The 72089-nt window shown below is 38.7% G+C and overlaps 1 pseudogene; it reads left to right on the top strand.

Annotated features, from left to right (window-relative positions):
* The first annotated feature begins 33564 nt into the window (after nt 1-33564).
* On the top strand, nt 33565-58213 carry LOC114514050 (annotated as a pseudogene).
* Nucleotides 58214-72089: the final 13876 nt, after the last annotated feature.

The following is a 72089-nucleotide window of genomic DNA, read 5'->3' as shown; positions in this document are numbered from 1 at the left end:
GCTTTACTATTGACTTACTTTGTGGCCTTGGGCAAGTTAATTAACACCTTTTACTTTTGTTTTCTCATTTGTAAAAAGAAGATAATAATAGACCTAATTTATAGAACTTTTGCAAGAACTATATGAGAGGAATATATGTGAAGCATTAACAGATGGGTTGTTACTAAGAACGGTTAGTAATTTCATTTCTTATTACTAAAAGAATTTTTCTTCATTCTCTGCTCCTAAACTGAGCTTTCTTAAAATCTTCTTTACCTTTTAATGTTCATTTCAAAAACATACCATTCTGATGAAAATATAATCTTCAACTAGATCTTTTCTCCTGTGTATGCACACATTTGCATGTACATGAACACTGTGATCAGTATCATCCAAATAAATGTGGCAACCCAGTAAAGTCTAAGGAGAAATAAAGTAGCCACAAGCCACAAGATGGGGATGATAACAAACGTACAAGTGATGATCTCAAGACCTTGACCAGAATTGATCCAGTGGGAATGCAGGATGGCTACAGCAGGGGACCTACTTCAAAATAACTGATAAATCATATAGTAGTGCTTTTCCAATTATAATAGGCATATGAAACATCCAAGACATTGCTAAGGTGCAAATTCTGATTCAGTGAGTCTGGAAAGAGACCTGAATTAAGTGTTTCTAACAAATTCCCAAGTTGATGGTGTGCTGTTGGTCCTGCAATCCTTTTTGAGTAGCAGGGCTCTGGGGAAGAGGGTAGGGTGTGATCCATGGAGCTCAGGAAAATCATCACTGAAACCTGTGCATCAACAAGGCAAAGAACTGGTGTATTTGAAGTGATGTTAGCATCAAGACTTAATAAGATGTTGCTTGTTTATGTCCACCCCCCTTAACAACAACAGTTTGGCATTTATATGTAGACAAAAGGACATTTGAGGGTACTGTGGGATCCATCACCAGATACATGCTAAGGGATGAGAAGATCCCCTACCTGTGTGTCAGGTAATAGGTATATAGTACTTGGTCCTGGCTGTGGACCCAGCAGTGAAGAACAAATACTCTATCTTCTCTAGGACATATTCTGTCCTAGGCCTTGAAGATATTGTCTTGATAGTCACTCACAGACAAGAGCCATTATAGAAGCCCAGGTTTCCAGCAAAGAAGTTCCAGAATGCACTGGAGCAAACTAATACAAGTTTGGATGCATTGGAGAGCACAAGAGGGACTGTTTGACTTTATTTGCACTAACCCTCCCCAAAGGTGGAAAAACTTAGGGCCACAAGAAACCTTTCCAGCTCATGATTTCTCCTGCAGGGGAAAGTACATATGTGTGAGTAAGCACCCAGTTTTCTCAGTTATGGGGGATGATGCCAAAGAGGGTCATTTCTCTCTGGCCCCATCTAGAGTACTGAATTATGAACTATATAGCCAGGGAGCTAGCAGAGGCTGGGAGAGAGGTAGATAAGACTCCTGGAGGACATTAAAGGGACACAGATCCTACTGTAATGAACTCATTAAGAGGCCCTCTCGTGTGCCTCTGGGAATCTGCCATCTATTGACCCCCCCAACTGGTCCATAGGCACCCCAGCACTCTGTGCATCTCACTCACATGTCCTCTCATCCTGTGTCCATCTTCCTGTGTGCATTCCCAATGGTGGCAGCAAAAGCAAGCTTGGCAGATGGCTAGTGAGCATATACAGAAAGCCAGCTTGGATCTGTGGGCCAAGGAGAAACCACAGACTTGAGCTTTAGTACTACCTTTGTGAAAACAAAAAGGAGGTTGTCAGCATTCAGCCTGATATATTGTGGGAACAATTGCAGGGGTACATGCTTAAGAATACTGGAGCAAGAACCATGGTGGAGGTGTATCCATAAATGGTCTGAGAAAACCTCAGAATCCCTAGCAGGGGTGGTGGAAAGTATTTCTCTCCCAAAGGCACTAAAGACTGGAGGAGGTGCCTTCAACTCCATATGTTAAGGCAGCAACACAAAACTTCAAGGAACATGAAAAATCAAGGAAACATGGCAGCACCAAGGACTCACAATAATTTTCTCAGTAACTGATCCCAAAGATAAGACAATCTGAGATTTACCATAAAAAAATCAAAATAGCTGTGTGGAAGCTCAGTGAGATACAAGAAAACACAGAAGACAATTTAACAAAATCAGGAAAACAATCCATGAACAAAATAAGTTTAACAGAGAGATTAAAATCACTAAAAAGAACCAAATAAGTTCTGGAGCTGAAGAATGCAATGAATGAAACAAACAAACAAACAAAAAAAAGGCAGCGGAGAAATCAACATCAGTATGCATCAAGTAGGAAAAAAATGTGAGTTAGAAGACAAGAATCTTGCAATTATCCAGTCAGGAAAATAAAGAAAAAGCTAATAAGAATAAGTAATGAAAGCTCATGGGATCTATGGGAAACCACAGGAATGTTTGCAGATTATTAGTGTCAGGAGGAGAAGAGAAGAAGAGAGCAGAAAGCTTATTTAGAGAAATAATGGCTGAGAACTTCCCAAATTGGGGAAGAGGTATGAACATCCAAGTTTATGAAGAGGTTTGAATATCGTGTTACTAAACAAACTCAACTTAAAGATGTTTTGTTCAAGGTACATTATAATAAAACTACCAAAAAATCAAAGAAAATGAGAGAATTTTAAAAGCAGGAAGAGGGAAGAATCTTGCAACTTACAAGTGAAAACCCACGAGGTTTTCAGTGGATTTCTTAGCAAAAACCTCACAGGCCAGGAGAAAGGGGGATGACACAGTCAAATGAAGGGAACCAAAGCTGTGCCGCCCTGAAGCTGACTCTTTGGGATATTGATTTTAAGCAGTTTATAAAGAAACAAAAGGCTCAGGAAAAAAGTCACCTTTGACTCTCCTCCCTTTCCTGCCCAAGAGATTCAGACAGAAACCTACTTCAGGAACGAGATCTTAGTATGTTCACTGTAGCCTAATTTCCATTAAGGATAATAAATAGAGGGTTTTGGAAGGGGCCTGATTGTTCAATACCTTTTTTGTACCATTGTTTTTGAGCTGACTAGCAAGAATTTGCTGCTGTGTATGGTTCCACTGTCCCTCAACTACCTACCTGTTCTTACCTCTCAAATCTAATACCCTATCCGAGCCTCTTTCTTCTCTGTTTAAAGATGTTTTATATACCTGATGCTGCCTCACTGTCTTTGGAATTTTTATATTATGTGAATTCCCCATACACATATATTAAACTTGATTTTCCCCTGTTGATCTGTCTCTGTTAATTCGATTATTAGCCTAACTTAGAAAAATTAAAAGGTGGGGGTGAAAGTATTAATATTTTCACAAATATTACAAAGTTCTGAAAAAAATAACTATCACCCAAGAATACTCTATCAGGCAAGGTTAGTCTTCAGAAATGAAGGCATGTACAGGTTTTCCCAGAAAAACAAAAGCTGAAGAAAATTCATCACCACTACACCTGCTGCAAGTTCTTCAAGCTGAAATGAAAGGATGCTAATTAGTAACATAAAAATATGTAGAAATATACAACACAATGGCAAAGGTAAGTATATAGACAAATTCACAACACAATAATGCTATAATATGGTGGTTTGTTAAACACTTAATTCTAGTATTAAGATTAAAGGATAAGAGTATTTATAATAACTATAGCTACAATGATTTGTTAATTAACATGATACAAGAGATACAAAAAACAGTTCTAAAATTCATACAGCATCCCAAATACCCCAAATAGCTAAAGAAATCTTGAGAAAGAACAAAGCTGAAGGAGCAACACTTCTAACTTCAAACTGTACTATAAAGTTGTAGTAATCAAAAAAAGTATAGGACTTGCATAAAAGTAGACACAAAGATCAAAGGAACAGAATCAAGAATGAAGAAATAAATCTTCACATATAGATCAACTAATATTTGAAAAGGGAGGCAAGAATATTGGATAATCACATGTAGAAGAATGAAACTGGACTCCTATTTTACACCACTCAGAAGAATTAACTTGAAATGAATTAAAAACTTAAACATAAGATCTGATACCATACAACTCCTAGAAGAAAACATAAGGAAGAAGCTCTCTGACATTAGTTTTAGCAAGACTTTTTGGATATGACACCAAAAGCACAAGCAACAGAAGCAAAAATAAATAATTGAGATTACATCAGACTAAACAGCTTCTGCATAGCAAAAGAAACAATCAACAAAATAAAAAGGCAATTGCCCTGACTTGTGTGGCTCAACTGGTTGGGCATCAACTGGCAAAGAGAAAGGTCTCCAGTTTGATGCTACTCAAGGCACACGCCTGGGTTGCAGGTTCAGTCCCCAGTTGGGAACATATAAGAGGAAACCGTTTTATGTTTGTCTCTCACATCAATGTTTCTCTCCCTCTCTTCCTTCCTCCCTTTCTTTATCTCTGAAAATAAATAAAACCTTTAAAAATAAAAAGGCAATCTATTGAATGGAAGAAAACATTTGTAAGCCATATATCTGATAGGGGGTTAATATCCAAAATATTTAAGAAATCCATACCACTCAAAAACAAATAAATACTTGATTACAAAAATAAGCAGGGGAACTAAATAGATATTTTTCCAAAGAAGATAGTTGAATGACTAATGGGTATATAAACAGATGCTCTGCATCTCTAATCACCAGGGAAATGTACACCAAACCACAATAAGATATCACCTCACATACACTAAAATGGTTTTCATAAAAAAGAGATGACGCCCTGGCTGGTATAGCTCAGTGGATTGAGTGTGGGCTGTGAACCAAAGTGTCACAGGTTCGATTCCCAGTCAGGGCATATGCCTGGGTTGCAAGCCACGGCCCCCAGCAACCTCACATTGATGTTTCTCTCTCTCTCTCTCTTTCTCCCTCCCTTCCCTCTCTAAAAATAAATAAATAAAAAATCTTTAAAAAAAAAAAGAGATAAGTGTTGACAAGGATGTGGAGACAAAGGGGAACCTTGTGCACTGTTGGAGGAAATGTGAATTGGTACAGCCACTATGGAAAACAGTATAGAGAGTCCTGAATAAGTTAAAAATGGAACTACCATACTATCCAGCAGTTTAACTCCTGGGTATACATACAAAGGAAATGATCTCAAAGAGAGATTTACACTCTCATGTTCATTGCAACATTATTCACAATAGACATGATATGGAAACAACCTAAGTGTCTGCCTACAGAAGAATAAGTAAAGGTGTGACACACACACACGCAGAAAGAGAGTTGACCCTTGAGCAATGTGGGGCTTAGAGGCGCAGACTCCCACATAGTCAAAAATTGGTGTATAACTTAATTTAGCCCTTTGCAGACTCAGTTGGTTGAATCCAAACATGCAAAGGGCTAACTATAGTCACAGGAAAAAATTACTATAAGTGAACTCATGCATTTCAAACCTGTGTTTTTGAAGGATCAACTCTAAACACACATGCACAAAATAATGAAATGTTACTCAGCCATGAGAAAGAAGGAAATTCTGCCATTTGTGATGACACAAACAGACTTTGAGCACATTATGCTCAGTGAAAAAATTCAGACACAGAAAGCAAATAGTATATGATATAATTATACGTGGAATCTAAACAAGCTGAACTACAGAAACAGGGAGTATAGTGGTTGCTGCCAGGGGCTGGAGGTGAGGTAGGGGTTGGAGAATGGGAAGATATTGGTCAAATGGTATAATCGTCCAGCTATAAGATGAATATATTTTGGGGAATTGATTATAGTTAACAATACTCTATTATATACTTAAAAGTTAGTAGGAGAGTAGATCTTAAATATTCTCACCACAAAAAAAGGTAATTATGTGAGGAGATAGTGTTAACTAATGCTACTATGGCATTTTATGATTTATGTTATCAGAACAACAAATTGTATATCTTAAACTTATAAAATGTTTTATGTCAATTATATCTCAATAAAGCTGGAAAAAATAATTAAAAATCTATTTTGAATAAGTAGAAGACTATCTATAAAAAAAGAGGATATAGCCAAGTGCTAGAAACAGACTAAGTGCCCATCAATAGATGAGTGGATCAAAAAACAGTGGTACATTTACACAATGGAATTCTTTTCAGCAGAAAGAAGGGTCTCCTACCTGTCTCAACAGCATGGATAGAACTGAAGAGCATTATGCTAAGTGAAATATGTCAGGCTGTGAAAGACAAATACCATATGACCTCACCTATTAGAGGAACCTCATGAACAAAACAAAGAAATGAGCAAAATAGAACCAGAGACATGGAAACAAGGAACAGACTGGCAGCAACCAGAGGCGAGTGGAGAGATAAGGGAGGAAACAAGGGGAAGGGTCTAGTCGAGGAATGTGTATAAAGGACCCATGGACATGAACAACAGAGTGGGGAATGGCTATGGGAGCGGGAGGGGGTGGGCAGGGAAGGGGAGAGCAACAGGGGAAAATTGAGAAATCTATAATAGAACAACTAAAAAAATAAAAAGACATACAGTGAACTGAAGAATAACAGTAGTAACAAAGAAACTTGAGCCAGGAGACCATAATCTAAATTAAGGGAAGGTACATTACACAGTTTTGTAATGTACCCGTGACACAGAGGATGCAGAAGTGTGCCTGGAGGCAAAGTTTGGGGCAAGGATGCAGAGACCAGAGAACTGAACTCAGATATATATTGGCTGTTTTCAGCTCTCACACTGGCTACACACAAAGTCTACTTTCTTGGGAACCAGTAGAGTAGGGTGAAAAGAGCTCTGGACTTGAAACAGATTTATTTCCATGAGATAAAGCTCAGCTCTGCCCTTTCCTAGCCATGTGATCTCTCTGAAGACCCACCTTCTCATACAAGAGGGAGGCAATAATAACTTCCTAACAAGGTTGCTATAAAGATTAAATAATACTTCCATTGATAGGAAAGGTGCCTAGATCTGTAAGTCCCTTCACAAGGCTCAGATTGTATGTCTATGATTACCATAACACTATTTGAAAAAGAAAAAAACACCATCTCCCTACATCCAAGAAAAATCCAAAGTCTTGTCTAAGTTTCTGGGCATGAAATTCTTCCAGCTGGACCATTCTTATGGGAGACATGAAAGTGGCCTGAAATGAGGGGTTGCAAAGTACAGTCAGGTGATCAGTCTCCAAGCATGTTGTGAGTCAGGCAGAACTGGAGACATTCCTAAAACATGCTGCCCTTTCACCAGGTTATCACCAAGGAAGAAAGGCAGCCTGGTTTCAACACAAAAAGGTGTTTATTTGAAAAACCACCTAATTTTTAAGTGTTGGCAATAATTCAAATGTTTAAGTACCTGTTTAGGCCACATAAAACCTGTCTGTAGACCCAGTTCCTACCTCTGGCCAACAGCTTTCCCTCTTCTCTCTTTGCCTTAATCCCTCTATAAATTCACACATTTTAAAGGGGAACAAAGATGTCCTTTACAAGATTCTGAATGGTGGACTCTCAGGCAACCCCACTGTAAGGAATAGGAGACACTTAGAGTGTAGCACCTTTCCAGCACCCTCTAATCAAGTCATGCAGCCTTTCTTCTACTTTGTCTATTTGTATATGTGGATGATCTACTTTAAACTGGGAGGTCTGAAAGGTCTCTCAGAGGTGGCTACATTTAAGATGAGACTGAAGGATAAGGAGAAACCATCACGTAAAGATCTGGAGGAAGACCACTCCAGGGAGCAGAACTTTAAGGTGGAAGAAGCAGGGATTGTTCTAGAGAGGAAGAAGGCTGATGGGGCTAGAAGACAGTGAGTGAGAGAGAAGGAGTGACTGGGCTGAAAGTGAGGGGCAGACAACAGCCCCTGATGGAGGGCCTGGCAGTAAAGAAGCAGTAGGAAGTCAGTGAAAAGATTCGAAAGGGAAAATGCATGATATGGTTTCATTTTTGAAAGATCACTGAGGCCACTCTGTAAGAACAGTTTGGAGAGAGCAAGGAATAGGAACAAAGTACCCATGTTTTAAACATTTGTGAAATGCAGTCAAGGGATAACAATGACAGACTGGAGTAGTGTCAGCAAAGCTGGAAAGAGGTAAATGAACTCAGCATGTATTTCAGAGAAAAAGCCAATAGAATGCAATATACATGTGAACCAAAGGAAAAAAATAAAAAGAAAGGAGAAGACTGCCAGGATCATGTAAGGTTAGGAAATACAAAGTGTGAAAATGTCTACTATGTTAATAAGGTGACTTCTGTCCCTCACCTAAGGATGGGGGTTGGTTGCCAAGAGTAGCAACCAGGTGATTAGTGGGTTGGAACTTTCAATCTCACCCTGACCTCAGGGGAAAAGGAGAGGGGCTGGAAGTTGAATCAATTGTCAATGGCCAATGAGTTAAAAACCTGAGAGGACAGGGTTCAGAGAGCTTCCAGGTTGGTGAGTACATAGAGATATGTGGAGAGTGGAGCACCTGGAGAGAACATGGAAGCTCCATGCCCTTTCCCCACACCAGTGATCTACAAGTAAAATGTTTCTCTGAGTTTTGTGAGCTGCACTAGTAATGGAGGGTATTGCGGGAACCTCCAATCTGTAGCCAGTGAGTAAGAAGCACAGGTAACTACCTGGACTTGTGATTGGCATCTGAAGTGTGTGTGTGTCAGGTGGAGAGAAGGGAGTAGTGGGCAGTTTTGTGGAACTGAGCCCTTAACCTACGGAATCCTACACTAGACAGTGTTGTAATTGAGTTAAATTGTAGGACACCCAGCTTATGACCCAGAGAATTGCTCCTTATGGGTGTATGGGAAACCGCTTTCCCCACTAGAATTGAGTCCAGAATCCAAAATAAGAGCTAAATGAAAGTAAATTGTGTGTGTGTGTAATGTCTACGGGCTGGTGGCAACAAGGGGATTATTTTGGTAAAAAAGTAACAGTCTTCCAAACTTATTTGAACATGGAATCATTTTCACTATAAAACATCTCTGGGGACTTATTACTCCAGAATACACTTTACAAAATATCTGCCAAAGTATAATTTCAAAAATTAGCCCTGAGCAGAGCAACTGAGTTGGTTGGATATCATCACACAAAGTGAAAGGTCACCAGTTCCATTCCCAGTGAGAGCACATGCCTGGGTTGTGGGTTCGGTCCCCAGTAGAGGTGCATATGAGAAGCAACAAATCAGTGTTTCTCTCTCACATCGATGTTTCTATCCCTCTCTTTATTCCTCCCTTCTCTCTGTAAATAAATAAATAAAATCATTTAAAACAGGTTAAAAAACAATGTTTGTGTATTCAAATCAATTAGGGAACCAGCAGGTGATAAAACTGGTTCAGCCCTGGCTGGTGTGGCTCAGTGAATGTAAGCTGTGAACCAACGGATCCAGGGTTCCCTTCCCAGTCACGTCACATGCCTGGGTTGCAGACCCAACCCCAACAGGAGACATGCAGTAGGTAACCACACACTGATGTTTCTCTCCTTTTTTTTTCTCCTTCCCTTCCCCTCTCTCTAAAAATAAATAAATAAAATCTTTAAAAAAAAACTGGTTCAAAGAGATTTGAAGAATTGGGTGTCTGAATGCATTTAAATACAATTGCTAGTTGATACAAAACTGATTCACATCTTCCTGAGAAATAATCTCAGGGATTTTCATTGTAGAGCCCAGAAATCATTTGCATCTGTCTCTATGGGACTCTACCGGCCAAAGGTAATGATCAATAGCATCCTGGTTTTGAAGACAAATTATATAACTTCTCTGTTTGTTAAGTAAACAGGTGCACTCACAACATATAAACCTTTAACCAAAAATGAATATTAAGTCCAATAAAGGTACATTCTCCTAAATGGGTCATTGGCTAGGCCTGTTAAACAATGCTCCCACAGAGCAAAAGACATGCTGCCATCTCTCTTATTTCAAAGTTTGGAGTGATTTTTTTTTCAAAGATACCTTTATGATCATAAATTATCTCCAAAGATTATTTATGACCACTCATGAATGCACACACACACATATTCTGGCCATTTTACTTACCCAAATGCAACATGCAAGATGTTAACTTCTTTGAATATATTGAGCAACACAATGTTAAGAAACTCTTAATGGCAGAGAATTACCTTTCATGTGCAAATATGTATATGGAATCTAGGATTGTACTTTCCAAAGCCTCTGTGTTGTTTCCTCTTTGATCCAGGCACTATAAAGCCAAGCCCTAGAAATTCATGTCCATGAGTTTCACCCACAGTACCGATCCATGTGGGTGAAGTCCTGTCTTCACAAGGTCCCCATAACTTGTTGATGTTCCTAGCCTGCCTGAAAGCGACCTAGGGAAAGTGGGCTTTTTGTTGCATTGACAATTCTTCCCTCATAAGACAATAACAGTAATCATCCCAGTGAGGCAATATCAGCTCTTACCCTAGTGTTGAGCTCTGTGGGAAATATTGAGCATATTAAGCAAACCTAATTATCTTTAGCATTCATTCCTCTTTTCATAAGGTAAAAACAAATTTTGTAATTGTTCTTGTACTCCCTGGGAAATCTCAGTAATAGTTTAGGTGTAAAAGACATACTGCATTCCCACCTTCCCACCTCCATGAATTTAGGATTTTGGAAATCAAAACCAAAAGATTTACCAAAACAGATTTGGTCATTGGATTAACATAAGGTCATACATACCTAAAAAAATAAATCATGGAAAACTGGACATTTACCAATCAGAATAACAACAATATATTTTAAATACACAATCTTAAAGAATCTTAGCTTTTTTAAGTAAGGAGCTGGAATTTTCTTATTTTTTTAATAATAGTGAGATACAGAATATCTGCTATCTGAGTAGATTGAGTAAAAGCTAAAAAAAAATCTATTACATGTGGAAAGAACAGAATATGCCAAGACACTTACCATCTTCAAAGAGTTAAAATTCTTATGTTGCATGAAGATAATATTTAGCAGTAAATGAAGCACAAGATCCTTCTTTATATATTATCTTTTAAATAATAACTCCCCAAAACTGAATTAATTTTCCCATGATTGAACACAGTTACTACTTCTTTTCAGATTAATTATTTTTCAGAGATTATAAACCAAGGAAGTAAAGTTTACTTTTTAAAAGCCTCCTCCAGCCCTGGCTGGTGTAGCTCAGTGGATTGAGCTCGGGCTGAGAACCAAAGTGTCGCAGGTTCGATTCCCAGTCAGGCCACATAACTGGGTTGCAGGCCACAGCCCCCAGCAACCGCACATTGATGTTTCTCTCTCTCTCTCTCTCCCTCCCTTCCCTCTCTAAAAATAAATAAATAAAATCTTTAAAAAAATTTTAAAAAGCCTTCTCCAGCTTTCTATACCCATAAAAATTTTGCCTGTAACTATCTTTTTCAAATTCTGAACAATCTGACACTTTACTTTGAGTCAAAACTATACATGTTTACCCTTGATAAGTCAAAGTACATTCATTACATTGCTACACAGTTCTACTCTCCTGCCATACTGGTTCCTAACATAGTCTCAATCACTACAATTTTGGAAAGTGCATATGCTGGAGGTATTTGCCACTGGTTCCTGGTGGAGAGCTTTCAAAACCCTTGTAAATTCCTAAGTCATGGGAGCACTAGAAGCTTCTTTCGTTCTAATATTTAGTGTTTGACCTGGATCCTGACACAGGGATCCTAAGTGCCTTGGAATGTCCTGCCTGATAGATATTTATTCTAATGAGGTTAATTCCTGGTAGGCTGCCGGTTGGGGCTGGTCACCAGAAAGACCAAGCCATAATTAGTAGCTTGAACTTGCAGCCCACCTCCCATTCTCCAGAGAAGGGCTAGAAATTGAATTAATGATCCATTATGCCTAAGCGATGAAGCCTCCATAAAAATCTCCAAAGTACAGGGTTCCAGAAGTTTCCCATTTGGTGAAGACATCCATGTAACAGGAGGATGGCACACCACACTCCAGGGGGACAGAAGCTGCTGTGCCAGGGGCACTTCCAGACTCTGCCTTATGCATCCCTTCTTCTGGCTGAATCCTTTTGCGTATCCTTTAACTATACAGGGTCTGGCAAAAGTAGGTTTACAGTTGTGAGTACACAAAACACAAAGTTCATTCTTATATTATTATTTATTCATTATTGTATTATTTTTCATATGACCAACTGTAATTTTACTTTTTCTCCACCCTGTAAAATAAACTGGCAAATATAAGTAAGTGTTTCCCCAAGTCCTGTGAACTATTTACACCAATAATCAAATCCGAGGGGGTGGTGATCATAGGGACCTCCAATTTGTTGCCAGTAGTGAGCATCCTGAAGACTTGTGCAACTGAAGGCAGTCTCATAGGACTGAGCCCTTATCCTGTGGGGTCTGTCCTAACTCCAGTAAGTGTCAGAATTGAATTGAATTGAATCGTAGGACACCCAACCGGTGTAGCAGAGAATTGCTTGCTATGGGCAAAACCCCTACTCCTCTGGTGTCAGAAGTGTTGTGAGTGTGGTAGTAGTGTGAGAGAGCAAAGGAGAAACACAGGAGGAAGAGTGAGGATTTCCTTTTCAGTTGCCCGTATTATCATTTTTAGCCAGGCTGACTAATATTTCACAGAGGGAACTGGGAGCTAGTTCATTGATAACTGTATATCATTAACAAGCATTTTAGCAAACTACCAAAGCTAAGGAATAGAAAAGAGTAAAAATTTCTGCTGGCATAGCATAATACCATTTCCTATAGCTATCCCAATTTCTTTTATGTCTTTTTAAAATGGCAAAAAAAAATGTATTTTTATTAATATAATCCAAAGATACAACCACCCCATAACAGAAAAAAATTAGAGGCAAAACAATGCATGTACCAAAATAGTGTTTGGTGACTAATGTTTTAGTATTCTATCTTAAAAATTATCTATGTATCCCAGGTTATCTGTCATTGCCTTGATATAATAGTACTTCAAGAATTTTTAATTGATTACAGATTTCAGAAATTTTGTTTGAGCTGAAAAATACAGAATATAATTATAATTTATTAAAAACTTTTGTCAAAAGTATAATTTAATTTAGTTGAACACATGATTTTACATTTTTTCTTAGTTTTAAATGTTATGTGGAAGTAGTAAGAACTAATGTTGGTTTATTATCTGATTGGTAAATGGTATATATAGAATGTTAAATAATTCAGATTAACTAGTTTCTTATATTTAAAAACTGAAAATGTTCTACCAAATAAAATATATATTTGTATTATATTCCACACTGATAAAGTCAGGAAAAAGATATATAGCTTTTTTAAAAAGCAAAATGATTAACTAGCTTATATCATCCTAAGATTCAACTTATTTATATGAACTTGGATTATTAAGTAAAATATGAGATATAAGAATATGAAAATCTGGGAACTCAGGCAATATTAGATTTATGCAAATATTCATGAATCTCTGTTAATCATCAGAGCAGAGATCCTTTATTTTGAAAGACTTTCTGATTTATTATTACGTTCTAGAGATACACAAATGTTTCACATTCTTATGAAGGGAAGGGTTTCCATTACCCATTGCTGCTTAACAACCTACTGCCAAACTTAGTAGCTAGAGATAATGACGACTAGTTATTGGGATCATATATCTACAATTTGGACAGAACTTAGCAGGGAAGGCTCCACGTAGTATCATCTGTGGTGACTTGGCTGGGGAATGGAGGATGTACTTCCAACAGTTCTCACATTGCTGGCAAGTGGACACTTGTTTTTGGCTGTGAAGTCAGCGAGGGCTGAGGGCTGGGGCCGTGGTTCCTCTCATGTGAGGCTTTCTACAGGAATAGATTGGGTTTCCTCACAGCATGGTGTTGGTCCCAAGCATAACAAACTCTCACCTTTTGTGACCAAGCTTTGAACTTTGGGAGTCACCTAAAGTCACACCACAGTGCCAAATCTGTTCAGATTAAGAGTACAGCATATAGATGGAGTCTGTCTCTCACAGGAGGGGTGTTGAAGTTGTATTATAATAAAACAAGTTGGATGGTAAAAATTGTTGTGGCATTTTTGGAAAATACAATCTGTTAAAAGAGTTAAAGACTTTTCTCAAATTAAATCACATAGAATCACAGAACTTACTCTGCAACCTTAGCCATGGCTCAAAAGTAAAAATAGAGCACTGAAACATACTTGTCTGGATCTCAATGTGTTTTTCTCCTTTCCATAGGGACTGAAATATTTTCTTAAATAATTTGAATTCACAAATACACAAACAACCAATAAAACTGAAAAGACTAACGAACCAGATTCTCTGTCTTCTTGCATCACCTGACTGAAGTCTCTGAATGATTAGACCATAAAACCAGATTCCCCATCATTGCTGCCACTGTTGGAGAATAACCTATCAGCCATGTGCCTTTGACCTACTAAGAGTAATTGTTAGCTTGCATGAGAAAAACATCCTTTAAGTGCAGACTCAAGAAAATAGAGTATGTTTGAAAATCAGCCTGATTTTCACAAGTGATATTTTCTAATGAGAATACAGTATCAGCCCTGACCTGTAAGCCTCAGTTGGTTGGCATGTCATCCTGCAAACAGAAAGGTTTGATTCCAGTCAGGGCACATGCCTAGGTTACAAGTTCTGTCCCTAGTCAGGACACATAGGAGAGGCAACCAATCAATGTTTCTCTCTCATATTGATGATTCTCTCCCTCTCTCTCTCCTTCTCTCTCTCTCTAAAATCAGTAAGTATGTCCTCAGGTGGGGATAAAATATAATACAATATCAGCAAATATGATTTTTAAACTAAAACTTATAATCAATGCCAGACAAATATTTGACCAATAAAGTGATGAAGAGAAATAATATTGATTCATTTTAAAATTATTCGCCTGTCTTTGTGGACATTGATAAACCTTTGGTCTTTAGTAATAAAGTGCAATAGCTGGATTGTGGGTATAAATTCAAGCACTGGCTCTACTACTGACTAGATATGTGTTCTTGGGCTCCTCCCTAGTGCTGGTTTCCTCATGGGCAAAAGGGAAGAGAACTTGTACCTCACAGACTCATGAGTATCAAATAAGTCAATTCAGGTAAAGCACAGCATGGTGCTGGGCACAGGGCAATCTTAGTATAATGCTAGAGATTATTACCATAGCAATACTACATGACAGTAATAACAGAATTTATATAATACTGCATATATTAACAGTTATATCATCTCTCCTATAGGAATATAATTATTACTCTAACCCCTCTTTCTTAACACAAACATGTAAGCTATTATGATATTGAGGGATACCTGTTAATTTGACCCTTTTGGGACCTGAATGCTCCAAAAATTAAAGTGATGATAATCACTCTCCACAAACTTTCAATGTTTCCACCATAAATTCTCAAGAAGAACACATTGTCATTTAATACCTTTCTTTTAATCCAGACATAAATGTGGTACATGTAAGTTATGCTTTTGTATAAATTTGAATTGTGTTTGGTTTGAAGCTATTTCAGAAAGAACAAATCACTTTTGCTGCTGGGAGTTGAGGAATCCTTACTATCTGAAAACAGACACCTGGATACAGCCCCTTACTATTGTGTCATTCATTGGTTCCAGAAACCATTCTGGAGGGTTGAGATTTACAGCCACAGAAATACAGGCTGATCCCCTGCTCTTACAGGCAGCTATACATGGAAGTAGAATTCTAGCCCTTTCTCCTTAGGTTCCCTCTTGTACTTAAGCCCAGACTGGGGGAAACATGCATTATCAAGTAAAGGCAGATTTTCAGACTCGTCCGTCCCTTTAGTAAATGGAGGTTTCCATGTATCAAGTCCCTATCCAAGATCCCATGGTCATTCAGAGAGAGAATAATGAATGCTCTCCTCTGATGATATAGTTGAATATACAGCAGCCACATCACTCGATTATCCCCAAATACCACCTTCTTTATAACACAGCTTCAGATCTATACCAAAAAAAAAAAAAAAACTTCTAAAAAAAACAAAAGCTAAGCGTTTTGAAGACATGATTTTTTTTTTGATAAATGACAGACCAACTAAACTAAGAGCACTTCAATCCAGCATCTTCATTTTCTGCACAAGAAGGACGACTAGTGGTCAGAAATGTACTTTCACTTAATTTCTCATGCCTTGAATTCATAGAATCAAGTATTTAAAATTAAATTTACAAATCATTTAATTTAGGTTTATTGTTGAGAAAAAAACAAGGCCATGGAAAGGAGAAGTAAATTAATCACTCAAGCTTCCCTGTTTGTTAGGTGCTAAATCCAGGTCTTGGATTGAATTTTCTTTGGCTGTGTATATGCGATATACAGTTAGCTTGGTTTTCTTTGGTATAGTTTGGAAAAATGTGTTTTTTTCTGAAAAGGCAAGCTGTAACCAGTATGCTAAAAAAAAGTGAGAACATTATACCTCAGTCTTTCTAAAGAATTTTAATAGAGATTTGTCCTGTTTCTCATTGGTTTTGAATCTTTGGAAAAGGAGTAGGTGTTACATATTTATTTTGGTCCAAGTGTGTGTGTTGAAACTTCTCCAATGCAGTTATTGTTGAACAAGTAGATGGAAACTTGGAACATTGTACCAGGACTAAGCTCTCTATCCTTCTATCCACATACCTAAACATCTCAAGAACCCAGTCACCAGAGACCTGCATTCCTCAGGCCACAGCTGAACGTGGACACCATTCTTTGCCTGTGTGTGTCTAGGAACAAATGGGTACCAAACAAGTTCATAGTTTTTAACTGAATGTAATTGTGCTTTGTAAACTTGGAAGAGCAAGTAGGTAATGAGTATGTCTGGAAGTAATTGTTTTAAATTCAGAACTTAAACAAAGATTGCTGCAAATTACTTAGGCATTTGCTTTTCATCACTCAGTCAAAGTATTTCATAATTGTAGTACAAAATTGCCCTGTGGGCAGAAGACTCCCACACAAGAAAAAATGATCTTCTTAGAGGCAATTAATATAAAAACAATGCAGAATGAGAAAAGAAAGAAAACTAAAAAATATTTTCTTGAAGATGAATTGGCTACACTGAATTTGTTGTCAAGACAGGTCTGGGAATAAAGTAACTTTGGCATTGCTGATCTACTCAAATTGAAAATGTTCTGTGTTTCACATGTTTGTGTGTGTGTGAGTGTGTGTGTGTGTGTGTGTACACATCTCAACACATTCTTTGGTATGACCAGCCAACACAGAAGGTCTGGGGGATGAAGTGTTTATGATGGACTTTGAAGGTTGTGGAATATCAAAAAGGTTTAAGTAGACAAGAAAAAAAAGAACTTCCTCAGGAAAGACAATCACATGAGTAAATTTCCTCTGGAAGTGTTTTCTTGTACACCCCACTGAAAGTGCTCTTTTTCTTATTTAAATCATTAATCTCTATCAGTTCTCTCTAGCATATAAAGGGTGAATTCTCTGTCCAAGGTAGTAAGTGGTAGCATGTCCTTGTTCATTTTTTTTCAACACTTAAGAAGCACTTATAGTAGTCATGAACTATGGATGATGAAGCTATTAAGTAGCTAAAAGTCTAGTTAAGAAGCCATATTTAAAATATTCCAATGCAATGGTGTACATACTCTGATAACATACTCTGGTACCAATTCAATGGTATGTATATATTATATACAACCAAACATTTATTGATAGGAAGATCATAAGTTCCAGTTTGCCAACCTTACACCGGTTGTCCCAGTGGAATGACTACTAGCATTCTGTAGTTTGGAATGCAAATTACATGGTTACCCTGTTTATTAAGCAATTCTTGCTTGTTAAACACTAGAGATATGAGAAAAATCTCTGCCCCTAAAGTATTGAGTATCTGGTTGAGAAGATAAACACTTAAATAAGCAACTTTAATGCATATAATAAGTGTTATATATTATAACTATATGTAGGCTGTTTTCAAAGATTATTCATAACATACCTGGTTCAAAACCAGTGTCAGGAATATTTGACAGAGTTCAAGGAGCATACAGTAGGTATTCTTACAAGAAAACTATAAGTTAGTTAAATGAAGAAAAAAATGTTCCAAACAGAGGGAGGTGAATTTGCCAAGGTGGAGAGACAAGAAAAAGTGAAACAATTTTCAGGAACTAAAAGTATTTGATTTGTCTGGATCATCTGCAAGCAGGAAGAGACAGGAGATAAAGCCAGAGAAAATTATAGCCAGATCATAAAGGAATTTGTGTGTAAATTTAAGGCCTGAATTGAATCTCAAAATCTGGGACATTATTGATGCATGAAATACCAAATTGCTTTGGCTATGTCATAGCATAAAATAAAGTGGAGAAAGAATGCGGAGATGGGGAAAAATTTTTGTGGGGGACTTACCTAAAATCTTAATGAAGCAAGCTTAATTTTTCATGAACCTCTTTTTTTCCCTTTCCCACTTTCTATTGTTTTTTGCTTCAAATAAGAATGTGATGGCTGGATTTCAGCAAACATTTTGAGACCTTGAGGAAGGAAATGATACATAATAAGTGAGCAAAGCAGAGATAATGAGTCTGTATTCCTGTGACTGCAAATTTATTTTACTAGTTATAGAGCATCTACCTGTGCAGTATTCCATCCTTCCTTCTCTATTGTTCCCCAGAGTTAACCATTATCCTGAAATTGGTGTGCATCACCTCACAACTAATTTATATTTTATTGCATATGTATTTAAAAATAAATGTATTATTTTGTGTCACATTCATTGGGATACATATTCAGCTCCAATAACAAAGAAACTCCAAAATACACTGGTTGTAAAATACACTTGCTCAAGTGAGGAGTCCAGTGATAGACTAACAATCCAATGAAGATGATCTTATGCATAAGGTCACCCAGGACTTAGTTTTCTTCTCTTGGTGCTGCATCATCATGTTTGGTGATCTCATGCAGAAGGTGGTCTTTCTACATCCCAACCATCAAAGAAGGGAAAGAGAGGTAGTGGGAGGGTGTGCAGCATACTTACACATTTAAGGATGCAACACTAAAGTTGCACACACAATTCTGCTCACATCATGTTGGGAAGAATTTGTCTCCTGTATGCACTTAGCTTCAAGGGAAGCTGAAAAAATGGCTAGCAACATGACCATCTTTCATATAATCTGCTGACTCTTGGGTGAGGGGCTGTGCTTTTATTAGAAGAAGAGTAGACTCACTCCTGAGTAACAATAATGGTAGTCACTTATATGTTTTTAACATTTACATACATTTATCTCATTGTGTGTACCCTTTAGTAAGTAAATTTTTATATCCAGTGTTGCATTTTTGAAATTTATGATTATTGTAACAAATAAATACATTTTAGTGATTTTAATAACTGCATAAATCCCATTATGTTTATAAATCACACTTTATCATTCCTCTGTTGATAAATGTTCAGGTATAAAAATGTAGCAAATAACACCCTCTTCTCTAACAGAATGTTGGATCAATTCAAAATCGAGTTCATCATGAGGAAAATTACCTTAATACAGTAGAGCCTCCAAGTGTACCACCAGGAAAGTGGTCCCAGAGACACTATGGAACAGAAAGGTTCACAGACCAAATTAAGATGCTAAATCACATAATTTATTAAACCAAATAAAATGCACAGTGAGAAGCAAGGGGAAAGAGATGGGCTGGGTTAATACAGGTAGGATGGACTGCAAGCAGGATGGAAAGACGACACAACCTGAATCCTGTCTCTCTCTGTTGGATCACCCTTCTCTGCTAACGTTGTGGTGGTGAGGGATACACTTCAAAGGGGTCTACAGACAGAAGATGGCTGAAATGACACAATGCTTGCACCATTCAAGAGACCCAGGGGCAATTAAGCTAATGAAAGTATGGATTTTATCTGCTTTTCCTGGGCAGAGAACTTGTGGGGCAAGAATGGGCATTATCAGTAGGTAGCCAATTTAAATCCACATGTTTTTGAGTCTTGCTTCATGTATATCATCAATAATTAGGTGCTTTAGTACCTTGTGTATATTTAATGAACTATTACTATGTATATTTTCTTGGTGTTTTCCTTTCTACCTGTTTTCAGCACTCATATCCTCTATTTACTTTATCCATGTCTATTGTACTATATGTTACTAATTTGTCCATCCCACTTGTATTTTTTGTCCTCTGCAGCAGAGTTGAATATTCTGAAATAGTACAGAAGGACCTAATATAAGTTGAGGTTGGACAGGCATTACTTGTAAGACCAGAGACTTTATCATTAAGTTCATGATGTGGCCAAGAAGAACTAGCAGACTTATTCCAAAATGGAGGAAAAAAATGAAGCCATGCCCAATTCCCTTTCCCAAAACTATCTATAATATACATTGCATCACTTCTCCAAACAGTAAGTGAAGAAGATACAGAAAGACAGGAATGTTATACAAATGTAGATGTTCTACATGAAAGGAAATATCAGGAGTGTGACATATTTCCCCTCTAAATTAAAACTAGAATTGGCTGTTAAAGAGCCAAAATGTCACCATTACAATATATGAATCTCATATCAGGGAATGAAGCTTATATCTGCAGAGAAGTTGGTTTCAGTGTTGGAATTAAACTGACCTACTCACCCACAATCAACCATGCACAATCAGTGTTGTACCAACATAAGCTTTACCCATGGAAACAAGAACTTAACAACTAAGATGAGGCAAGACTGAAAGCAATGGGAGCAATGCTAGCTCCCAAGAGGTGTGCACACTTGGCCCAATATCCCAAATTGCCAATCAGATATTTCACCCTTCACAGTGGGAGCAGTGGGTGAGGATGGGTGGAAACAAGCATCTAGAATGGAAAAAATGTTTTTCTAACAATTTCCAGTTTTTCTCTTATTAAGCCTACCATTAAATGTATGACCAAACAGGGAAGAAAGTTTTATCCTGTTAGGGTGGTTCTTTTCCTACCTGTACAAAACCTCTCATCTAATGCCAGGCATTACTTCTATGGGTTCTCCTTGGAACCACTGATAGTGAAGGAAGCAAAATAAAAAATCCTAGTCTAGAATACCCTCTCAAAAATCTCTGACCATCAGAGCAGTGAATTAGTTACATCAGCTCCAAGACCACTGCATTCCAAGGCTGAAATACATTCTTCATTCTATTTTACATCATGAATTTTGTCCAGTGTCATTGTCCAATATGGCTCATGATAAACTAAAACTCAAACATTAATTTTCTCAAATGTTCAAGGTCAATAATATCAAAATCAAAAATCAAATTGTTTTTCCATTGTGGTTTGGAATTAAAGTGAGAAGGGAGAGTGTAAAATTCATCCTAATTTCTTATTCTGCTCAGTTTTAGCTATAAAGTGGTCCTTAGTTGCATCCTGAGCTGAACTCACAAGAAATAATTTAATGTCTCCAAGAGCTCAAAATTTGAATAATTTCAATAATTCACTTCACTTATGAAATCATCCGAAGAATTAATAGGACACATTATATTATCCCAGCACCAGCACACACCTTTAAGACACAGGAGAAAAAAAATAGTAACTCCTAAAGCAGTTATCCCAGGAAAAATTAAACTCCTAAAAATTACTAGTTGGTAATGTCAAAGATTAAAGATCAACTACATATCTGAGATAAACATTATACAGAAAATCTTGGTTAAAGTTTATCAGAATGCTAATAAATTTATTCCAAATGTTCAGTGTTTACAAATTGTGAATTTAAATTTAAATGGACAACAACAAAGACAGCCCAGAGCAAGTAGAAGGAAGGAAATAACCAAGATCAGAGTGGAATTAAATGACATGAAGACTAAAAGCACAGTTCTAAGGATCAATAAATCCAGGAGCTGGTTCTTTGAAAAGATAAACAAAATTGACAAGCCTTTAAGCAGGCTCATCAAGAAAAAAAGAGAAAGGATCCAAATAAACACAATCAGAAATGAAAGAGGAGAGATTACAACTGATATCACAGAAATACAAAGCATTGTAAGAAATTATTACAAAGAACTATATACCAAGAAATTTGAAAACCTAGGTGAAATGGACAAATTTCTAGAAAAATATAATCTTCCAAAATTCAATGAAGAAGAAGCAGAAAGCCTGAACAGACCAATAACAGCTGACAAAATTGAAGCAGTAATCAAAACACTCCCAACATACAAAAGCCCTGGACCAGACAGTTTCATAGGAGAATTCTACAGAGCATTTAAGGAAGATTTAGCCCCCATCCTTCACAGACTATTCCAAAAAATTTAAGAAGATGGAAGATTCCCAAACTCTTTTTATGAGGCCAGCATAATCCTAATCCAAAAACCAGATGAAGAAACACGAAAGAAAGAAAACTTCAGGCCAATATCTGCTGAATATCTATGTTCAGGCTGATGAACATAGACACTAAAATCCTCAACAAAACATTGGTGAACCACATTCAGCAAAACATTACAAAGATCATACACTGGACTTCCAGCCAAGATGGAGGAGTAGATAGACACACTGAGCCTCCTCGAACAACCAAAATAAGGACAACAACAATTTAGAAACAAAATAACAACCAGAACCAACAGAAAATTGAACTGCATGGAAGTCGGACAACAAAGGAGTTAAAATGGACACATTCATCCAGATTGGTAGGCGGGGCAGAGTCAGTGGCACTGGGCGCGCAAGGCACCCTGAGCACGCAAGCAGTGGCTGGTAGAACCCGAGCACAGGGTGGCAACAGGCAGACCCAGCGAGATGGCAATTGTGAAACGAGGCACTGAGGGTGAGGCAGCTGGCTGATCGGGTGATCCCACATTCACACACAGATAAACCAGGCAAAATTGGGGAGTGAGACAGACCACACAACTCAGGGTCCCAGTGTGGGGAAATAAAGCCTCAAATCACTGATTGAAAACACCTGTGTGGGTTGAGCCAGCAGTGGGAGAAGCTCCCAGCCTCACAGGAGAGTTCATTGGAGAAACCCATAGGGGGTACACAAACCCACCCAGGAATCAGCACCAGAAAGGCCCAGGTTGCTTGGGGAAGCAGCAGAAGGGACTGAAATCCCAGAGAGCTGAACAAGAGCCTTTGTTCCCTCTCAGACCCCTCCCCCACATACAATGTCACAACCCTGCGACTGAGTTGCCCCACCCTGGTGAACATCTAAGGCTCCACCCCTCATATGTAAGAGGTGCGACAAGACAAAAAATAATGGCCCAAATGGAAGAACAGATTAAAGCTCCACAGCAAATACAACTAAGTGACCAAGAGACAGCCAACCTATCAGATGCACAGTTCAAAGCACTGGTGATCAGGATGCTCACAGAGTTGGTTAATTTTGGTCGCAAATTAGATGAAAAAATGAAGGCTACACTAAGTGAAGTGAAGGAAAATGCATAGGGAACCAATAGTGATGGGAAGGAAACTGGGACTCAAATCAATGGAGTGGACCAGAAGGAAGAAAGAAACAACCAAACAGAAAAGCATGAAGAAACAAGAATGAGGAGAGGGTTAGGAACATCCAGGACATCTTTAAATATTCCAACATCCGAATTATAAGGGAACCAGAAGGGGAAGAAGAAGAGCAACAAGTGGAAAAGTTATTTGAACAAATAATGAAGAAGAACTTCCCCAGTCTGGTAAAGGAAGTAGACTTCCAGGAAGTCCAGGAAGCTCAGAGAGTCCCAAAGAAGTTGGACCCAAGGAGGAACACACCAAGGCACATCATAATTACCTTCGTCAAGATTAAAATGAAGGAGAGAATCCTAGAAGTGGCAAGAGAAAAGGAGACAGTTACCTACAAAGGAGTGCCTATCAGCTGACTTCTCAAAAGAGACCTTACAGGCAAGAAGGGCTAGAAAGAAGTATTCCAAGTCATGAAAGGCAAGGACCTACATTCAAGATTGCTGTATCTGGCAAAGCTTTCATTTAGAATGGAAGGGCAGATAAAGCGCTTCTCAGATAAGGTCAAGTTAAAGGAGTTCATCATCACCAAGCCATTATTCTATGAAATGTTAAAGGGATTTATCTAAGAAAAAGAAGATAAAAAACATGTATAGTAAAATGACACCAGACTCACAACTATTAACAACCACACCTAAAACAAAAACAAAAACTAAGCAAACAACTAGAACAGAAACAGAACCACAGAAATGGAGATCACATGGAGGGTGATCAACAGGGGCGTGGGAGGGGGAGAGAGGGGGGAAAAGTACAGAGAACAAGTAGCATAGATGGTAGGTAGAAAATAGACAGGGGGAGGGCAAGAATAGTATGGGAAATGTAGAATTTAAAGAACTTATGACCCATGGACATGAACTAAAGTGGGGGAATGTGGGTGGGAGAGGGTGTGCAGGGTGATGGGGAATGGAGGGGGGAATGGGACAACTGTAATAGCATAATCAATAAAGTATATATTTTTTAAAAGCATAAATGGTAGGTAGAAAATAGACAGGGGGAGGATAAGAATAGTATAGGAAATGGAGAAGCCAAAGAACTTACATGTACAACCCGTGGACATAAACCATGGGTGTGGGGGAATGCTGGTAGGAGGGGTATTGCAGGGTGGAAGGGAATAAAGGGGAGAAAAAAATGTGACAACTATAACAGCACAATCAATAAAATATATTTAAAAAATAAATAAATGTATGTAATCCAACTGGAAAAAAGAAAAAAACAAGATCATACACCAGGACCAAGTGGGATTCACTCCAGGGATGCAAGGATGGTACAATATTCACAAATCAATAAATGTAACACATCACATAAACAAAACAAAAGACAAAAATCACATGATCATATCAATAGATGTGGAAAAAGCATTTATTTGATAAGGTACAGCACCCATTTATGATAAACACATTCAGCAAAGAGAATAGAGGGAGCATTCCTCAACATAATAAAGGCCATATATGAGAGACCTACAGCCAACGTCGTACTCAGCAGGCAAAAACTAAAAACTTCCCCACTAAGATCAGGAACAAGACAAGATTGTCCACTTTCATCACTTCTATTCAGCATAGTAGTGGAAGCCCTAGCCACAGCAATTGGACAAGAAAAAGAAATAAAAGGCATCCAAATTGGAATAGAGGAAATAAAACTGTCATTGTTTGCAGATGACATGATAGTGTTCATAGAAAAACCTATAGACTCCACCAAAAACTGCTTGACCTAATAAATGAATTTGGCAAAACAGAGGGATACAACGTTAATATTCAGAAATCAAAGGCAGTATTGTATACCAACAATGAAATATCAGAAACAGAAATCAGAAAAAAAAATCCCATTTGATATAGCAACAAGAAAAATAAAATACATAGGAATAAAACTAACCAAGGAGGTAAAAGACCTGTATTCAGATAACTACACAACACTGAAGAAAGCAATTAGGGAAGAAACAAACGAATGGAGGCATATACCGTGTTCATGGATTGGAAAAATTAACATCATCAAAATGCCCATACTACTCAAAGCAATTTATAGATTCAATGCAATACCTATTAAAGTACCAATGGCATATTTCAGATATAGAACAAACACTTAAAAAAATTATATGGAACCATAAATGACCCAGAATAGCTGCAGCAATTTTGAGAAAGAAGAACAAAGTAGGAGAGATCACAATACCTTATATCAAACTGCATTACAAGGCCACTGTAATCAAAACAGCCTGGCAGTGGCATAAGAACAGATACATGGACCAATGAAACAGAATAGAGAGCCCAGAAATAAACCCAATTAGTATTTAACAAAAGGGGCAGCAGCATAAAATGGAGCAAAAATAGCCTGTTCAACAAATGGTGTCAGGAGAGCTGGACAGCTACATGCAAAAAAAATGAAACTTGAGCACCAACTTAGACCATACACAAAAATAAATTCAAGGTGGATAAAAGACTTAAATATAAGCAATGACACCATAAAAGTCCTTCAGGAGAACATAGACAGGAAAATATCAGATATTCCATGCAGCAATATTTTCACTGATATGTCCCCTAGTGCAAGGGACATATAGTAAAGAATAAACAAAGGGATCTCATCAAAATAAAAAGTTTCTGCACAGCTAAAGAAAACATAATTAAAATGAAAAGAGAACCAACCATATTGGAAAACATACTTGCCAATGATACCTTAGACAAGGGTTTGATCTCCCAAATATATAAAGAACTCACATGACTCCATGCTAGGAAGACAAACAACCCAATAAAAAAATGGGCAAAGGACTTGAACAGACACTTCTCTAAGGAGGACATACAGAAGGTCCAGAGTCACATGAAAAGATGTTCAGTATCTCTAGCCATCAGAGAGATGCAAATTAAAACCACAGTGAGATACAAGTTCACACCAGTCAGAATGGCCATCATAAACAAAACAACAAGCAACAAGTATTGGGGAGATTGTGGAGAAAAGGGAACCCTAGTGCAATGTTGGTGGGATTGCAGACTGGTGCAGCCACTACAAAAAACAGTATGGAATTTTCTCAGAAAACTAAAAATGGAATGCCTTTTGACACAGCAATTCCACTGCTAGAATTATATGCTAAGAACACTGAAACACCAATCCAAAAGAACCTAAGTACCCCAATGTTCATAGCAGCACAATTTATAATAGCCAAGTGCTAGAAGCAACCTAAGTGCCCATCAATAAATGAATGGATCAAAAAACTATGGTACATTTACATGATGGAATATTATGCAGCAGAAAGAAAGAAGGAGCTCCTACCCTTTGCAAAGTGAAATAAGCTAGGCAGTGAAAGACAAATACCATATGATTTCACCTTTAAGTGGATTCTAATCAACAAAACAAATAAGCAAGTAAATTGTAACGAGAGACTCTGAAATTAAGAACAAATAGATAATAACCAGAGGGGAGATGGGAGGGGATAATGGGGAGAAAAGGGTGAAGGGTTTTCAGGAACAGCTATAAAGGATACTTGGACAAAACCAAGGGGAATAGAATCAGGGGAGGGAGGTGGGGATGGCTGGGGTGGAAGGAGAGGTATGGAGGGGAAGGCAGAAAACTGTTTTTGAACAACAATAAAATTAAACAAACTAACAAATAAATGAATGAATGAATGAATTTACGTGAGATAGCTCCCCCAGCAAGTGATTAATTTCAGGGCTATGCATTTACCAGTTTGAGTACCTAAGTGTAGGGGACTTGGCATAGGAAATCTATTCATGCTCATGGTCTTATCTCATTGACTATGCATTTGATATATTATAGTCCTCTTGCAATGCTTAGAATTTTTACCAATGGCAGCCTGTACATCCAATTCAAAATGCCTTCTTCTCTAATTCAGAATATCCAAGGCCTTTTATGTTCCACCTTTCTTTATCTCACTTGTTTTATGGCATTCTAGCTGTTTTCAGGTTGGTCCCTGCCTAATGAAAGATAAACTCACTTTTGGGAGCAGGCAAGTTCATTCTAGTATCCTTGTGGCTGGCTTTTTCCATTACCACTTGCAGTCGAGTTACCTCAGCTTGTGATATTGACCTCCTAGGGAAGATTTTCCCCAACTCTGAATTTATTCATGCAGAGAATCGGTCCTTAACAGGTTCTTTATTTTAGTTATTTACCTTTAAAATAAATACTGTATATATTTAAGGTGTACAACATGATAATTGGGGTTTTTCAATTTTTTTAATATTTCAATTACAGTTGGCATTCAATATTATACTAGTTTCAGGTGAACAGAATAGTGGTTAGACATTTATACAACTTACAAAGGGATCTCCTGCAATGAGATTTGCACCCCCCCCCCAACACCATATGTAGTTATTACAATGTTATTGACTATATTCTCTAAACTGGGATTGTATCTTTGGGATTATTTTGTACTCACCCAGTCCTTTTACCCTCTACAACCTAGCAACTATCAGCTTGTTCTCCATATCTGTTGGGGGCCACCCTGCCTGGTCTCAGGAAGCTGTAACCCTTCGTGACTTAGGCTGAGTGAAAGACCTCCGGACCAGGAGCCGCTAAGGAGACAAAAACTTATTTCCCTGGCATGAACGCTGCCTGTTGTGTGGTGAAACCTCCTAGCTTGATCAGTTAGCCAATGATGGGTAAGATTTCCCACGGAGGGAAACACCTAAGACAGGCATGATCATGTGGAGGCTTCTAGGAAGAGACTTGGAGCTGTGGAAATGAAGAGGTGATAGACATCAACCCCTGCTCCCTCGGCTTTGTCAAAGCCTGACTCTTTGTTCTTAGATGTGAGAAATCCAAGTCTCCTGGCTGCCTCTGTCTTCTGCCTTTCTCAGGCCTGCAGGGGCAGTGCAGGCCAGACCAGAAACTGCGGGGCCCCATGATAATCCGGCCTGGGACATAGAATATGCAAGATCCTGTGAGATCTGTTTGCTGGAGGATGTTATTAACTTGGAATTTAAAAGCACAGGCAGGAAACTTTTGGAACCTGTAGCCATTTCATATGTTAAAGACCACGAACCTTCCCTAGAATCACAGCAGGAGTCCTGCCCCCACCTTTGTAAGTTGTTTACATCTTTTGATCTTTTCTGCCAGACTGTGAATCCATAAACTAAGCCTGCTTTCTCAATAAAAATCTGCTTGGGTATGGACACAAGGTGCCCTCCAGGAGAGAGGGTGGCCAAAGGCGCTCTCCCCACTTGAGAGAGGGTGGCCATTCTGTCCCTATTCCCCCACAGGACCTGGTTGTCTCTGTATATGTGTTTTTCTCATGTTTCGACAAACCATCCACAGTGTTCCGTGCTCACTGCGGGCAGGTGGGCACGCATCACATATCTATGAGTGTGTTTCTGTTTTATTTGTTCATTTATTTTTTTATATTCTATATATAAGTGAAATCATATGACATTTGACTTTCTCTTAGTTTACTTAGTATAATACCCTCTAGGTTCATCCATGTTGTTGCAAGTGATAAGATTGCATTTTTCTTTATGGATGAGTAATATTTTATTGTATATATGTACTACTTCTTAATTTATTCTAATTTGAATTGGAGTATTTATTCCATTTAAATTTAAAGTAATTATTGATAGGTATGTAATTATTGCCATTTTATAAATTGTTTTATCATTATTTTCAAAGTTCCTCCCTGTTCCTTTCTATTTCTCTAGCTCTCCTTTCTCTTACATTGATGTCTCCCTGTAGTGTTGTGTTCAGATTCCTTTCCCCTTATTTCTTATATCTCCCTTGTAGATTTTTGGTTTGTGACTACCATGTGTTTCATATACACCAAGCTATGTTTATAGCATTCTGCTTTAAGCTGATGGTTGCTTAAGTTCAAACACATTGTAAAATCATTACCATTATTACTCATCACTTTCATGTTTGGTTTTGTCATTATTTCTTTACCCCTTTTGTGTTTGTGTTTATGTGTATCCTTTAATTACTGTTGTAATTACACATGGTCTTCTTACTTTTGCATTTTAACCTTTGTACTAAGTTTAGTGTTGGTTGGTCTACTGCTTTTATTATGTGTTTGCCTTTGTTAGTGGAATTTTTTCTTTATAATATTTTTCTTCTTTTTAAAGGAGTTCCTTTAACATTTTTTGTAATACTGCTTTGGTTGTGATGAACTCTTTCAGCTTTTTCTTATCTGGGAAGATCGTTATATGTCCTTTGATTTTAAATGATTACTCTACCCTTGCCGAGTAGAATAATTTTGGTTATAGGTCCTTGCTTTTTGCCACTTTGAATATTTTGTACCAGTCTTCTCTGGTCTGCAAAGTTTCTGTTGAGAAGTCAGCTAATAGCTTCATGGATGCTTCCTTGTATGTAACTAGCTACTTTTCTGTTGCTGTTATTAAGATTCTTTGTCTTGGACTTCCAGTCAAGATGGCAACATGGGTAAACATGGCTTACGTCCTCATACAACCACATCAAAATAACAACTAAAATATAGAAAAAACATCATTCAGAACTATCAGAAATCAAGCTTAATGGACATCCTATAACTACAGAATTAAAGAAGAATCCAACTACAGATTTAAAGAAGAAATCACATCGAGACTAGTAGGAGGGACAGAGATGCAGAATGGGCTGGCCCCACACCAGTATGTGGCAGATAAAAATCAGGAGGGATATATCAGTAGTGAAGAGTCCCAGCCCCACACTAGGATCCCCAGTCCAGGGTTCCAGGGCTAGAAAGATAAATATCCATTAACTTCTGGCTATAAAAACCAATGGGGATTGAGGCTGTGGAAGACAGAATCAATCTTCTAGAGTTTCAGGCAGTTCTTCTTGAAGGGCCCACACACAGATTTACTCTGACTCACTCCCTCTGAACTCCAGCAGAAGGACAGTAGATTGAAAGGCACCAGAGACATATGGGGGAGGAACTGAATGCCCAACATCAGGGTGAGAGCTGGGGGTCAGCTTTCTCCCAAACAGAAGTGCTGGCAGAGGCCACTGTTCCTTTTCTGAGCCCTCCCTCCAAAAAGCCACAGAGCCAGCAGGCAGGCATAATATCTGAGACTCCAGCAACCTGGCTCATACAGTTTCCCCACCTTGGTGATTCCCTGAGGCCCTCCTTACCCAACTTTTAGGCCCACTTAAGCTATTTCCAGTGGCTTTTCTATACAAATGGCTTGTCTTGTTCCATTCAGATTTTCCTAAATCCTCTCAAACAACAAGCATCTGGCCTCAGTGAGCCCCATACCTCTCATTAAGTAGCTCTAGGCCTGGCACTAGCGGCAGCTGACCTTGGTTCATAGCTTGGTATCACCTGGGCACCTGCAAGTCCAACACAAGTAGCAGCCATTTCAGATTGCTCTGTAGCTTATGCTGTGTGACCCTGGACAGAACATAGGGGATGGCTGATGATGGACTTGCCAAAGGAATCAAGGCTCAACCACAACAGGAGGGTGTACACAGCCCACATGCTGGGTACATCTTGAGTACCCAGCTCCAGTAATAGAGGAGGATGTACCACTGGACCCTAAAGGACACCTACTACATTAAGCCACTCTACCAAGCCTGGGAGACATAGCAGCTCTACCTAATACATAGAAACATATACAGGGAGGCTGCCAAAATGAGAAGACAAAGAAACATGGCCCAAATGAAAAAGAATAAAACAGAACTCCAGAAGAAGAACTAAACAAAATGGAGGCAAGCAATTCACTAGTTGCAGAGTTCAAAACACTGGTTATAAGGATGCTCAAGAAATTTAGTGAGGACCTCAGTAGCATAAAAATCAGTCAGAAATAAAAAATACACTAATTGAAGTAAAGAACAATTTACAGGTAATCAATAGTAAAGTGGATGAAGCTGAGAATCAAGTCAGCAATTTGGAACATAAGGAAGCAAAAAAAAAAAAAAACAACCAATCAGAAAAGCAAGAAGAAAGAAAATGAGGATAATGTAAAGGGCCTTTGGGACAACTTCAAGCATATCAACATTCACATCATAAGTGTGCCAGAAGGAGAAGAGAGAGAGCAAGAAATTGGAAACCTATTTGAAAAAATAATGACACAAAACTTCCCTAACTTGGTAATGGAAATAGACATACTAGTCTAGGAAGCACAGACAGTTCCAAACAAACTGAACCCAAAGCCCACACCAAGACATATCACAATGAAAATACCAGAGGTTAAAGACAAAGAGAGAATCTTAAAAGCATCAAGAGAATAGCAGTTAGTTACCTACAAGGGAGTTGCCATAAATCTTCCAGCTGATTTCTCAAAAGAAACTTTGAAGACTAGAAGGGACCGGCAAGAAATATTCAAAGTGATGAAAAGCAAAGACCTACAACCAAGATTATTCTACCCAGAAAAGCTATCATTTATAATCAATGAACAGATAAAGAGCTTTCCAAACAAAAAAAAACTAGAGTTCATCACCACCAAACCAGTATTAAATGAAATGTTACAGGGTCTTCTTTAAGAAGAAGATAAAATATATGAACAAAAAATGGCAACAAATACATATCTATGAACAATTGATTATAAAAAAAAAACAAAATAAACAAACAGGCAGAAGAGAAACAGACTCATAAATACAGAGAATGTTTTGATGGTTGTCAGGGTATGGGCAAAAAAGGTGAAAGGATTAAGAAGTACAAATTGGTAGTTACAGAATAGTCATAAGGATATTAAAGTACAGCATAGGGAATAAAGTAGCCAAAGAACATATATGCATGATCCATGAACATGGACAATAGTGTGGGGATTTCCTGAGGTAGTGGGGAGCTGGGTGGAGGGGGGGAAATGGGAAAAATTGGACAACTGAAATAGCATAAACAATAAAATATGACCTTAAAAAAAGATACTTTGTTTTTAACCTTCGGTGTTTTAGTTATTATGTGTGTTGGTGTGGGCCTCTTTGGGTTCATCTTGTTTGGGACTCCCTATACTTCCTGGACTCATATGATTATTTCTTTTGCCTGGTTAAGAAAGTTTTCAATCATTATTTCTTCAAATAGGTTTTCAATCTCTTGTTCTTTCTCCTCCTTCCAATATCCTTATGATGTGAATGTTATTACACTTGATGTTGTCCCCAGTTTTTTTCCTTTGTGCTGTTCTGACTGGGTGTTTTCTGTAACCTCTTCTTATTAATCAATAATTTGATCCTCTTCTGCCACTAATCTGCTGTTGATTCCATCTAATGTATTCTTTATTTCAGTTATTGTATTCCTCATTTCTGAGTGGCTCTTTTTTTATGTTTTCTATCTTCATAGGAGTTTTCACTGAGATAATCTATTCTTCCCCTAAGTTATAACGAGTGTTTAGAACTCTGGATCTTTTAGATTGCTCTTTTTTGTTTAGTTTTTATTCTGGAGTATTATTCTGTTCTTTCGTTTGGGACATATCTATTTGTTTTCTCATTTTGACAGCCTCCCTCTGTGTGTTTCTATTTATGCGGTAGATCTGCTACATCTCTCAGTCTTAGCAGGGTCGTCTCATGTAGTAGGTGTCCCATGGAACCCAGCCTCTCTATTCACCAGAGCTGGGTGCTCCAGGAGTGTCCCTGTGTGGGTTTTGTGTGCCCTCCTCTTATAGTTGAGCCTTAATTGCTGTTGACATGTCAGCAGGTAAGATTGACCCTCACTCACATTGACTCTCAGGACAGGCCACGACTACAGCAATCGAGCTGTTGTTTGAGAGCTAACCCCACAGTATGGGGTTTGCTTTAGCAGGGCTCCTGTGCCTGTGAGTCCATCCTTTGGATACGCTATTTCTGGTGTTAAGTATATAATGCTCTGGTGTGGTCTGAAGCCAGCCACCAGCTGTGTTGATTCTGAGGGATTTGGGGAGAATTTTTTTATGCTAGCCAAGGTCATTTACTCCTTATATCCATCCTGTGCCACCTGGCAGGAGCCAGAAAGTAATCTGAACTTGGCGGCTACCTATGCTGAGATTGGAGGCTCCTGGGAGTGATTATGCTGTGAACTGAAGCTGGCTGCCACTAATTCCAAGTTAGGGACCACTCAACAATTGGTACAGGGCATGCTGAGGCCAGCCTCTATTTGTTTGGGGTTAGTGAACCTTTGAGAGATTTCAGGAAAGTTCTCAGCACTGGTCCAAGCTGGCTGCTTGTATGGCTTAGCCTCTGAAAGATGTTTGGGCTGGGCATGTGAATTGGGTAGAACAAGGTCTCAGAGGATCACCTGAGTGGGGCAAGAGTGGTGTCAGCCAGGTTGAGGGAGACTCAGATTTGTCATCAGCTGGCACCTGTGGCTATGTGGAAGCAGTGCTCAATGAGGAACAATGGCACTTTAGTCCTGGAGAGTGCTGACCCTCCAGTTCTTGCCCTGGAACCAGACAATTCAGTTCCTCCAAGTGTGTCCCTAGCACTTTTCATGCTGCTGTCTTTGGAGCTTAGGACAAGTGTTTGTGAGTAAATGAGTCTGTGCTTGAGCCCTTTAAGAAAATGCCTGGGTCTCCATCAACCCTCCATTGCAGAGATGGGATGCCCGCTGATTTTCACAGCCAGATATTGTGGGGATTCCTCTTCCCAGCACTGGTGGTCTGGGTTGGAGAGCCCAGTGTGGGGTTGGGAACCCTCAATCCTCAGGGGAAATTTGCATGGCAAAGAATCTCTCCTGATTTTTAACCACCCATACCCACCTGAGTGTGGGACCAGCCTCTTTTGCATCTCCACCCCTCCTACCATTCTCAACATGGCTTATTCCTTATGTCCTCAGTTATAGGACCTCTGCTCAGCCAGTCTCCAAGTTGTTCTCAAGGGTGGTTGTTCTGTAATTTAGTTGTAATGTTAATATGGTCATAGGGAAGAGGCAGGTACAGCATTATTCTACTCCTCCATCTTGACTGGAAGTTCTAACATGATGATTTGATACATATTGATGTAGTAAAATGATTACTACATTAAACTAATAACATATCATTTTGAGTAGCTATTTTTTGTAGTGTGAACCGAGTACTTCAAATCTACTCTTTTAGCAAATTTCCTGTATTCCTTAGAGTATTATTAACTCTGGTTACTGTGCTGAACATTAGATCTCTAGAATTATTCATCTTGTATAATTGCAACTTTATACCCTTTGACCCATATCTCTTCATTTCATCCACATCCCCATCCCTGATAACCACCATTCTAATCTCTGTTTCTGTATAATCAACCACTGGGCTGGCCAAAGTGTTCGTTTGTTTTTTTGTTTTGTTTTGTTTTCATAAGATAACTCTGGTAACACTTACTTGTCTTTAACTTTATTCAAAATAATTTTGTTAAATTGGATTGTGACAGCTGTCATATCAGTGTGCATTTTAGAAAAACATCAAAATTGGTAAATTTGTGTGTAGCCATTTTAGTATTGAAGATGGAAGAAAGTAAGTGACATTTTTGCATATTATGCTTTGTTATTTCAAGAAAAGTAAACATGCAACTGAAATGCAAAAAAAGATTTGTGCAGTGTATAGAGAAGGTGTTGTGACTGATTGAACATGTCAAAAGTCGTTTGTGAGGTTTCACGTTAGAGATTTCCTGCTGGATGATGTTCCATGGTGGGATAGACCAGTTGAAGTTGATAGTGATTAAATAGAGACATTAATTCAGTATTCTATGACTCAGGAGATAGCTGACATACTCAAAATATCCAAATCAATAAAGCTATTGGTAAAAATGAAAAATATATCCTTTATTTTACAAGAAAAACCGTATGGACTTTTTGGCCAACCCAGTATTTTAGCTTCTGCATGTGAGATCATGGAGTTTTTTTTCTGTCTCCACACCTTCTTGAAGTGAAGCTGTAGGTAGTTGGTTTTTTAAAAATCTGTGCATCTTTTGACAGAGAAAGAACCAATAACTCATCCTCCTCAAGGGATTATCTATTCTGTTTTTAAAGGTTCTGTCCTTGGGTAGTTCTTTTCTGTGTGTGTGTTATTGGTGGGGGGAACTGTATTGCAATAATGGGGTAATCCTTAATGCTTTATTTAACTACACTCTTTTTCTACATCTTTGAGAGAGATTCTATAGGGTTCATAAACAGTTTATCCTGTTTCTTAAAGGACTACTTTTTCCTCTCTACCTTGTAAAAGACTACAATTTTGCTACCCCTAAATATCTTTTTTCCTTAAACTTAGAGTTTGATTTCTGATCCATTGTTTTCTAACACATTTCTTCATGTTTTGCCTTGAATTTCTTTTTAATAAGAGACATGAAGTCAGACCCTGGCTCATGTGGCTCAGTTGGTTGGATCATCGTCCCACAGCCAAAGGGTTGCAGGCTCAATTTCTAACCAGGGCACATGCCTAGGTTGCAGGTTTGATGGTTGGTCCAGGTATATATGATCCCCAATTTGGTACATATGGAAAGCAACCATTCAATGTTTCTCTCTCTCTCTCTTTTTCTTTCCCTTCCTCTCTCTCTAAAAAAGCAGTGAAAAAAATGCCCTTGGGTAAGGATAAAAAATTTTTTTTGAAGAGAAATGAAGCCAGTTTTTTCTGAACCTGCCAGAATTATCTACTGCTCAAACAAACTTCCTTCCCCTTCAGGTTTTCTGGTTGAATATCTCAGTCAGAATGCATCTCCTTTAGCTTGACCTTAAACCAGGCCTGGACTCAATCTATCCTTGCACTGCCTATTTCTCCTTTAATAATTTATCTTTGCTGTATCTTTCTTTAGAGTTTTAATTCTCTAATTTTTTTCAGACTTGTTTTCTCATAGAACAAGAAATTCCTATGTTCCCACATGTAGAAACTGGAACCTTGGCACTCTTCCAATAAGTCTTTGAGAATAATGCTGATCTTCCTCATTTTCTTTGAATTCTGTCCAGATCTGCCTGCCACTACTGTGGAGACCTGCTTCAGTCTGTAAGGGGATCCAGTCTTTAACCTTCCGAGGGCAATGTCTCACAGCCTTTGTCTAGAAACAAGACCATAGCAATCTGTTTTTCCTATATCATGTTAAAAAATCTCCTCTTACCAGTGGCCCAAATCCTGGCTTTCGCTGGGGCAATAAGCCCAGTGTTCTTCCTACGAGTCTGCCTTTCTGCACTGGGCGCTGGGCAGTGCTTCTGACAGGACATCAGTGAAGGCAGCGTCTCCCTCACCCCTTCTAATGCCCTCCAAGAGACTTAGTTTAGATGCATGTCCATTTTTCCTTTAGCATTTTTTACATGCTCCACCCTTGAAATTTCATTTTCCTTTTATAAAAGGCTTGCCTATTCTCTAAAGACTCCACTGGTTTCCTAAATAAATTCCTCCTCTCAGTTTAATCAGTCTGCCCTTCTGTTTATTGTTGTATCCTTATGTTTTACTATATTGTGTGTTTCAAATCTCTCCAGTTTATCCTTAGCTTACTTACTAAGCAGATCAGACTTTAAGAGATACTATTCCAGGCATGGAATTCTTTCACTGTCTTCCTAATTATTGGGTCTGCCATAATTTCATTGAGTTGTCTACTTTGATTCCCTCAGAATGGCATAGTTCTTTATAACTGGTGTCTTGATCCTGTTTGTTCGTTTTAATAACATCTACTATAGATTGGGTCTCAATTTTAGTTTACGCTTATGTAATTTTTAAGTCTAAAGTGAATATGAAAGAACGTAATGCAAAGTGTTTAATAATTGGCTGGAGCTGAAGGTAGGAGAGAACCCTGATATTCAGGGATTGTTTAATATTTGATTGGGGTGGAAGAGAACTTTGATGCGTAGGGTTTACTAATTTCAGTAGCACAAATGCTCCAACAATGGCTAATTTCAAGCTGCCAATGTGACGTCAACCACATCACAAAATTACTAAAAATTTAACAATCAAATGTCGTAAGTGAATACAAGCTGGCATTAGCATATCTCTGGATCACCCCTTTATCTGTGAACAAACCACATAAATGCAAGATATCCACTGTTAGTTCCTCTGAAATTCTCTGTAATATTGGAGGCAAAACAGAATTTGAAACTGGAGCTACTTAGGTAGACTTAGTTCTAAAAGGTTAAAACTAGGACCTCTGAATGCATGTAAAGTTCAGTTCTCCCTCACAGCTTAAAATTAGCAAATTCTGTTCTGTTCACGGATGGCTTAGAAGATGTAATGCTGCCTCGGCATGACCCCCAGTACCTGTGTCAGTTGTAATTGCATTTTCAAGTCCCCATCATCACCTTGACCTGTGACTTTGCTGAAGGTTACAGGTGCATGAGCAGCTGATTTTGCTAAATGAAAAGCAGGTCTAAATGATGTCTGTTTAAGGTCTTATATATGTATTCTTAGCTAAACTACAGTGATGAATATAGGTTGTATCTGTGGGCAAATGGGTCTCCAAATTCTGAACCTCAGAACTGAAGGCCTAGGGAGCAGTAATCTAGAGTAGTCCTCGCACCAATGCCAGGATTTCTGGACTGATGCAGACGTAGTGTGCACTTTTGAATGGTGGCATGCTCCCAAGAAAAAAAAAACAAGGAGCCAGGCCCTGAAAGTTTATTTCCTTATGTCAAACTCACCAATAATTTACTCCTCTTCCTGTGGAAAGAACATGAAAAGTTATGTTAATTAATGTCCCTTTATTGGAGCAAAATATCACTATAAGGGGTTAAGTGTTTTAACTTAAAATAAACAATGTATTGCTTCTCAGTTTTTCCACTATTAAAAATAATGCCGCAATACAGATCTCTGTGCATATATCTTAAGACAATGTACAAGAGAGTTGGAATATACCTAGGAAAGGAATTGTTGAGTCATATTATATTATGTGATATATAATGTTAAATTGATCTCCATAGTGGAGTTAAATTGTTCTCCACAGTCTACATTTCTACCATTGGAATATATAACCCAAATGATATATATCCTTGCCAAGGCTTGATATTATTTCTTAAAGCCAGTCTACTGGGTATAAAGTAGTATCTCATCTCAATATAAAAATGGTATCTCAATATAAATTTAATTTGCATTTCCATTTTCCTGGTGAAGTTACATTTCTTTCATGTTTACTTGCCATTCATATATCCTTTCATATGACTTGCCCACTTATATTTTTATGCATACTTCCATTATTTTGTGTGATTTATAAAGAGCTTTTTTCCCTTCTTTTTAGGTTCTAAACACTCCTTTTTGTATTTTCTGTCTGTTTGCCTTCTTACACTGTATTTTAGGGGGCAGAGGGATAGGACACATGGCTCAATTTTCCTACTGACTCATTCTCTCTTCTGTATCAAATTTTCTGTTTAATCCACCAATCAAATTTTAAGTATCAGCTGGAATGGGAAGAAGAAAGAGGAACTCTATATCCAATTCACTGCATAGCAAGCAACTTTATATGCATCCCTCTTTGACACTGTTCTGTGGCCATGAGCTTCTGGGTCTACTTCTTTCCTTGAATTCTTCCCTCATTTAGCCTTTCCTAATTGCCTTTAATCCCCCCAAAAAATTCATCTCCATCTCTGAAAAACAAAAGTCTTGAAGTTAAGTAAACCCAAATACCTTAGAAGGCAAATTGATAACCACACATCCTGTATTTCCACTCAGCAACTCAACACATTTACTCAGCAAAAAGGACGGTTCTGCTGTAGGGTGGTCAATGGCAAGTTGGTTAGGACCACCCAGTGCTGCAGAAATTACAGTGCCAAGAAGGGGTACATCCCCAGCAAGTCCAGACAGGTTAGTCACTCTTTTCTGATGTGAAGAAAAAATCACATATATTTTCTCCATAACAATTCTACTTGTTTTTTTTTCTAGGGTAAATTTCTATATTTCAAATGAATAGGTCAAAATGTATTCGTTGCTTAAGGGTTTTCACAAGTATTGAAAAAAAATAGCCTTCTGATAACACCGTTTAATCCCACTGGCAGGAACAATGACTTTTAAAATTTGGGTGGGCCAGAATAGAATCCTTAGCTTTGGACAGCCACAGTACCTTAGAGACTATTCACCTAAGAAGATGAGTGAACTAAACAAGACTGTACCCACTAGGACATTAGCATCTCCGGTGGATAGGCAGCAACTTTCTCTTCTACTCGCACACACATCATTGGGACCATACCCACAATATCTCCAGAGAGTTAGAAACCAACCATACCTGGCCTATAGTACCATCTTCAGCAATCCATAATCATTCATGTAATAATTATTCTGTGCCACTTATTCTGTACCAGGTACTGTACTAGATACTATAGACCTCAGATGAATTAGAAAAAAAGTCACTGACTTCAACAATTCTTAAAATATCTATAGTCTAAACTTTAACTTTTCCGAAACAGTTATATAGAAAGAAGGTCTGAGTACATTTACTTTTTAAACTGGCCAGAGAATCTCTGTAGGCCTCACACATTTACACAGAAATTGTCAACACAGATTAAAAAAAAAGATAAACCCACAAATGAATAATATACAAACAGAGTGGTAAAATCAGAAAAAAAGTAAATAAAACCATTATGTGTAAGTGATGCACACCTTCACACAATTGCTACAGATCACCAAGCACCCAAAATTTGTGACCACTGGCAGAGTAGAAGTCCACTGGATATTTTAACTAGGAGTCTCATATTTTTGTCTCAACCCCTGTGGTTGGCAATAATTCTAAAGCACTCTACTCCCTTTCCTGTGAGGAAAGGCAGGCTTTCTGAACACAATCAAGCCTTTCTTCGGTGATTGTGAAGATAGGTGCTCAGGAACATCATCCGGAACAACAGTTTTCTTTGCCCAAAACCATAATTGCAGAAGGTGTGGGAGGTTGACCTTAAACTTAATCCTTTATACCAGATAGTTTTCTTAAGTTTACTTCTTTCTTTCAAAGAGAAGCACAAAAAACTAAACTGTTTAGAGGCATTAAACCATGGTCAATTTAAACTAAACATTTCCTAGGACCCAAAATTGTAAATTCTCATTCTTAGTTCTAATTTTCAGCCCACATGTGGTAATTAGAGTCACAAACATCACCTTTGTTAAAGGATTAGTTTATCTATTCTCAGCCACCAAATTCTCTCCTAATATGGCCATTTGCTTTGCAAAAACACAGAGTAGACGCAGCTATGGATGGGTTCACACACATCCATCTTCACTGAAAAAAAATGACAGCTCTATGAGCATGCACTTCCATTGCTTTCAACATATGAAAGATTCTGCTAAATATTTTGCCATCTACCTGGCACTGAGCCATTCAATAAACAATTTAGCTCAACTGTCATTTATCAAACATGAACATACAACAGAGGGTACCTGCCATTTGTTCTCAGTGTGTCTGAGGGAACTGAAAAACTAGCTCTGCTGCCCAAACTAGCTGTGCACCTTGGGTGGGAGCAAGATCATGGTGCTGGGGCCATTGCTCAAGAGCAGGGACAGCCACATCGGGTGTCTGAAGGAGGCTCCAGGGTTCTCCAGAGTCATCATCTCCCCAACCTGGAGTGAAATTCCTACTAACAAAGTCCATTCTCCTAGAGCAATCAATAAATGTGTCTATTCGATTTATTTGTTTATATCTCTTCCTCAAAGTGGATTTTAAGCTGCTCAAAAGCTGCAGGAAGGGCATTCCTTAATGTTTCCTTAATTAATCTAATATATTTGAATCACATTATCTTTAGAAGACCCCTTAAATGTTACTTGGTGAAAGAAGAAAACTTGAAGGCTCCTAGCTCCTCTTTCTCCCAATGTGTCTCTTGAACTTTTGACACATCATAGCCTGTTGTTTGAATCCACACCCTCCCTGAGCCTCCAGAACCAACAGATCAACTATTTTCAAAGGCAGAAATGGCCATGCTCAAAACTGTGATATGGATAATATGTGTCTACAGCAATGATTTGTTTTTTTTTCCTTTTCTGTCTTCTAGACTCACACCAAAGCACCCCAGAACTCTTTACAGTTATGAACACACAGCCAACCTATAGGAGCAAAAATGATTGGATGAGTAACTACCATGTACAAGTCTCAGCAACCAGCATCCTATTTATTTTATCATGAATCTTAATGACAATTTAGGAAGGAAGATGATATTAATTTTGCCCCACCCGTGAGGAATGTGGAGACTCAGACAGAGGCTGACTTGCTCACCCGAGATCACAGCGCAGAAAGTGATGGAGCCAGGCTTTGAATCTAAGGCTGTTGAACTTCAATGCCCTTTACACATTTTTTGTTTGTTTTTGACCAATGTATTTCCTAGACCTCAGTTTCATCTGTAACTTTAGGATTTTATATTAGATAATCTTGGGTTTTCTTTCTGGGTGGACCCTTCAGGGTCTGTGTTCCATTATTTCATGCATCAGGATTTTAACATCTACTTGGCCCATGAGTAAATTGAAACCCAAAGAGGTGAACTGGTTTGCTTAAAGCCAGCAGGTGACTTATTGTGGCTCGAGGAGCAGAGCCCAAATTTCTAGTATCTAACTCCACTGTGTTTAACATTTAACATCCTTAACCTATCCTACTAGTCCCTGATCTTTCTGGCTTCTCTCTTTCTTGCATCATCAAATGCCATTTCTCCTTCTAAACCTTATATTATGCCCATGACTAAAATTACGTGATTCTTTCCCACTTTAGTTCACGTGCTCTTCCTTCTGTCTACCTCGCCTACCCTTGTCCCCTATTTTCTTCCCCACACCTCTGAACCTGGATAACACCAATTGCTTTTTAGGTCTAAGCTCAGATATCACTTTCTAAAAGTAGCCTTCTTTAACTACTTCCTTCTCCAGTCCATTTATAGGGTTGCCACATTAAATATAGAAACCCAGTAAAATTTGAATTTCAGGTAAACGACAAATAAGCTTTTAATGTATCCCAGATACTGTGTGAGGCACACTTATACCAAAAGATTCATTGTCTACCTGAAATTCAAATCTAACTGAATGTCTTGTATTTTTATTTTGTCATCCTGCAACACTATATACACTTTCAGATGGGGTCTTACACTTCTTGTTATACAGTCTTAAGAATACAACTGAAAAATGGGCAAAGAACTTGATTGGATATTTCTCCAAAGAAGACATACAGCAAGTATAAGAAATGGTATTCTAATCACTAATCATGAAGGAAATGCAAATCAAAACCACAATGAGGTATCACCTCATACCTGTTAGAATGGCTATTACCAACAAAAAAAAAAAATAACAAGTGTTGGCAAGGACATGGAGAAAGAAAGAATCCTTGTACACTGTTAGTGGGCATATATCCAAAATAACTGATATTAAGATGTTGAAGAGATATGTGCATTGTCATGTTCTTTGCAGAACTATTCACAATAGCTAAGGTATGGGAAAGCTTAAGTTTCATCACTGTATGAATGAATAAAGAAACTGTGACATGCCCATACAATGAAATATTATTCAGTCTTTTAAAAAAAAGAAACTCTGCCAGTTGCTACAACATGGATAAACCTGGAGGACATTATGCTATGTGAAATGAGCCAGTCACAGAACAAATACTGCATGATTCTACTCATATGAGGTATCTAAAATACTTAAACTCATAGAAACAGTGAGTAGAATGATGGTTGACAGGGACTGGGGAGGTGAAATGAGGGTTTGCTATTCGATGGGGTTAAAGTTTCAATTTTACAAGATGAATACATTCTAGAGATCTGCTGTACAACATTGTGCCTATAGCCAACAATACTGTAAATTTTAAATATAGTGTACTTTAAAAATTGTTAAAAGAATAGATATCATGTCGTATTCTTACCACAATAAAAAAAGAGTGTCATACGCTTTTTCTTTATAATACTTAACAAAATTGTATTTAAATAATTTTTTAGGATGCTTCTTTTTACAAATGCTCTCTATGCCGTCCAGACTCCAGGCTCCATAGGAGACAAGACTGTGTTTATTTTGTTCACCACTATTTTCCCTGCACTTAGCGGTGCTACCACACAGTCCATATGCAACAAATGTTTGGGGAGAGAGAGAGGAAAAAAAGAGTTATCTTAGTTTTCTCCTTGGATGGAGAGAGTTCATATTAATATGTGTATAACATCATGATTGCAATAAATTATAACAACAGTCATTTAGGACTGGCTGAATTAAGGCCCAGGCAAGCACACATACACAATATCTTCATTTATTCCTTACTCTTTTCCTGCCTTTCTTATCTTACCTCCAGGTTCTCCTTGCATGTGTTGATGTGTTTGGAAGTATCAAACGCATGTGTTTTGAAACTCATAGACACAGACAACAGCATGGTGGTTACCAGAGGGAAGTGGGTGGAAGGGTAGTAGAGGCTAAAGGGAGACAATTATGTGGTGACAGCGGATGATTTGACTTTAGGCAGTGGGCACATGTGGAGGACACTGGCCAGCTGTATCCAACTCAGCTGCAGATGCTCGTCAAAACATGCTAAAAACATACACAGAGACAACCAGGTCCTGTGGGGGAATAGGAACAGCAGGGCCACTCCTCATGTGGGGAGCGCCCTGTGTCCATACCCAAGCAGATTTTTATTGAGAAAACAGACTTAGTTTGTGGATTCACAGTCTGGCAGAAAAGATCAAAAGATGTAAACAACTTACAAAGGTGGGGGCAGGACTCCTGCTGAGAATCCCAGCAAGGTTTGGGGTTTTTAACATATGAAAGAAGTACAGGTTCCAAAAGTTTCCTGCCTGTGCTTTTAAATTCCAAGTTAATAACATCCTCCAGCAAACAGATCTCACAGGATCTTGCATATTCTATGTCCCAGGCCTGACTACCCCGGGGGTCTGCCGTTTCTGGTCTGGGCTGTTTTGCCCCTGCTGGTCTCAGAAGACAAAGGCAGCCAGGAGACTTGGATTTCTTACATCCAAGAGCAAAGACTCAGGCTTTGACAAAGCCAAAGGGGGCAGGGGTTGATGTCTGATCACCCCTTCATTTCCACAGCCCTGCAAGTCTTGTCCCTGTCATTCCTTCGTGAATGCGTCTGTCTTAGATTCATTCTCTATCCAAGAGAATTGTTACCTGTCATTGACTGCCTTTCATGCCAGGGAAATAAGTTTTGTCTCCTTCAGTGGCTCCTGGTCCGGAGGTCTTTCACTCAGCCTAAGTCACAGGGGGTTACAGCTTCCTGAGACCAGGCAGGGCGGCCCACAACAGGCACACGATGCAATACACAGATTATGTGTCACAGAAATGCACACCTGAAACCTGTATGGCACTATGAACCAATGTCACTCCAATAAATTTAATTTAAAAAAAGAAACAGCTTTCAAGCAGCAAAGTTTTGGCACATTAAGATATAAAATGCCATCTCCACTCAGCTTCATGAGCAGAAAATGTGGACACTTGGGAGTCAGATCAGAAGAGGAAGAACTAAAACTGCAAATGAGGTGACTTCAGCTGACCAGCCTATTTGTGGGCACAGGATAAGCACCCATTTCCAGCACTCAGAAATAACTGAGACTTCTTCGAGTGATACTAATGTAAGGTAAGCAATCTTGAAACAACATAATTTGAGTTTTTAAAAAGGAAAGTAACACTTTATAGCTATAGTCTAATGAGCAATTCTCCTAGTTGAGTTGTTGGCAGAAATAACATTTCTACCATTGTGTAGGTGTTTCTTTTCACCATCTTCAGCCTTATTCTAGTAAAATTTCCTAACTACTAAGGATAGTTTTCTCTTTACACTTAGAGATTTTCGGGAGGTTGGGTCATATACTATGTTCCCTGTATATACTCTGAAGTTTGCAAAATTGAATAAACCTTACTAAACCAGATCCTGCAAATCTATGCACTTCCCTCTCACATTCTGATATTTTAACGACTCGCCCCCCAGTCTTATTCATCAGCCAATTTTTTTTCTATATGACATCTAATCCTTGGGCTTCCTGGTTTCCCCCCACCCTGCTTCAGGCATAAGTCATGACAAGTACAGTCACTGTTACTTTCTTACACAACCTAACCATACCGCGATGGACCAGGAGACACTGGGCACTAACTTGCATTGGGAAAGACACATTCCAAGAGGTTGAAGCAGAAACAATAATAGCAGAGGAAGGAGGAAGCACACTAAAAACTAACATCGATGTTTCAAATTCCAAGTTGAGCTGGCGGGCGTTCTGTCCGCCTGGAGACCAAGCACAGTCACTTAATTCCTCAATTGTTTCTCCCTCAGGCCCAGCCCTGACTTGCCTTTAGACGCAAAATGACTCTGTGGCCAACAGGAAAACAAAGCCTGAGGAAGATTTTGCAAAGCTAAACCCAAGAGAAACTGTGCCAAGCAAATACCAGAAATTTGCAGAAGCATTTTATTCTGCCCATGGTGGTTTCCTGTGTTCACATTGCAGGAACAATGCCCTTGATACCTTTTCCAAATACCCTCACTGGGCCTCATTCCAGAAGAGTCCTAAGTCTTACAGACCCCAAACTCTGTTCTACAGAGCATTAACATCCCCCAAATGATGTTACTGCACAGTCCATGAAAAAAAGAACCCTCTGATAAATTATGCTGACAAATGCTTGAGATTCACAATACACCTTAGCTCCCTAAAGGACCTCAACAAAAAACCTTTCAGGAGAAAACGTGTATAACTTTGCATGATGTTCGTTATACTGTCAGATCGATACAACTATTTTCAATTTCGCAGCAACATATTCTGAGAAATTTTACCACAAGATTTTATGTCAGTTTGCTAGTGCTGCTGTCACCAGTTATCACAAACTAGGTGGCTTAACCAATAGAAATGTATCTTCTCATGATTCTGGAGGCCAGAAGTCCAAAATGAAGATGTCAGCAGGGGCACACTGCCTTCTGAGGCTCTGAAAGAGAATCAGTTCCTTAATCCTTCCAGCTCCTGGTGGATCCAGGGGCACTAGACCATGGCAGCATCCTTCCAGCCTCTGCCTCCATGGTCACATGGCCTCCACCTCTTCTCTACGTCTCCCTCCACTCACTGGGGTATATGTGATTATATTTAGGGCCCTCTACTGCAATCCCAGATAAGCTCCTTCTCTCAAGAACCATACAAGTTAATATTGCTCTTTCCACACAAGGTATGGTAAAAGGTCCCAGGGATTAGTGCATGGATATATTTGGGTGGGGGGACCACCATTCAACCCTCTATAGATGTTAACTGATAAATGCTGATAAATACAAAATTGTTACCTTTAACTCAATTTAATTTAATGCATGCATTGTCCTAGGCCTGGATCATAAAATGATTTAACTCCTGGTCACCACTTTAGCTGCCTCACAGCCTGGTGGAGGAGACAGACATGACAGTGGAATAATACTATGCATAGTGATAGTGCTGTGTGAGAGTTGTAGTCAGAGCGCACCTGAGGAAGTGATTACTTCTTTCTGAGCAAGTAAGGAGGATATCTCAGAGGAGAAAATTTTTTAGCATGAATAATGAGAAGCACTTTTGCCAGGTAAAGCAAGAAGAAATTCCAGGTGAAGGGAATATCACAGTCATGGTGATTAGAGAATCTGTTCTGAAGACTAATTAAGAAAATGTGAGCCCTGGCTGGCGTTTAGCTCAGTGGATTGAGCATGGGCTGAGAACCAGAGTGTCGCAGGTTCGACTCCCAGTCAGGGCACATGCCTGGGTTGCAGGCCACGGCCCCAGCAACCGCACATTGATGTTTCTCTCTCTCTCTCTTTCTCCCTCCCTTCTCTCTCTAAAAATACATAAATAAAATCTATAAAAAAAAGAAAATGTGTGTAAAGATATTTATACAGTCCCTGGTGCTCAGTAATGAAACTGTTTTAGTGGAGTGAATAGAGCAGACTCGGGAGATGAGGCAGGCAATGTGAGCAGAGGCCAGCCTGCACAGGACAGACTGTGTCATCTGATCGACTTGGAATTCACCTTGAGTAAAGAACCTTCAGCCCTGGCTGGCATAGTTCAGTGGATTGAGCGCGGGCTGCGAACCAGGCATCGCAGTTTCGATTCCCAGTCAGGGCACATGCCTGGGTTGCAGGCCATGGTCCCCAGCAACCACACATTGATGTTTCTTTCTCTCTCTTTCTCTCTCCCTTCCCTCTCTAAAAATAAATAAATAAAATCTTTTAAAAAAAAGTCTCACCATCAATCACCCTTAAAAAAAAGAATCTTCAAAAAGTTTTAATTGGGAGAGTAATGTGATCAGATTATTGTATGAATATTCATAATTTATTAGAAACATGGAAATGGAAAGCCTTGAAATTTATATTATAAAAATACATCTAAAATTTATATTTCCATGGCAAGAGTCAAGACTGCGAGTAAAAGGGAACAAGAGAAAAAGAATATTGCAGAACATTCTCTACGAACACAGACAGACATGTGGTTGTTCAGGAAAATTGCCCTGCATGCAGGACATTCCCAAGCTCCAAAGTGCTGGTCACCACCCATCCCAAAGTCTCTCTTCCGAGAACCTGAGGCCTGGTTTCCTTCAGGTCTGTAACTCTTACATGAGTACTCAGTAGCCTTGCATTTGTGTGAACCCTAATATAAGTCATCTATTTGAGAAAATACCATATAGATACACTGAAGTTATACTGGTACTAGCATAAATTTTCCATCAAGTATTCTTCTTTTTAAGACACGTGTGTTTATGTCTTTATATGTGTCCACATGAACATGAAACAGGGTTAGCTTAGAGGAAACTATGGAAGGTTCTATTACGACAGTCTTTAGGGCATCATGTATGCAAATAAATAAAAATAAGCCCATTAATTTCAGCCAAATGGGTAGTTATTTTGGAAGAAAAAGAATTAATTTAATCAATAGCTAAATGGTTGGTTAGCTGTGTTTGTTCGTTAGAACACATACATACATCATAGTTAGTCTGTAGAGAATCCCATGATAACTGGGGGGAAAACCGCACCACTTCAGTGGGCTTCATTTCTGGTCGTGCCTCAGTACATGCTTTCCAAAGCCTCACTGAGGCTCAGTGTCATTCCCAGTTTTGAGAGTATGGCACTTGAAATACCACTTTAGAATGTGTGTTTCTTGTCAAAGCCTCCTCCTTGACAAATGGCTTCAATTTAATGATATTGGCGCACTGGCTGGTGCTGACCCCAGGCTTGGCAGGCCAGCCCCGGCTGTCAGTGGAACATTTCTCACATGGTGACTTTAATTTGCAAGGGGTTAGAGTTCGGGGAGCTGAATGGTGATGGAAATGATTGAGTTTTCACATGCCTCCTGGGTTTACCCTTCAGATCTGAGGTCAAATTTCATTTCCTTACAGAGGTCTTATCTGATCACTCCCTCTAAAGCAGCCCCAGTCACCCCGGTTCACCTTTATCACAGAGCTCTATGCCTTGCCCAACCAACATGCAACATAGCCTCTGGTATCTTGCCCATTTGTGTGCCCATCTGTAAATTCTCAGAGGCTGGCACCTTATCTGTCTTGCTCGACTTTGTATTCCCAACACATAAAATAGTACCTAGCTTAGTTCTGATCAATTAGTATTTCTTAAATGAATGAATAAAGGAAGGGAGAGTGAAGGGAAAGAATAACTAAACTGATAAAAGGATCAGAATTGACGCTTCCAAGAAATAAAGGATAATGAAACACTCCCTTTTAAGAAATCAGTCAATCACTTTAGAATAAGTAACTTATCACAGGAAAATAACAGGCCTAAAGGGGCACTTGTGGAATGGGTTCTCATTTAGGCTTTTTGAAAGAGTTCCTGTAATAACTTTACCTTTGACATTTAACAAATGTCCACATATTGACTCTGAGAAAAGTTTTGTACAAGAAAGAGCCTTATTGGATCTCCCAAGACCTGATCTTCATATGCAAACAGATTTTGTGGGGAGAGGGCACATCTCAAAAGACAGAAGTCCTCTTACATGCAAATGGCAGAGGGTAAAGCAGAACTGTTTAATGCCGGTAAATCAATGCTTATAATACTTGCTTCTTGAAACTAGAAAAGAGTTAATTCTGAATTGCAAAAACTGAAAAGATTACCAAATATCACTGAGCTGTTCAAAATGTGTCTGAGTTTCTGACCCAGAGGAAGAAGTCTCTGGGAGATCAGCATTTTGTGGGTGGCTATTTTAGCATTGGTAATGACAATTAAGGGTATGGAGCTGCACAGAGGGAGGAGGAGAAAAAAGAGAGACTGCTTTAAGTACCTGCAAATTTGAAATGAACTAACCTCCATGGGGTTTCCAGAAAAAAATAGCACATTCATGGCTACCTAGGACTATAATTTCAAACCTGAATAAGACTGGCTTAGTTAATATTTGAATGATTGAAGAAAAGAACAGTTTGATTAATAATACTGCTAACAAAACATTTCGAGGCTTTACTGGGCAAAAGTGGTCACTCAAAGAGTTGTATAAACTATTTCCTTATGACTATGATTGCAGATATTTGATAGGTTGCTTTATAAAGTAGTAAACTCTCCAAATCTGGCCTCATTAAAAGGAATGGCAGGCCCACTAGAATGAAGCCTTGAATGACATGAGGGAAGTGAGCCAGGTGACTTTCAAACTCTCCCACCCCTAGTATTCTCTTGAACAAATTTTCAATGGAGGAAAAGTAGAGATGTCAGCTGCAAGAAGGATCTTTTTTCCAGCCCAGAAGGGACACTGGTGAACTATCTCCTCCTCCCTAGGACACAAAAAGGGGAGAAACATGTTGGTTAAGAGTCAAAATGATCTTGGTAAAATGTCAGCTCTTCTCCCAAAGAATTATAGATGTTAGGCATGTTAGTTAATCTTAGTGTCATCTGTGAGTTGTTAATAACGTCATAGTATCTACTTGACAAGGTGGTGTCCTCACTATGGAAGATAAAGTGTCTGGCACTCACAGATGCGCAGGACACTGGTGGTTTGTGTCCACGGTGGCCCATGTGCATTCATGCCCGCATCAAGGCCGTGTTTCTGGGAGCGGTCTCATCTCATACCCTGACCTTCCAGAAAAATACACTGAGTTCCATTTCATTATTCTATGTTCTGTATGGCTTCTTGTATATACCTCTTCCTTTCCCTTCAAACTGATGGTTTAGGTTTCCTCATTTGCCATTTATGAATGGACAGATATTTAAGATACAAATATACACACAGAGAAATGCATGCAAACATACATACACACACAGATATATATTTTATAACAGGTATGCTCACCAAGTCAAGCCAGTCACAGATAAGCATATCCCTCAATCCTTTACAACTAACAATTTCTCAAACTGGAATTCCAACCATATTTACCAAGGTGTAGCAATATAACTTTTCATGGGCATGCAGATCTTATAATACAACAAGAATCCACAGGAGTATTTAAAAATTAAAAATATCTTAAATACAATTTTGCATTTCTTTTGCATGAACATTACTTTTTAAAAAACAGGTATCCAAAACTTTCATATGGTAAAAGACAAAATTTTGTTTTTTAATAGTTTCTATAAACATTTCATAGGAGCTTCTGAGATCACCTTCGGAGTGATGGGCAACCCTCTCCTGAGGCAGAGAAGACAGTTGTCTTTCTAGGGGGAAAACTAAGTTCCACAAACATCACTGCAGAGAGCTGCAGAGGGAAAAGGTCATCACGCCAAGCCACTGCGTAGATCAACAGCTCCCCTTGCGTTGCTGCAAGATTATTTTTGTTGGGAAAATGAAAATAGTTCCTCTGAAATCCCGGCTGAATGGAACCTCCAAATGTCAATGAGGAGAAGATTGACATTTATTGAGCACCTGACATTTGTTGACACAGTGCAAAGCCCTGCTTTCTAATGGGGTCCTCCAGACAAATCTGCAAGGCAAGTTGTATTGCCCTCATAGGAGAGATGAACTGCCTGCAACTTACTGAAGTTAACTGGTTTGCCCAGGCTGTGCAGCTACTGAGAGGTGAATCAGAGCTTCTCAAAGTGTGGACTCAGGGAGTCTCACACCAGACCACAGAGAATTTCTTAAAACAGCAGATTCTCCCCACACCCAAACCTGCATAACTAGAATGGGGACTGGCTAAGGAGCAGAAGCTGCATTAAAAGGTGGGGGGTGGGGGGAGAGAACATCAAGTTGTTGTTGTACTTGTTTATGTATTCGTTTGTTGATTCTCATATGTGCCCTGTCCAGGGACTGAACCAGCAACCCTGGTGTATCAGGACAACACTCTAAACAACTGAGATACTCAGCCAGGGCAAAAGCTGCATTTTAAAACAAGCCCCTCAGGAGGGCTTTTTAATTAATCTCTGTGGTGGATAAATTCTCATAAAAACAAACATAAGAAAATGTATGTTCTCAGACCCATTTTTTCCTTCTGTTGAGATGATTTGTTTTACTTTGGATCAAACAATAGCTTCAGCTCCATCGTCAGGTACAGTACTTCTCACTCACATCTTCTTCTTAAAATCCAGGCTAATGTAATCCCATTCCCAGGTATTTACCCAGAAGAGGGAAAACAGGTACTCAGACAAGTATATGTGCACTCACATTAACAGGGGTGTGGTTCACAATTGCCAAGAGGTGGAGACAGCCCAAATATCCATCAAAGGATAAAGGGATAAACAAGTTACAGTACATACAAAGAATGGAATATTATTCAGTCATGAAAAGGAACGGAATACTAATACTTACTATGACATGGATGAACCAACAAAATATACTAAGTGAAAGAAGCCAAACACAAAACATCACATGCTTTATGGTTCCATGTATGTGAACTGCCCAGAATAGATCAATTCAACAAAATAGAATACAGATTGGTGGTTCCCAAGGACTGTGGGGGAGGGGATGCAGGAGGGAATAGGAGAGGGAGTAACAGGGAAAACTGCTTAATGAATAATGGGTTTTACTCAGGGAAGATGGAAATGTTCTGGAATTAGAGGAAGTGGTTGTACAGCATCGTGAATATACAAAATACCACTGAATTAGTCACTGTAAAATGGTTAATTTTACATTATGTAAATTTCACCTCAATAAATTATCTTTTACAATAAAAATAAAAGATTTTATTAGCTCTTAACTTTCCCTCACATTTGGTCCAAGATTGTTGGTAAGAGTATTTTCTGCGTTGATTTCCCTGTATCAAGTGCCTAGAATTCTATGGCCAATAGATGGCGCACTAGTTTCAGTTTTGGCAGAAATTCTCAGTCCCTCCCACACAAAGGGTTGTTTGACCCAACAAAAAGAGAGTAAACGTGTGCTTGCTTAACCTTCTGTTATATAGTTAGAAAAATTGACTGAAGTTTCTTAACTTATCTTGGGAATTGCTTTAAACCTAATCATAAAATGAATATAAAACTGTGACTTTGAGTACAGAAGTCACCATGTGTTACCAAAACTGCAAAGATTTATAGAGAAGCACCAGTTTCACAATCAGATAGACCTCGGTTCTAATCTAAACTCTACTGTTTGTCCATCATGTACCTTGAGAAAGCTGTTTATTCTCTCTGGATCTCAATTCTCGTGTCTGCAAAATATTGATAATACCGACTTCTGAAGGTAATCATAACAATCAGAAACAATGTATTTATTTGTCAAAGGCTTTGCAAAAATGTTAATATATAGTAGGTACTCAATCAAATATACTCTAATAAGTAACAGATAAAATATTAACATACAGGTAGGATTTCCCTACCTTGAGTCATATGCATTTTAGTGCAGTTCATTAATACGACTTGCTTGTGAAAGACGTAGATGTTGAAGCATCAAAGATATGTTTCTATGTTCTCAGTCAGCTCAAAGTCTTCATGAGTAATGGGTTTTACTCAGGGAAGATGGAAATTTTTTGGAATTAGATACAGGTAGGTAGATAGAAATGTTTATGCTTTCTCTAAATTAAACACCAAAGTGATACTATACAAAGCAGAGTTCACAATATATGTTTTAAGTGGAGGGATAAAGCAGCTCACAAAATAGCAGCATTACAGTGTAGCTCCAATTTTGTTTAACAACTGTGTATAGTCTGGTCAGTGTGGCACAGTTGGTTGGGGCATCGCCTTGTAAACCAAAAGTATGTGAGTTCAATTCCAGTCAGGGCGCATGCCTGCGTTGCAGGTTCAGTCTCCGCCATTGATCAAGGTGTGTGCAAGAGGCAACCGATTGATGTTTCTCTCTCACATACATGTCTCTCTCCCTTTCTCTCTGCCTTCCTCCACCTTTCTCTAAAATCAATGAGCATGTCCTCGGGTGAGGATAAAAAAAATTTTTTTAAATGAAGGTACTGTGTATAACTGGGAAGATATATGCCAACATGTTAATCATGAAACTAAAGCTGATCTGAATATTCTTAATACCTTTCTTCATTTTTTATATTTTCTATGATGAGTATGTATTCATTTCTATTTGCAAAATCCCTTTCTCATAACGCTACAAAGCTAGGCATTTATCAAATATGGACACTGCAGGGCTTCCTCTGTGAACCAGCAGCCTCTGTGGAGAGATGGCTCTGAAAGCTCAGGCACGGGGCTCTGGGCGCCTCCCTCCCCCCTGCTTAGGCTTCTCAGTTGGGGGGCAGCATGGACCAGCCCTGCTGTGCTTCTCTTGGCCAGTTTTTCAGGCCAGCACTTGGAAACAGTATCCATGAGGTGCTCGAACAATTGATTGAAAAGCAGAAAATTCAGTAGGCCTCTGAGTGAACAAACAAAACAAAATGGCATAGCAATTTTAACCTTTCTTACTAAGCTTATTCATGACATGTGGCTTTTATATTTGTGATAAATTTAGGAATATTTATAAAAAATTTTAAACATTCATGTGCCTTTGACTCAACAACCACATTTCTAGGACTCTGACCTAGAAAAGCATACACATGCACCAAGGGTTATGCAGGTCAATGTGATTTATAAGAAAAAATTTCCACTAATAAGGAAATAATTTTAACATTATGAGACATTCATGCTATGGAATGTATGCAGCTGTTAGAATGCTATAAATTTCTAAATATGGACATGAATCATCTCCCACACACATTAAGCAGGAGGAAAGGAGTAAGAGAACTGTAACAAGAATATGGTCTCATTTATGTTTAAAAAATCTATACATGTGTGTGCATATAATGCTTATATAAATATTTATAGATGTAAATACATAGACATATTAAAAAGGGTCTACAATGGTAAATACCTAATTACTGTGTTAACAGTGATTATGTTAAAAATCTAGGGCAGGTAGGTTTTTTAACTGTATTTTCTGGTATTTTTTTAAACTGTCACCAAGAATATTTTTATTGATTTTACAGATAGAGCAAGGGAGGGGAGAGCAAGAGAGAGCGAGAGAGAGAAGCGTTGATGTGAGAGAGAAACACTGATCAATTGTCCCCCATACTCACCCTCACCAGGGATCGAATCTGTAACTTAGGTATGTGTCCTGACTAGGGATCAAACCTGCCAACTTTTGATGTTTGGAATGACGCTCCAACCAACTGAGCAACCCGGCCAGTGCTTTCTGATACATTTTAATACTTGTATCATACACACTCGTATTATCATTTATACTCTTTACTTCAATTAAACTCTTGACTGAGGAGGAAAATAATCGCTATCTAAACACATTACAATAACTGATATTTCAGATTGGTGGAAAAAAAGCAATTTATTCATTCAACAAATATTATTGCCACCTTACAAGGTGGCAAGTTTAGGATAATAACTGTGGGTGCAAGAATAAAAATAAAAGAGTCCCTCCCCTCGAAGAGTTTCCAGGAAGGATATATGTAGCCCATCCAGGAAAAAAAATCCGAATTTTCACCTATTCATTGTTTGAAGCTGGAAATCTCTTCATTAGGAATCACAAGGAAGCAGGCAACGTGACAGCAGTTATGTCAAGTCTAAATCCAAACTTACCCGAGTGAACAGTGTAATTGCAATAACAGGAAAGACCACAAGATGGCAGAATAGAGACAAGAATGGAGACTATAATATGAGGAACTATAGCAAATGCAATCAACAGAACTCTGACAGAAGGAAGATGGGGCAGGGCTTTCACAGCTCTGCTGGATGATGGGCTCAGAGCTAAGAACAATTTTGGCACCATTCTTCAGCTTGTTCACATCTATTAAGTTAGTATTCTAATCAGTCATTGTCACCATCTAAAGAAAAAAAGTGTCCAACCCTTCTTCCTGCTCTAGACATATGTGCATATTTATCAAACTCAACCGTACTTTTCTGTTTTGCTATGATTTAATAGCAGAATTTTGTATACCAGACAAAATCTCACCACATTTGAGGATGGGGTGCTTCTTTGCATATGGAGGAGACAGGAGGCACATGAACCCAGATTTGCTGGAATAAAGAAATACCATATGTACAGTGCCACCGAAGAAAAGACTATTTCATGGCAGAGGAAGGGTCAGGGTTAAGGAATTATTTCCAGTAAGGTTTTGTGAGTGTGTGTGTGTGTGCGTGTATGTGTGTTGGAGCGATTGGTCTTAAGGAAGTAGTTTTATGATTATGATTATAGAATGAAGGCATGCTCCCTGAAAAACATTTAGGAATTATGTGAGGAAAAAAGGCTACATGTCAAGCCAAAACCATAATTTCCCAGACGTGGCATATAGAAGTGTGAATTGTTGCAGCTGTTCTAGAGACAAGCTTGGCAGTATTCAAGCAAACCAAATATCTATATAACTTATGACTCAACAATTTCATTTCTGGGTATATACCTCAAATCCTCACAAAAATATAACAGTGTATATATACACAAAGATGGCGACAGGGTGTGTTGTCCGGCAGCTGAAGGCAACCTGGCCATTCATCACTGAGACAGTTGATAAGTACATCGTGACAGACCTACAGGGTCCTGCCCACACAAAAAGGCAAATGGCCAAACAGGACCTACATTTGACCCGCTGGAGCCTCGGTGGCTGGGGGTTATTCACGGAGGCAGGAGTGGAGGCCCCTGGGACCTCCAGCATCATCCTCTCATGCTCTGGGACAGAGCTCGCAAATGCAGAAGGGCCAGGTGTCTGACTCTGGGACAAGGGCCGTAAACCTTGGGCTATGATTGAAGTCACATTGCCTTCATTTCGCCTTACAAAATGCAAACTCCTGATAGCATTTTGAGGAAATTAAGTTGCTCCTCAAATAATTTACACAGAGGGCCAAAGGCCCAAGAACAGCCAAAATGCTCTTAAATTTTATTTTAATGGTTTATTTTTATTGTATTTTTTCCATTATCATTCATCACCCTTATACCTTCTTCCACCCCCTCCCTATCCCCTGTAACCACCACAAGTGAAATAAGCCAGTCAGAGAAAGACAAATACCATATGATTTCACTTGCATGTGGAATCTAATGAACAGACTGAACTAACATGTAAAATAAAGACAGAATCAGAGAGAGAGAGCAGGCTGACAGTTCTGTGGGGTATCCTGGGGACTAAAGGGATCAAGCAAAAAATAGAAAGAACTCATGGACAGGGACAAAATAACTCTTAAATTTAAAAAAACTGATATGTGTTCAACCAAACTTGGTATAAAGATAAAATAATTAACACTGTGCAGTGTAGGCACAGAGAGGAGCCTGTGCCCAGCAGAGCACAACACAGACCAGAAAGAGAGCTCACAGGTGAAAGACAGGGTGGGCGTGAGGGTGGCTAGGGAAGAGGGGAAGAGAGACGGCATCACATAAATGATGCTGGACGATTCCCCCTCCCACACCATGCATAAAAGCCAGCTTCAGAGGAATTAAAGATTAAAATGTAGCAAATACAGTTTAAAAAGGTTTAGAAGAAAATACAAATATAGGCCACTCCCTTTGCAGCTGCCTCAGCCCAGGGCCCAGACCCAGCCTCTCCCCTCCCGGAACGCCGGCCCCTCCCCCCCTGACTCACCACCACCATTGCGGACCCTCAATGTGCTGACCTTCCCGGCATTGCCAGGGACAAGCCAGATGTTCAGGAAACCAGAGGAAGTGACTGGCACAAGTGTGGAGCAGCACATCATCGTCAATCCTAATTCTGCCTACAACAAGGTGAGGACAAAGGGACTTGATTTCTCAGATCACACTGGAAAAACCATGAGGACAAGATATGAATCCAGAGAAGATGTGATGCTTGGAGAGAGTCTGGAAGTGACGCAGACACCCCAGCAAAAGTACCAGAGACTACTGCATGAGGTCCAAGAGCTGACAACTGAAGTTTGTGATAACCAAGACAGCGGTGAAGGAGTCAGCCACTGAGGAGAAGCTTACCTCTATGGTGCTAGCTAACAGCCCTGGTTGCTTCCCAGCTAGAGAAGCTGCTGGGACCAGACGCAGTGACCAGCCTTCTTGACTCAGATAAAGCGCTGGCTAAGCACCTACTGCTGCAGCGGGAAGCAACAAAGAACAAAAGGGCTGGATCAGGGGAAAAGACCCCAAGTGGGATTCCGCCCCCCATCCACCCCGTCCCCAGATAGCAGCTTTGTCACTTAGGAACTACATTCTCAGCTGGAGCAGGACAAGTTTTCTCAAGCTGCCCAAATTGCAGAACTTGCAAAAGGCCTGAGAGAACTGGAAGAAACTTTGTGCTGTGATCATGAGGCTCAGGATTCCCTTTCTGCAGATGTACTGGGAGTCGGCCTTACAGCCTTATAGAGGCTGTAGGGCTGTTGCAGGCAAAGCTGAGCACCCTGGACCTTGCAATTTTGGACCAAGTAGAGGCTCAACTACAGAGTGTCCTGGGAAAGGGGAATGAGATTGCCAAGCATAAAGCTTCTGTAGAGGATGCAGATATGCAAAGCAAGTTGTGCCAGCTCTGTGAAACCATACAGTGCTGGAGCCCCACCACCTCCACCCTTCCAGAACTGGAGCAGGGATGTGCCACCATCACACAGCAGCACAAGCAGGCCGTGCCGTCCAGTCTGCTCCCGACACACTTGGACACCACGAAGCAGATGATTGCTCATTCTCTCTGACTCCCGTGCAGACAACCATGTGTGAAAACCTGTCCATAACTGAGGGGAATTTTGCCAACATTGATGAGCAGGTGAAGAAACCAGGAAAGTGAGCCCCTTCGGGAGATGGAGAACAGGGATGATGCCTACCTCTTTGAACTCTGTTAACAGCTTACACAAGATTTCCCCTTAATCACAACTCTCCCATGTCCAACCCATTTTGACACTGGGGACAAGGGGTTCTTCTTGTATTTGGGGTTTATACCCCTCCTCTGGTGACTAGAGTGGTAGCTGGGGACTATTAGATGGTGGTCTCCCCTCAGGCCCTGGGGCTAAAGACGTGGGTCCAGCCACATGCCAGCTCATGTGCAATACTGCTTTGTCCAGCGTGGGAAAGATTGGGTCCCATCCTCAAGCACTGCTTCTGTAGCTGATTATAACACTGTACAACAGTTTCTGACCACTAAATGCTGTTGTACTCAGGAAAAAAATACAAATGTATTTAGTAAAGTCTTTTAAAATACAAAAAGAAATCATGAATTATAAGGAAAAATATTGATAAATTTGACTATTAAAATTTTAAATATCTATTCTTGAAAGCATCAGAAAATAAAAAAGAAATATCACAAACCTGAAAAAGATATTTGCAACACAGAATCAATAAGAGAACAGAATATTAGAATATGATTTGAAAATATTAAGTCAATAAGGAACAAACAACTCAAAAATAATAGAGTCATAAACATAAATTTCATGGATGACAATTGCAAATGCTGAATAGACTCATGAAAAGATGTTCAACTGCATTAGTCACAGAAATGCAAATAAATTCACAATGAGATACTATATTATAACCACTAAATACACAAAAATACAGGACTGCCACTGCCAATGACTGGTAAGGACTTGACTCAATAGATGTGCACATGCTGCCGGTGGGAATGCAATCACTTTGGCAAAGACCAAGTGATTCCACTATTACATATCGATCTCTGAAAAATTATTGCACGTGTATTATTAAGAGAAATAAGCAAGAACATTTATCACATCATTTACTTTAGCAAAAAATGAAAGAAACCTCAAATTTGCAATAACAAGAGAGTGACAATGAATTGTAGAATAGTCCCACAATGAAATATTGTGGAGAATAAAAATGAATGAAATAAAGCTACTTGCAAGCATATGAATATATCTTAGAAACACAATATGGAGTGACATAAGCCAAGTCACAGGAGACTGTAGCATGATACAGACATTATAATGCTCAAACCCAAGTGAAACTATATCATATATTATAGGGAAACATATAATGGAAAAACTAAACTACTATTTAAAAATTTAAGGGAGTAAATTCAGGAATATAGTAACCTGTGAGGAGGGAGGCATAGAGATGTGTTTGGGGAGAATTAATCAGCTATAAGGACAGATCAGGTTCTTGTTCTTAAGATCATAGGTATTTATTTTCTTACTAGGCTATATATTATAGCTTATATAAATGTTACTGTGATTGCTATACATCAATGTTAACATCTTTAAACAATTTTTCTGAAAAATTGACTGCAAGAGAAAAATAAAGTAAAATCCAAAGATGATTTCAATATGCATTCAGGCATGTTTAGCAGTTTGCTTTTCTCCTGTATTCAATTTTATTTCCTTTAGTACTTTTTATTTTGTTTAATGTTTCTATTACAATTGGCATAAGGTATTATTTTATATTAGCTTCAGGTGTTTATCATTGTGGTTAGACATTTATATAATTTATAAAGTAATCCCCCCAATAAACTAGCACCCACCTGGCCTTTCTGTACATTACAATATTATTGACTATATTCCTTATGCTGTACTTTACCTTAAAACACAGCACTTTGTCAAAGATGGACAGAAGCAGATTAGGAATAGGGGACAATAGGAACATGTCTGGGCACGATGCAGCCCTGAAGAGGCCATCTTTGATCTGTCACTCGATGGTAAATAAATTTTACTTTGATCAGAAAATACCACAACTAAATGTTCTGGTTATTTGATCTAGCCTTCCATTTGAGGGTAGGTTACAAAGTCTTGCCATGTCTAATACTTTAACTGGAAACGGGCTATGTCTCTACTATCTTACAGAGCAGAGCATTGAGGTAGAGTTTGTGTCTGTAACTTACTACTCCCATGCTTTAACAAAACTCAGTTAAAAGGACTCCTGAAAGACTCCTGTCTATGGATAATTCTTCGTAAGTTTAAATTCTAATTTTATTTTTAGTATTTAATCAGTAGATTTCCCTCCCCCTTTTTGTTTAATGTTTGACAACTTAGACTCTTTCAATTTATGCAAAGACCTCCATAAATTTGGATTGAAAGCACATCAGCTAACTTTGTTTTGGCATGAAATCCTTCTCAACTACTGACATTTGATCTATTTCTTATGTCACGTTCTTCCTGTAAGTGCCAGAGCTCTTCAGTAGATGCTGAAGAATTAGTGTGGTAGAAAGAACACAGGATGTAAGGTGTTAGAACATGCCTTCAAGTCTGAATTACTTACTAACTTTGTCAAGTTACTTAACCTTTCTGGGATTCAATTTACTCATCTGAAAAATAGAGGAAATAATTTGCATTATTTAGGACCTTTAGTCAGGTCCTTTTTGTTTGCAATTATATTCAATTTGTTTTCAAACTCGATTCAAGATAGCTCAAAGAATTATTCAGCCTGGCTGGCGTAGCTCAGTGGATTGGGCACGGGCTGCAAACCAAAGTGTCGCAGGCTCGATTCCCAGTCAGGGTACATGCCTGGGTTGCAGGCCACTGCCCCCAGCAACCACACATTGATGTTTCTCTCTCTCTTTCTCCCTCCCTTCCCTCTCTAAAAATAAATAAATACAATCTTTAAAAAAAAGAATTATTCAGACACTTCACATTGCTGGAAGTTCAGAAGTTACAGAAATTAGTTCCAGAAGGTCTTAAGTCTCTTTACCCATTCCTCTTCTCTCTCTCTCTTCAAATGTTCACTTTCTTTTAGAATATTTTTTAAAGATTTTATTTCTTTATTTTTAGAGAGAAGGAAAAGGAGGGAGAAAGAGAGGGAGAGAAACATCAATGTGTGGTTGCCTCTTGCATGCCCCCTACTGGGGACCTAGCCTTCACTCCAGGCATGTGTCCTGACTAGGAATTGGACAGACCACCCTTTGTTTCACAGGCTGGCATTCAATCCATTGAGCCACACCAGCCAAGGCAAATACTCACTTTCTTATGCAAACTCTCATCATTTGGTGGAGAAAACTACTTCCAATAGACTCAGGATCATGTTCTTCCCCTTTAGCAAGCACTGGAGTTCAGAAAAGGACAATTCTTTTACCCAACATCTCATGTTCTTTCTTAGGGCATGTGTTCACTCCTAAGCCAACCACTGCTCCTGAAAGATGGGCTCTTATAATTGGCCCACTTAGGATCAACTGCTAATCTCTGAAAACAGAGGAGAGGACAGTGATTGAATCAACAGGACCACTTGTTCTGACCAATAGCAGATCCCAGAGCGGGGGGGCAGGGGGTGGGGGGGAATGTCCAGACAAAAATATCAACTTTCACTACAATAAAATTGCTTCCAGTTGGGGTCTTAGGAAGCTGAAAATGTTTTGTATATTATAATCTATGTTAAATCTTAGATTAAAGATATTTTAATAAAAGAAAATATGAAGAAATTAAAAGAAAGGAACATAAACTCATATTAGAATAAGGTATCTAATCAAAACAAGCAAAACAAGTCATTTTTGTGCAAAACTGAGAAAATTGTATATTCTTTACAAAGCAAATTATCTACGAAATGAAGGAAACATTAATTTCATGTGAAACATAGATTTTTTGAGAAATGAAAGCCACAATAAAATCCCATGTCTTTGTGGGCCCACAATCAGCTAAATGTCTCATTTTCTATCAAGCTCTAAATGTGCTCAGGGGTGTGAATGTGTCGCAATCGCTTAGCTTAATGGATGTGAGGTAAATGCACTCTCTTCCAGAGGGAAAAGCTTTCTAAAGATTATTGTAACATTTACAAAATGAGGCACATTTTTATAAAATTGAAGAGCTGGCAGTGACCCGCAAAGTTCATCAAATCTCTGCCATAGCTTTAGAATGACAATCAAAACACTCCAGGGAATAACTTTCCTGAAATAGCTTTCTTACATGTCTTCTGGGTAGAGTGTCTCTGGGGAATCTATGTTGAGCACAATAAATCACGATCTACCTTCACCTCTTTTCTTCAGGCTGCCAGGAATAATGGGATTCCAGTACAGCTCCTAGGGCAGTGGTTCCCAGACCTGCTAATTCATCAGAACCACTTAGAAACTGTAAAATACAGATTCTAGGGCCACACTCTAGGCTTACTGTATCAAGGCCCAGGTATCAGTTAAAATAAAAAAAACAAACAACTTCTCTCAGGTCTCTTTACTTAGCCACTTTCATCCAGACACTGGCTTTGGGAATCACAAAGTTCAGGATTAAGGAGATCCGTAATCCAGACTCTATGATGCCACTGCCAAGGGAACTGTGTCTGCTCTCACATCAGGCACTGTAGGAGAAACTAGAATGTGTTTTAACTTTAGAAGCTCTAACTGTGTGAAGGAAGTTTGTGACTTTCTCTCTATGTTTTCTAATTTTACTTTTATAATATTTATGCTAATACCCTGAATATTGACCTTTTGATCAAGTTCTAAAACCTCTGCAGACAGCAGCAGCAGGTTCGTTATTATATGCTCTGGATATTGGAAAGTGCTAGAAAAGGAGATCATGATAAGGAGGGAAAAGAACAAGTAGATAAGCTTTCATCATTTTGCATTAGAGAGACTTTTGTGAATTTATTAAGAGCAGCTCCATTCTTTTTTGAAAAGGTTATCAGTTCACATCCAAAGGACAAACCACCAGGCAGTTATTATGGCACACTTGTGAAGAATTTTAATGAGACCTGCCTGTGTAAAGGGTTTTGCATTCCCATCTTTTCTTATTGCATTACATCAACAGCACTTTCCATGCAGTAATGGTTCCTCATGTATATGTCAGTGTGCATGTGGCATGCATGCACATGCATGTACATAATCAGTATATAGATAAATTGGAGTAACAGCATATCATCAATGGCTGCATTACAATAATTTTAATTTTATTCTTTTTTGTTTTTCAATTCTTCTATAAGCATACATATAAATTTGAGAATTTGTAAGCATCTACACTTTAGAAACTGTAATACTGTTTGCATTTTTTCGGTGACATTGAACAAAGAAAGTGTATAGTAGCTTATGCTTAGAAAACTGAAGTATGGACCTTCAACTAATAAAGAAAGTTTCCAGGAGGAATTAAGATACATTTATTGATTTGCAATTGGAATTTATCTGCTTAAGTTAGCCTCCCCATTACCGTTTTTTAGTAATATTCTAAGGTTTCTAAAAGAATGCACTTTTACAAACAAGGAAAACATGATTAAAACAACTTTGAAGCCCAACCCTGCATCAGAAGGTATTGTTTTACACTATATGTTATTACTAGAGATGCAAAACAGCTGTCTTTGTTCTAACTGTTATTGTTTCTTTTGCTACAGACCATGGACCCCCTCTCTTTAGAATCTAGGCACAGCTTTACTGGGGTCCACTCCAGAACACAAATCTCTATCCTACATTCAATATTATATATCCTCATCAACCCTAACCAAACAGTCTCCTAAGACAATGAGTTGTTACCCCATCAGTATGGGAAGTTAAAGGGATAGTTCTTTTTCCTAATGACCAACCAGCAGCTTCAATACATCTACCCTTGGCACATGCAATTAGCTAACCGCTTAAGGCTCCACCATCAGAAAGCCTTCAATATGCCCAGATTCGCACTGAGTGCTCCAGGTAAGGCACAGCTGATGGAAAATGTACCAGATGTGGTTTCTTCATCACCATCCTCACCACCACCACCACCACCAATAACATCATCTGTTTTGCATATTCCTGCATCCCAAGTGCCAAGAATAATACCTGGTCATAAGAGGAGATCAAAAATATTTGAGTGAATGAGTGAATATCTTTACAAAGTGTGTTTACATGATTTCATACAATGATTTACCTGGCAAGTCAGCTTCACTGATAAGAACCCCCTCCCACCCATTTTTATGAAAGCAATCAGTACAGATTAGTGTTTGAAGAACTAGCCTTCTAATATCCTTCATTTATTTTTTCAACAAGTACTTTTTTAAGTGCCTACTCTAGTAGTTACCAACTAATATGGGAGAAAAAGGACATTAGGATCAAGATAAATAATTATGATAGTCAGATTCAGATGCAAGAACAGGCCAAGTCATAGATATTCTAACTGTTTAGAAGAGAAAGTGATTAATCGAAGAATAAGGGTATTTGGCATGGTTTTCTGCAGGAGGTGAAATTTATATGAGTCTCACATAAAAGGATGAAACTCCAATAAACAGAAAAGAAATTTCATGTGGGGGCATGAAATAAGATTTAAAATCAGAAATTTGTACATTCTGTCAAGAAAGCTATGAGATGTGTAAGGAGAAAGATTTGCTTTTAGAGAGAGCAGTGAGACTATGTGGATTTTGCTTTAAATTTCATTTTGTTTGTGTTTTATATATATCAAAGATTCCAAACATAAAAATGTACCAAAAGTTATATAACAGATATCTGTATACCCATCACAGACTTTAGACAAATGTTAAAGTTGGGCGCGTGTGCTTGATTCTTGGACATTGTTTAATGGCAAGATTTTGAGTTTGGATTCTGTAGGTCTGGCCAGGACTTTTCAAACTAGAAGTAGGCAGCAGGTTGACAAGATAATGCAACTCCATGGGATCAGTATGAGGTGTCTTCTTCACCTCACGAAATATTTAGAGATTGGGGAAATAAGAAAAAGGAAATATAGTAATTTTCCATTAAGTAATTTTAAACATTTTAACATTCTCAAATGCTGATACATTATAGAAGTTGGTGGAAGACTGATGTAAACTTTTTATGAACACAAAAAGGATAAGAGAATGCACAAGGCTACTGCTGAGAGAGCAGAGGATGGCAGTTGGAAGCCGGGAAAGTGGGGAGGTGGAGCCGCCAAGTTCCCTCTATGGAGGGCCTCGCGTGGAAACTGGACCACAAGGAGATGAGATAGAAGATGTGTAAGGATGTGATCTCCTCCACACAGAACTTCCTCATCCATGTGGCCCTACTGCAAGTTGCTCTTCTTATCTTAAAGAAATTAGACGCCATATAAAGATGCTGCCTAAAGCGCATGACATGAAGAACCTGGTTACAGTTTCTACTCTACAAACGAATCGGTCCAGAAAGATGTAAGACACTCCTTGACTGAATGGTCACAAAAATTCTACAGTACTTGTTAAGAACATTTGGTTGTGGTAAGTGACCTTCATAGCTAAAATAGAAGACTATTTGGGAAGTACGAAAGGACGTTTTTGTGCCTGTAATATTCAGCCTCCATGAATGTTGTTGTACTTGTAAATAATGTCAAACTCCATTTTCTAGCAAGTAATAACTCACATAAGGGAATTATGTCCACAGTGCCCTATCTTGTCAGTCATTCCTGTTGACCTTTTTACTTCTGTGTGGAGCCTATTTGTTGAAGAGCTCCATCATAGAAGAGCTAATCATAGATTAGTTGCGGTTTGTGGAAGCCAGCACACAACCACAGCAATATTTAAGCACAAGACTGTTAGTATATATTTTTAGTAAGTGTACCAATTAAGAAAACAAAGAGATAAGAGAAAAACTTCACCTGCCGCATCCACCCAAGGGCTCCATTCCCAGAACTCACACCAAGTGTGAGCTCCTCCCTCCACACAAGAATGCACATTTTTCTCTTGTTTGCTTTAAAAACACTTCTATTAAGAAAATATGGGATTTTCTCTTCCAGACCATAGGAGTCCACTGAAAGTGTACCTAATGTGGGGCTTGACATTCTAACTACTGAAGTTATATTGTTTGTGACTTGAATTAACCATCATCAATTAATCTATTAAGGGAGACTAAGCAGAAACTGTGGGACTTTTTAGCATTTTCCTCCAGAGCCAAATAAAGATTGCTTCTTCTAAATAAAATATAAAAGAATGGCAGAAGCTAAAAAAAGAGTTTTGCTTTTTTATTTTGTCATGAGTCATGCATGTTCAGTTTATTAGTCACTTGCATTATATTTCAAGTAAGCAGTGGTGAACCCCAGTCTTCTTCTATTAGGAGGGCTCAGATTCGCAGGTGAAGGGCAAGGGGTGAAATCCAAGCAAACAGGCTGGTCAGTTTGCTCCAGTTCTGAGTTAAGGTACACACGGCATCAGACAAATGAACCCGAGTTCCTGGCTTCTCCCTGTCCACAGTGTCCTCTAGGCCATGATGTCAACCATGCAAATTAGATTCTACAGTGACAAAATATAGTCTCATAGTTTATTAATGATGGTGTCCTCTGCAGAATCCTTGGGAAAAGAGGAACCTCAGAAGTTATCCAACTCTCATTCTCTGCTTAACAGGGACCAAAGTGTAATGCTTAAAATTATGAGATCTAGAGTGTGAGTTCAGAAACATAGCCTGTCTCTTCCTCTGTACATTAACATCTCCTTTGTGAAATGGATCCACTTCATCCCTTAGAGGATTTCTACAAGTATTAGATAACTTAATCCATAGAATATATTCAGAACAGTGCTTGACATTATAGGCTTAATTATTGCTATTGTTATTATATATTTATATAAACCCAAGAGCCCTTCCTTTCAGTCTGTATTTCTTGTTTTGAATCTTCTCAGGTTCCTGCCCAGCACCACTGCTGGGCAGTCTCATCGCATCATCTCCTTGTCTACATTCATGCCCCAACTAGCTCTACTTCCACCTCCGCATGTTCCTGAGTCCTGGGAACAGGGTGGGGCAGTCCAAGACCTAGGATCTCTCCTTCAGTGCCCTTACTCTTCTTCCTTGTGATAACTCAAATAGTAGTAATTGGTTTCCTCTTGAGTATGTAAAACATATACAGAAGGTTTATACCTTGAAATATTAAGCCCATTCTTCTGGGAATTTTCTCTTATATGGATACCCCCTAGTCAACGTGGAAACAGAAATAAAGATTTAGATAAACTGCCAGCCTCAGAGCCAGATGCAGTATATCTTTGCAGACACATTCTTTCAGGGCTGGTTTTTACCTCTGGCGTGATCCAGTGGAGAGGAGAAAGAGAAGGTGGAGGAACGATCTTTAAAGAAATAAGAAGTAAGATGCCTTGGGTGGATGAAGAAAAAGAGCCTGCTGCCACACTGTGTAGGAACAAAGAAGATGCCTTGTCTTGCGTGTGCTCATACTCTTTTCTTGCAGGTCTCCCAACATGTAACAATCCTGGATACTCATGAGCACCCCCTGCCCCTTGATAGAGGAAACACATATGTGTCCTGCCTAAAGGGAAAATCTGCAGACCTTTAAGGGGATACTAAGCTTCTGTTATTAAATTTAGGGAAAATGGAAGAGCCCCAAAGTTTACCATCTTCTTAAGAAAACCAGTTTGTGTTGAACAAATCTCTGTAAATTTCACTGTTGTGTCTATTTTGAGGTATAGCACAGTTTTTTGTGGGATTGGGTCTTGTTTGTTCAAATCTGAACATATTAATTTTGTTGTGTTTTATATGTCATTATAAAAAGGACACTCCTATATGGGGCTGAAAGAAACAGAGAAAATCAGGCCTGATCATACAGGTTTTGGAATCATCCATACACAACAAATACTTGAAGTCATGAGAATGTCTGAAATCTTGAAGGAGAAAACAAAAAAAGGAGAAAAGCAGATGATAAAGGACAAAGTCATAGGAACTGCCAAGTTTATTTGTATGAGAATAAGAAAGAGAAGTTCTCCTAAGAGATGGGGGGATTAACCCAAGATGCAGAGAGCAAGAAAGCTTTGAAAGGAAGGATTAGCCAACTGAGCCAATCGTTTGAAGCAAGAAGAAATTTGGAAGCTGAGAAAAAACTTTTGGATTTACCTACTAGGAATCTGCTGTGATGTTCCAAGAAGCAATTTTAATGAGGTGCTGGCAGGAGACACCTGATTATGGGAAGCTGAGGAGGGTGAGACTGTTCTGGTTCTAGGGAGCAATGAAACGGCTCTGGGTGTAGATCCATGGACTCTGTCCAGAGACCATGCCTTCCCCACCTACTGAGCTACAGGTACAGAGGACATTTGCTCAGATGTATGCATATTCAGTCTAGTTTCTGTACCAAGTGAGCCTTCATCAGGGAATTAATTACATTGGGATATCCTGAAGAGGAATCTGACATTAGTTGTGAGACCATAAGGCCAGGTATCTGGGCCTCCACAGTGTGTTTGTACAGAGCTATGGCTTCCCCAAAATCTCACATTTTGGCTCTCACTTTGTTATTAGGACTGGGTTTTGCTTTGCAGGCCTGTGCTCAATCCACTGAGCCACACCAGCCAGGGCTCTTAGGACTGAGTTTTGACTTTGGGATTAGAATTCCCATTTGCCCACTGGTATTGAACATGTCCTGAATCCCAACACTGCCTGTATGGGAAATTGGCATTCATACTAACCATTGGGGGATCTTTTTTAAAGGTCTGGATTTTGTTCCCAAGCCCTGATGGGGTTCATGGTCCAAGAGGGCTGCCCACCTAACAGGAAGATACTATCACCCACCTAACTTCAATTTTTATCATAATTTCCTAGAATTTCTAGAATTGGTCCTGCTTAGAAATTAATCATCATTTCTGTTACATACTGCCTGTTAATATAACAAAGTCCTCTTCTCCCTCACCTACCTCCTCCTGACTAACATGACCTGTCACCTGTGGTTCTACCACTCTGAGGGACTTCAATACCTTGGCTTGTGTTCTAGATCATTCTATGTTTTCTGAAGTTGTTTCTTTTTTTTGTTTTGTTTTGGAGATTGTTTATTATTTAGATGCTCTTCTCTGGTTTACAAATCCCTCTTTACTTCCAAGGCACATAAAACATACACACACACACTGATACACACATGTACAAACACAACCTCTGATTTTAGATGATCCTTTCATTCCTGTGGTTTCCATAGCTTGAGATAGCCTTGGATCTACTAAAACTCTACCATCTGGACTAAACCCCAACCACAATCTCCTAACACCCAAGTTGGGAAAAGGCAGTCAGACACAGCCTTAAGCTACAATAATAGAAATCTACTGTCCGGAGAAAGGAAAGCAAGAATCTCACTGTAATGAGTACTAGGGAAAGATGCACCTGAGTATTGAGTTCAGTTTTGAGTTCATTTTAACCTTGGTGTTCTCACAAAGTTCTAGCAGTAATTACCAAACAAAAGATCTGGCAAACCCAGTGTCTGAATTAGAAATAAATACTACAAATATTTGTTATACAATAGGATTATTTGTAACTATGAGGTCTGACCGAGACCTAAAAGAGCAATTACAAAGCCCATGCTTGAGATCAACCAATGTCTAGTCTAGTATTTCTTCTAGGTCTTAAAATTTGAGAGTTCAAAAATGTTAAATTCTCCTGCAATTTCCCTCAGGTCCTAATCACTTTTCACATATTTTTTAAATCTCACACATTTTCCAAATGCAGAAGGCCTGCATCTAATATTCAGTGTGGCTTCCCCGTGGCACACTCGGCATCAGTTTGACAGCAGTTTATGAACTTCATTCATATCTCACTTCTAAGAGTCAGAGAAGTCTTTTCTTCAAATCATGACTCTATCATTTACTGACTATGACTTTGGGCAAGTTATTAAACCTCTCTGACTCTCAACTTTCTCCTTTGTAAAACGAGCACACCAATCCCTTCCTAACTTCATTGACCTAACAAGTACTTTCTTTCGGAGAATGACTGAAGAAACTAAGACATATTGCTAGAATAAAAAAAGTGTCAAGTATACTCCCTTCCTGGTCTCTTCAGTGGGTAGCAGAAGAATCAACAGGTAGAAGAAGCAGGAAAACTGACTCCAGGGCAAGGAAAAACTATGCACCATCTGAAATCACCTTGCAGTGAACACAATGTCCTGTCCCAGAAAACATTCCCAAAAGAGCTTCTAGACCACAGGTAATAATTTCTGCCAAACAGATTCCTGCACTAGCAAGTAGGTTAGAAGTGAAGAAAAACACCTTCCAAGTTTTTCAGTAATTGCATAAAATCTGAATCCACCCAAAGTATGTAATTAAAGATAGTCCTGTCCATTGAAAAGTGAGATTGGTCTAATACTGTAATAACTACGTGTGGTGCCAGGTGGGTACTGGAAATACCAGGAAGAACACTTTGTAAAGTATAGGACTATCTAACCACTATGCTATACACCTGACATTAATACAAAATAATATCAAAATAAATATTGAATATTTATTTCAATAAACTATAATTGAAAAATTAAATTCCAAGACAGAAATACAATTGTTCTAGCAGTACTTAGAAGTTTCTTATTCTGGTTTTCCTGCATCAGTCTTCTTTTCTGTGGCTTCTGCTTCTGCCAGTACTTCTCAGGATCTCTTTCCTACAGCAGAGAGATATCTTTAAAAAGGCAGTAAATGACTGAATTAGTGAAATGATGAGTTAACGAAGTAATAGTCTCATGTAAATGATCTCTGTGGCAGATCAAATGTGATGGGTACTTAATATTAAATTAAATTCCAATCAGGTATGAAACCTGGGTAATATAGAAAAAATCACTTTCACTAACTCTAAAACTGGTACTCCCACCATATTACACATGGTGGTAGGCAGAATGATGCTCCCCCATAAAAAAAAGTCCAAAGAACCTGTGAATATGTTATCTTACATAGCAAAAAGGACTTGAAGACATAATTAAGTTTATGGTTCAGAAGGTATGTTCCACATTATGTGAGTGGGCCCAATCTAATCATACAAACCCTTGAAATTGAAGAACTGTTTCCTGCTATGGTCAGAGAAGTACAACGGTGTTATCTGTGAGGACAGAAGAAAGGGACCATGAACCAAGGAATGCAGGTGGCTTCTGGGGGTCAGAAAAGGCAAGAAAGTTGATTTGCCCCTGTCCTCCTAAAAGGAACATAGCTCTGGTGATGTCTTGATTTTAGAAACCCAGTGAGACCTGTGTTGGACTTCTGACTTTCTGAGAGTTAAGATAATAAATTTCTGTTGTTTAAGCCACTAAATTAGTGGTGATTTGTTAGAGCAGCAATATAAAATATGTATATGGAGAGAAAGAGTGAAAGAGAAGTATTTTTACTTATGCTCTGCTCTCCTGTACAAACTCTTCCCAGAGAAACAAGACCTTATAAACCCCATGTATAAGTGTCTTTTCCATTTTATTAACAATTATATATTTAATTTGAATAATATTTTATCATGTAAGATTGGCTGTGTATGGGTCAATATTTCCTAAATTTTTATAAATGTGGAATTGGAAGTTAGATTGTAAGGTGCCTTGCTCCAGGTTATGGAGCTGATAAGCCAGTGGTTGGGCTGGGATGTGAATTTTTGCCTTGTGACTTCTCCAGTCTGTTTTCCGTGACACAAACGTGGTCTCAAGTACTATCGCACAATATCCACATACCAGCTGTGTGAGACCAAAGGGGGAAAAAAAGACTGATGCCCTTTATCTTTATTTTATGGATCCAAAAACTCATTGTAAAACCAGGACAAGAATTTCTTACTTTTAATTTGTAATCCAGTGCTTTTTATTACTTTTATCTCCACTTATAAGACACAGTGTGTACATCCAGGTAGAGAACATGCAGGGGTTTTCAAACAGAAAAGAACATCAGGTTTAGATGAAAACAAACTTGTTTTATACCAGTAGTGACTTATAACAAGTTACTTAACTTTCTTGAATCTCAGTTTTCTTATTTGTAAAATATGAGTAGTAATACCTACTTAACAAAATTATTGAAAGGATTTATGGGACTATTGCATTTAAGTGAATACATGTATGTCCCTGGCATGTATGCCTACGTAGGCACATCATGTTCAGTATCACCATGTCAATTTTATGACTACTTTGTGTCCTCCTCATAAACAAACAGAGCCCAAATTTTCAGTCTGGCAAGTCACTGAATCTTGGCTTCAATCAAACTAATAAATCCAACTGGAAAGAAAACTTAAAGAGCAAACATGATGTTCCCCTCACTACCATGAATGAATAGTTTCCTACTGGTTCCTTTGCCTTCCTGAGCCCAGAAAGACAATTTATAGGAATGTGGAGATTGTATTTAGTCTTTCCAGACTTTCATTTATTGAGACACAAGAAAAGATGAACCTTAACCTTAATGAACTTAC

Source organism: Phyllostomus discolor, chromosome 2 (assembly GCF_004126475.2).
Source record: "Phyllostomus discolor isolate MPI-MPIP mPhyDis1 chromosome 2, mPhyDis1.pri.v3, whole genome shotgun sequence".
NCBI classification, from domain to species: Eukaryota; Metazoa; Chordata; class Mammalia; order Chiroptera; family Phyllostomidae; genus Phyllostomus; species Phyllostomus discolor.
Note: the sequence above shows the minus strand (reverse complement) of the source record. Positions and strands in the feature narration are given on the sequence as shown.